General features: G+C 39.1%; 4 protein-coding genes and 1 long non-coding RNA gene across 6 annotated transcripts; 2 read left to right on the top strand and 3 right to left on the bottom strand.

Moving 5' to 3' along the window:
• Window positions 1–21,918: 21,918 nt before the first annotated feature.
• LOC111876156 (transcription factor LHW) lies at window positions 21,919–23,616 on the bottom strand. The gene is made up of 7 exons (XM_023872682.3): window positions 23,379–23,616; window positions 23,247–23,300; window positions 23,030–23,167; window positions 22,830–22,944; window positions 22,699–22,740; window positions 22,539–22,595; window positions 21,919–22,457 (listed from the first exon to the last, which is right to left on the bottom strand). Exons 1-7 carry the CDS (start codon window positions 23,555–23,557, stop codon window positions 21,945–21,947), a joined length of 1,098 nt encoding a protein of 365 aa, XP_023728450.1. The 5' UTR covers window positions 23,558–23,616; the 3' UTR covers window positions 21,919–21,944.
• Window positions 23,617–25,009: 1,393 nt separating this feature from the next.
• Window positions 25,010–26,939, bottom strand: LOC111876157 (protein RER1A). The gene is made up of 3 exons (XM_023872683.3): window positions 26,399–26,939; window positions 25,399–25,579; window positions 25,010–25,297 (listed from the first exon to the last, which is right to left on the bottom strand). The coding sequence occupies exons 1-3, from the start codon at window positions 26,776–26,778 to the stop codon at window positions 25,241–25,243; spliced, it is 618 nt and encodes a 205-aa protein (XP_023728451.1). The 5' UTR covers window positions 26,779–26,939; the 3' UTR covers window positions 25,010–25,240.
• On the top strand, window positions 25,534–26,835 carry LOC128132593 (uncharacterized). Of its 2 annotated transcripts, none has more exons than XR_008230754.1 (2): window positions 25,534–25,666; window positions 25,787–26,835. It is a non-coding gene; the product is annotated as an uncharacterized LOC128132593 (long non-coding RNA). The 2 variants fall into 2 exon arrangements; XR_008230753.1 differs by having other exon boundaries at window positions 25,555–25,677.
• Window positions 26,940–34,171: 7,232 nt separating the features above from the next.
• LOC111876155 (mannose-P-dolichol utilization defect 1 protein homolog 2) lies at window positions 34,172–36,730 on the top strand. Its single transcript, XM_023872681.3, has 8 exons — window positions 34,172–34,481; window positions 34,828–34,981; window positions 35,381–35,453; window positions 35,629–35,695; window positions 35,762–35,821; window positions 36,156–36,216; window positions 36,319–36,360; window positions 36,449–36,730. Exons 1-8 carry the CDS (start codon window positions 34,326–34,328, stop codon window positions 36,556–36,558), a joined length of 723 nt encoding a protein of 240 aa, XP_023728449.1. The 5' UTR covers window positions 34,172–34,325; the 3' UTR covers window positions 36,559–36,730.
• Window positions 36,721–38,602, bottom strand: LOC111876154 (F-box protein SKIP2). The gene has a single exon (XM_023872680.3). The coding sequence runs from the start codon at window positions 38,446–38,448 to the stop codon at window positions 36,829–36,831; it is 1,620 nt and encodes a 539-aa protein (XP_023728448.1). The 5' UTR covers window positions 38,449–38,602; the 3' UTR covers window positions 36,721–36,828.
• Window positions 38,603–72,089: the final 33,487 nt, after the last annotated feature.

Consider the following 72,089-nt stretch of genomic DNA (forward strand, 5'->3'; position numbering starts at 1 on the left):
ACTTTTACCGACTCCCTACCCCACACTTATTTCATACAATGCCCTCATTGTATGCTAAAACAAATTAAGAGCATAAAAAGGGAGAAAAAGGAACAGACTCCCCTGGGTAGTTGTGGCGAGATCGAATGAGGCTGCTACAAGTTGCTTCAAATATTACTGAAAGACTGAAAACTGGAACTGCTGCTTCTGAATTCGTCGTAAAATAAAATCGAGACTGCCGACTCCAAAAAATGTGGTGCAAAAGATTGCAAACAAATGCAATGTGCAGTAACCATGACATGGGAAAGTGTCGACCACGTCATGTCGTCAAGAATAACATTTCTTCTCTCGTGATGAAAAATCCCCCACAATATAGGAAAGTGTCAACCATGTCATGGCAGCCGGGATGATACGTCTTCCTCGCGTCAAAATAAAACTCTATGGTGTGGGAACTGCTCATCCACATCATAAGAGTCAAAACATCGTAAAAATGTCAATCTTCAAAACGATCGCTCATGAAATAAATATGCACCCCACACTTATGACAAATTGTGGGTCTTGACTATATTCTTCAACTCTCGCACGGCTCTCTCTAGCAACAGTCGGACCTAGCTACTGAACTTACTGCCAGCTTTCTAAGGGCGAAAATTCTGCAGAAATCTGAACAACCAAAGAGCATCAACATGGAAAACAAAAGTAAAACAAACTAAATTAAAGTTTAATTACACACCAAATAAAAATACTAAACTAAACTAAAAATAACACAAAAACATAAAAAAAAAAAAAGGATAACTAAATCACTCATCATCTCCATCATCATGTTGTTGCGTACCAGAGGTACCGGCCCCATCATATCGTGAATGGAATGGTGGTAGGTAAGGAACCGAGTACTGAAACCCCTGGTGGGCAAAGAATGCATTCAACGCATCCCCATACCACCATTGTTGCCTATCCACATGTGCAACATACTCACTAAGACGGTTAATACCCTGAGCAAAGTAGCACATATCAATCTTCGGCTCAGGTCCCTGCTGTGCTCCCCGAGGAACAGGTCTATGCTGCTGGACCCGTCTCGGTTGTGGCTCGGCGACACCCTCCTCATCCGCCACATCATCAGCTCGTACCCTCAAGACACCATCTCCACCCCGCTCTAATACACGCATCGACTCTAACAGCTGAAGACTCATCGGCCTCATGTCGTGAAACACCATCGATCTCGTGATCTCACGCGTCAACAACTGATATGATCGAGCTAACCGAGTGATAAAATGTCCTCCGCAAATCATACTATCCCCCCGAAGTCCCCTGGTCCTCCATCCCAAATATGCAGCTAAAGCAACTGGAAGGTTCAGGTGCCTCCCTGGAGTAACAAGTGCCCATAGGAAATACAAGTCTGTCGAAGGCACTCTCTCACTATTCTTGTGATACGTGAGAGACATAGAAATCAACCGGTGCAGCATTCGGTATGTAGTAGACCGAATCATCCCCCCTCGTGCGTTAGATGGTGTGTAAACTCCTCCCGTAATCTCGGCCCAAAAAGTGTTCTCGTTATAGTCTTCTGGCCGGTCCGTGAGACAATCAGCAAGGAATGCCGGGAAGTGGACACTCCTCGTCTCATCGGCTGTGTAAATACCCACTCGAGTCGCAAGCTCTATCACGCTGCATTCCCGACTCACTCCCCCCCAACCTGAAGGCAAAAGTTGTCCTGTCATCGAGTGCCTTCCTGGGATCATAGGAAACTATAGCGTAGAACTCCAGCAAAAATTCCCGATAAACAGGTTCCTGGATCCTGAACAAACGTGCCCATCCTTGACACACGAACAAATCCACACCACTTGCGTCCGAGTGTGTGTATTGCAAAAATTCCTGGATCAATGCAGCAAGTCCAGTCCTGGTAGCCAATTCCCAATCGAATGAGGGTGCAATATCAATCTCCTTGGTGAGAAGCAAGCTCAAGTTGGTGACATAACGTGCCCGGGTTGCATCGTTCAGTGTTTGCGGAAATTGTAAAAAACGATGATCGGTCACATCCTCGGGTGGGTTGTGTAGCACATGGTTCCTGGTACGTAAATCTTATTTGAGTATTCTCTTTTTTGTAGCCTTGGACTCGGCGAGTCATAGGTCCGACTCGCCGAGTAGATACGGGACCCGGGACACGTTTAAGTTGGCGACTCGGCGAGTCCATATCCTGGACTCAGCGAGTCACCGCTGTTGGATGAAACCCTAAGTTTCAGGGGTTTGCACCCTATTTAAACGTCATATCCGCCCTAGGCCAGCCTCCATTCACCCTCAGAGATCCCAACCCTCGTTCTAAGCTTGTTCATTGAGAGTTTGAAGAAATTGTTGTGTGTTCTTGAAGGTTTTGAAGCAAAAGGGGAGTAGATGAAGAGGAAGGGAAGGAATCCAAGCATCTTTGTGCTCTCTCAGCAGTTCCTTTGAGGTATAACCCGTTTTCCCCCTGTTTCTATGCTTATTACTTCATTTAAGTCATTCTTGAGCCAATCCCCAAGCTTGTATGTGCAAAATAAGTCGTAATAAGTTGATTGACCTTTAGATCTAGGCAAGATTGAGCTCCAGGAGCTCAGATCTGTTACCTTTATGGACCCATGTTGCTTTTTCACCCTAGATCTACCCTTTTGAGGCATTTTGTGCCCTAAATCCCTCATTGGTGAGTATCTACACGTAAAGTTGGAAACTTTACGTGTCATTCATGCTCTAGGAACCCAGATCTGTAAATGGCATAGACTGGAATCGAGCAAAATCGCATATATAGTGAATGCATGGCAACGACTCGGCGAGTCATTCATCAGACTCGGCGAGTCTGCTCGCGAGTCTCCGAGTTGTCCCCTTTTCGTTGTGTCGAGTGGGTGTAGTGAGTCACGGGGTGTGACTCAGTGAGTTGGAAGCCAAACTCATCCATTGAGGAACTCGGCGAGTCCATGCCCTGACTCGGCGAGTTCAAGGCAATCTCCTTAGATCAAGAACAGACTCGGCGAGTTGTTCATACAACTCGGCGAGTCACAGCATAAAGTGTTCTTCGGATGAAGATGAAATCGGCGAGTTGTTCATACAACTCGGCGAGTAGGATGAAGGACTTGAACCTCAGTTAAGAAGAAGAACTCGTCGAGGCAACGCCTAACTCGACGAGTAGGGTCGGGATCCACGACAGTCGTTCGGTTAGGGACTCGGCGAGTTGGAGAGCCAACTCGGCGAGTCGGGTCAACTGAAAGTTGACTCTGACTTTGACTTATGACATGATCAGGTGTAAAATGGTCTTTTTACCCAATGGACAGTTAGCAGTGATTGATTGAGTATGTTGTGGGATTTGCAGCCGAAGGATTTCCGGAGCAGCAGTAGGCAGTCAGTTCTCTACCAGATTAGCAGCTATTTCGAGGTGAGTTTCCTTTTCAGTAGAAACGGGTCTAGGGCACCAAGGCCGACCCGTGTAGACGAGATGTTAGTACGAGAGTGTGGGCCGAGCCCGTATCTTTGGGTTTAGTCGAGTATGATATATGTGTCAATATGATAGAGTTGCTTATACTTGTTGTCTGTGTGATATTTGTATATTATGGGTTAGCGGTTGAGTGTGGGCAGGGCCCGTATCTCTCCGAGGTTGGAGTGTGGGCTAGGCTCGTATCTCCCAGATAGTAGAGTGTGGGTGAGGCCCGTATCTCCCGGCTAGCGAAGTGTGGGCAGGGCTCGTATCTTCACAAGTGTTGGCGAGGCCCGTATCTTCCCGAGTGTGGGAGAGGCCCGTAACTCCTAGCTGAATGTTGTTTGTTATATGCTTGCATGGTATGAGGTATTATGGGGGAACTCACTAAGCTTCGTGCTTACGGTTTTCAGTTTTGGTTTCAGGTACCTCCTCAGCTAGGGGAAAGGAGTCGGCGCGGTAGCAGCATGTCACACACACACTCTCTTGTTTCCGCAGTTACGAGTTTATTCTGGGATTGATACTCTGATATTTTGATTGATTGAATGTTGTGGTTTTAATTTGGTTTTCGATGAGAAGTGGTTCAACTAAACAATGGTTTGATTTTTAACGTTTTCTATGTAATGTTTTATAAACGAAATTTTTGGACGTAAAATTTTGGGTCGTTACAAGTTGGTATCAGAGCCCTGGTTTGAGGGATTCGGACACACCTTCGGGGGTGTCTGAACTCAAATCGAGGGATTAAAAGATTTTCTAAAAGAAAATGTTTTCAAAAATTGAGAAAGGAGTTTTGAGAAAGAACGAAGTGTGCGATGTGCGCGACCGGCCGAGCTCAAGTAAGTATTCCCCAAAGTACCCATACAAGTTTATGTTATGTTTATCAGGTTTTGTAGGACAACATGCTAGAATAGGACTAAGGATCTAGGAGTGATGCCTTATGTGCCTGCTTTATGTGTTCAGCTGTATGAGAATTGCATGATAGTATTGAGTAGACAGCAAGTAGGATAGCCTGATTAGGTTATGCCTGATGGTATGAGCTTAGCATTATATGCTAGTACAGTTCCTGTAAGCCGATAGAGTTTAATGAGATTGTTCCCTTAGTTCGAGTGCTGCTTGCTTTGTGCTTTGTGGGACTCTGAGTGGTGGGAGTTAGCCATTAGGTGAATACGTCACGTCACATGTGATCGGGGTTGAATAATCTTAGAGTGTTGGATTTGGCCCTATTGCGCGGCTCTCGTTTGATTCTAACCGTTGTAGGGGTGAACCTGTTACTCGAAGGATTATCCGAGCCTCACCGCATGTGATGGTGTTCAGGTAATGGTTAATTGGCACTACTAAGAGGCCTTCAACAACTGAGGACCTAGTATGGTGGAGTCTGAGATTTCCCTAGGGCAAGCCTAGGATGAGTATAGTAGTGATCAGCCATAGTGGAAGGGATCTGGTGGAGTCGAGGCAGTCCTTGAAGAAGGTACGGATAGATGTGGAAGGTAGTATGGGCCCGTACTACTAAAAGCAGAGGATCCGTACCCGAACCAAGGAAGGCCAAGATAAGACCAGGGAACTTGTAAGTAGTTGTGATCCCTCAGGAAATATCAGTATCACTAATGTGTGTTATTATGTATTGCAGAATGGTGGTATTTGGCGGTTCAGGAGAGGGGTCAGGTTCCGAGCCGGTAGATGAGGGACTACGCGAGTTCATCGCGTCAGAGATCACCAGGGGTATCCTTGAGTCGACTCCCATTATCTTCGGGTCGATCAAGGAAGGGATCATCGAGTTGATGGAGGATCGCCTCAGGGCGTTCAGAAGCGACATGGCATCTGGCCAGTCAGGATCTTGCACACTGTCCTTTAAAGACTTCAGGGGCAGTGGTGCGCCGGATTTCCACGGGGTGAAAGACCCCATTGCTGCCAGGCGATGGATTGCAGACATCGAGTCTGCACAGTTGACTAGCTTCTGCCCCGAGGGGTCGAAGGTGAGGTATGCAGCAGGGTGCTTACGAGACCGAGCCCGAGATTGGTGGGAGTCAGTGGGTGACTCGTTGGGAGCCTCAACTATCGAGACTATGACCTGGTCGGACTTTGTGACCAGGTTCAGGGCAGAGTTTACGCCGGCTGTCGATCTTCAGCAGCTGGCCAGGGAGATTTTGGACATGAGGCAGACGACGGAGACTGTGGCGGAGATCACCGCCAAGTTCCGGGAGAGGGCCTTGTTGGTGCCCCAGTATGCGGGTGACGAGGATATGAGGAGGACCCGTTATCATGATATGTTACGGGCTGCCATCCGGGAGCATGTCATCTTTTCAGCTTGCCCTACCCTGGAGTCCATGATCGCCAGGGCGAGGGAAAGGGAGATTGATTTAGAGCACATTCGGAAGAGGAAGGAAGAGGCGGGGCAGGTGGTTGGGGCTTCAGGAAAGAAGCCCAGAGGATCAGATGGGACGCCGAAAGGCCAAGGAGGACACGGCCGCTGCGGGAAATGCGGAAGGACGCATGAGGGAGCATGTAGGATGGGATCAGCAGGCTGCTACAAGTGCGGCAAGGCGGGGCACTTTAGCAGGGATTGTACTACTCCAGTTTCGGCTATTCAGACGTCTGAGTTGCTGTGTTTCCACTGCAACCAAAGGGGCCACAAGAAGGCCAATTGCCCCCAGTTGACAGTTTCAGCGCCGGTGAAGGCGCCAGCTCCAGCGACCCTGCGGATCACGGATGGCCGGCAGGGCAAGGCAGAGGCTCCGATGGTGAGGAGCCGAGCATTCCAGTTGACTACCGAGGAGGCACGCGCCGCACCCGATGTGGTGACGGGTATGATTCTTTCCCTCTATTTTTTATTTTATGATGTTATGATATTGATATGTGCTCGGTATATATATATATATATATATATATATATATATATATATATATATATATATATATATATATATATATATATATGTTTTAGGATCGTTCCATGTGAACGGTATCCCAGTTTAGGTGTTATTCGACTCGGGTGCATCCCGATCATTTGTGTCCCTTGCGCTTAGCAAGAAGTTTCATGAGTCTTCGGGCATGTTGGATTGCCCATTGGAGGTAAAGATTGCTGATGATCGATCGGTGCGAGCATCGATGGTGTTTCAGGGTTGCGTATTGCGTCTGTTTGAGGAGCGTTTCTTAGTAGACCTGGTTCCTATTCCGCTGCGTGGGAACAAGGTGATTATAGGCATGGATTGGTTGAGCCCTAATGGGGTGGTGATAGATTGCGCGCAACAGCTAGTGCGGGTCAGGACCCCAGGCGGGGGAGAGTTAGTGATTCATGGCGAGAGGCCGCAGTATGGACCCGCAATATGTTCAGCAGCGAGGGCGAGGCGCTACCTTCAGCAGGGATGCACAGGATATGTCGCGTATGTGATGGATACCCGGGAGGCGGGTAAGGCGACAGTGAGCGAGGTTCTGGTGGTGTGAGATTTCGCAGATGTTTTCCCAGAGGAGCTTCCTGGGATACCTCCGGAGCGGCAAGTGGAGTTCAGGATTGACCTCGTTCCTGGTGCTGCTCCGATAGCCAAGGCACCGTATCGGTTGGCTCCTCCCGAGATGCAGGAGTTGTCTATGCAGCTGCAGGAGCTGCTAGACAAGAGATTTATTCGTCCGAGTAGTTCACCCTGGGGAGCCCCGATCCTATTTGTGAAGAAGAAGGATGGGTCGCACCGGATGTGCATAGATTATCGGGAGCTGAATAAGGTAACGGTGAAGAACCGTTACCCACTCCCGAGGATTGATGATCTCTTTGACCAGCTTCAGGGAGCGTCTTGGTTTTCCAAGATCGATTTGTGTTCGAGATACCATCAGATGAGGGTCAGGGAGGAGGATACGCAGAAGACCGCGTTTCGGATGCGCTATGGCCATTATGAGTTCGTGGTGATGCCGTTTGGGCTCACCAATGCTCCTGCCGCGTTCATGGACCTCATGAACCGCGTATGCAGACCGATGTTGGATCGGTCTGTGATAGTCTTTATCGATGACATCTTGGTTTATTCCAAGACTCAGGAGGAGCATGAGGAACATCTGAGGGAGGTGTTGGAGACCCTGAGGAGGGAGAGTTTGTATGCCAAGTTCTCCAAGTGTGAGTTCTGGTTGCGCGAGGTGCAATTTCTTGGACACCTCGTCAACCAGAACGGGATTCTGGTCGATCCGGCCAAGGTCGAGGCCGTGATGAGATGGGAGGTTCCAAAGTCTCCATCTGAGATTCGGAGTTTCCTGGGATTAGCAGGCTACTATCGGAGATTTATTCAGGATTTCTCCAAGATAGTCGTACCCCTGACGCGGCTGACGAAGAAAGCCGTGGTCTTTCGGTGGGGACCCGAGCAGCAGGCTGCATTTGATACACTGAGATAGAGATTGTGCGAGGCGCCGATCTTAGCCCTGCCAGAGGGCGTAGAGGATTTTGTGGCTTATTGTGACGCGTCCATTTCAGGGTTGGGCGCGGTATTGATGCAGAGGGGGCATGTCATCGCCTACGCCTCGAGGCAGCTTAAGCCTCACGAGGCGAACTACCCGATGCATGATTTGGAGTTGGGGGGTGGTTTTTGCCCTCAAGATTTGGCGACATTACCTCTACGGGGTTCGATGTACCATTTACACGGACCACAAAAGTTTGAGGTACCTCATGGATCATCCGAATCTGAACATGAGGCAGCGTCGGTGGTTGGACGTGGTGAAGGATTATGATTGCGAGATCCTCTACCACCCGGGGAAGGCCAATGTAGTGGTCGATGCGCTTAGCCGCAAGGCAGCGCCGATCAGGGACTTTTGCATGAGGATGACTGTGGTGACTCCCTTGTTGGAGCGAATTCGGGAGGCTCAACAGGAAGCTATCAAGGAGGAGCATCGGAAGAGAGAGCATGTGGTGGGTCAGGTTTCCTCCTTTGATTATGATAGCCGAGGACTATTGACACTACACCGTAGGGTGTGGGTGCCGTATCACGGAGGCGTGCGCCAGATTTTGATGGAGGAGGTGCACAAGTCCCGATTCTCTATTCATCCCGGGGCGATGAAGATGTATAGGGATCTTCGTCTAGATTATTGGTAGCCCTGCATGAAACGGGATGTGGCATGGTACGTTGAGCGGTGCTTGACCTGCCGGAAAGTCAAGGCCGAACATCAGAGACCGCATGGCAAGATGCAGTCATTGGATATTCCACTGTGGAAATGGGAAGATATCACAATGGATTTTATCACGAAGCTTCCCAGGACCGCGCGTGGAGTGGATTCGATTTGGGTCATCGTGGATCGATTGACCAAGAGTGCTCACTTTATCCCGATTCAGGAGAGCATATCGGCCGAGAAGTTAGCCGACAACTATATCAGGGAGATCGTGGCGCGGCACGGGGTGCCAGTATCGGTTATCTCGGACAGGGATGTGCGTTTTACTTCCAAATTTTGGAAGAGATTTCATGACGAGTTGGGCACTCGTTTGCATTTTAGCACCGCCTTTCACCCACAGACGGATGGTCAGAGCGAGCGGACCATCCAGACCTTGGAGGATATGTTGCGGGCGTGCGTGTTGGACTTCGGTGGTAGCTGGGATACCTATCTTCCCTTGGCCGAGTTCTCCTACAACAACAGCTACCACGCAAGTATCGACCGCCCTCTATTCGAGATGTTGTATGGACGGAGGTGCAGGACCCCGATATGTTGGGGTGAAGTTGGCCAGAGAGTCATGGGGAGCACCGAAGTGGTGCTCAAGACAACCGAGAGGATCCAACAGGTTCGGAGCAGGCTTCAGACTGCTCAGAGTCGGTAGAAGAGTTACGCTGACAAGCGTCGATCCGACTTGGAGTTCCAAGTCGGGGATATGGTTCTCCTGAAGGTGTCGCCTTGGAAAGGCGTCATTCGATTCAGGAAGCGGGGCAAGTTGGGCCTAAGATTCATCGGACCGTTCAGGGTTGTAGCCCGGGTGGGCAAGGTGGCGTATAGGCTGGATCTGCCAGCCGAGCTCAGCCAGATCCACAACACTTTCCATGTTTCTCAGCTGCGGAAGTGCCTAGTGGACGATTCAGCGGTGGTGCCGCTAGAGGATATACAGGTTGATGACAGCCTGAATTACATTGAGCGCCCAGTCGCAATCCTCGACAGGAAGTCGAAGGATTTGAGGAACAAGAAGGTGGAGCTAGTGAAGGTGCAATGGCAGCACCGCAAGGGTTTGGAATGGACTTGGGAGCCGGTGGATGAGATGATGGAGCATTACCCCGAGCTGTTTTAGGATCGAGCAGCAGACTTCGAGGACGAAGTCTAAAATAAGTGGGGGAGATTTGTAGCACCTGGTTCCTGGTACGTAAATCTTATTTGAGTATTCTCTTTTTTGTAGCCTTGGACTCGGCGAGTCATAGGTCCGACTCGCCGAGTAGATACGGGACCCGGGACACGTTTAAGTTGGCGACTCGGCGAGTCACCGCTGTTGGATGAAACCCTAAGTTTCAGGGGTTTGCACCCTATTTAAACGTCATATCCGCCCCAGGCCAGCCCCCATTCACCCTCAGAGCTCCAAACCCTCGTTCTAAGCTTGTTCATTGAGAGTTTGAAGAAATTGTTGTGTGTTCTTGAAGGTTTTGAAGAAAAAGGGGAGTAGATGAAGAGGAAGGGAAGGAATCCAAGCATCTTTGTGCTCTCTCAGCAGTTCCTTTGAGGTATAACCCGTTTTCCCCCTGTTTCTATGCTTATTACTTCATTTAAGTCATTCTTGAGCCAATCCCCAAGCTTGTATGTGCAAAATAAGTCGTAATAAGTTGATTGGCCTTTAGATCTAGGCAAGATTGAGCTCCAGGAGCTCAGATCTGTTACCTTTATGGACCCATGTTGCTTTTTCACCCTAGATCTACCCTTTTGAGGCATTTTGAGCCCTAAATCCCTCATTGGTGAGTATCTACACGTAAAGTTGGAAACTTTACGTGTCATTCATGCTCTAGGAACCCAGATCTGTAAATGGCATAGACTGGAATCGAGCAAAATCGCATATATAGTGAATGCATGGCAACGACTCGGCAAGTCATTCATCAGACTCGGCGAGTCTGCTCGCGAGTCTCCGAGTTGTCCCCTTTTCGTTGTGTCGAGTGGGTGTAGTGAGTCACGGGGTGTGACTCAGTGAGTTGGAAGCCAAACTCATCCATTGAGGAACTCGGCGAGTCCATGCCCTGACTCGGCGAGTTCAAGGCAATCTCCTTAGATCAAGAACAGACTCGGCGAGTTGTTCATACAACTCGGCGAGTCACAGCATAAAGTGTTCTTCGGATGAAGATGAACTCGGCGAGTTGTTCATACAACTCGGCGAGTAGGATGAAGGACTTGAACCTCAGTTAAGAAGAAGAACTCGTCGAGGCAACGCCTAACTCGACGAGTAGGGTCGGGATCCAGGACAGTCGTTCGGTTAGGGACTTGGCGAGTTGGAGAGCCAACTCGGCGAGTCGGGTCAACTGAAAGTTGACTCTGACTTTGACTTATGACATGATCAGGGGTAAAATGGTCATTTTACCCAATGGACAGTTAGCAGTGATTGATTGAGTATGTTGTGGGATTTGCAGCCGGAGGATTTCCGGAGCAACAGTAGGCAGTCAGTTCTCTACCAGATTAGCAGCTATTTCGAGGTGAGTTTCCTTTTCAGTAGAAACGGGTCTAGGGCACCAAGGCCGACCCGTGTAAACGAGATGTTAGTACGAGAGTGTGGGCCGAGCCCGTATCTTTGGGTTTAGTCGAGTATGATATATGTGTCAATATGATAGAGTTGCTTATACTTGTTGTCTGTGTGATATTTGTATATTATGGGTTAGCGGTTGAGTGTGGGCAGGGCCCGTATCTCTCCGAGGTTGGAGTGTGGGCTAGGCCCGTATCTCCCAGATAGTAGAGTGTGGGCGAGGCCCGTATCTCCCGGCTAGCGAAGTGTGGGCAGGGCTCGTATCTTCACAAGTGTGGGCGAGGCCCGTATCTTCCCGAGTGTGGGAGAGACCCGTAACTCCTAGCTGAACGTTGTTTGTTATATGCTTGCATGGTATGAGGTATTATGGGGGAACTCACTAAGCTTCGTGCTTACGGTTTTCAGTTTTGGTTTCAGGTACCTCCTCAGCTAGGGGAAAGGAGTCGGCGCGGTAGCAGCATGTCACACACACACTCTCTTGTTTCCGCAGTTACGAGTTTATTCTGGGATTGATACTCTGATATTTTGATTGATTGAATGTTGTGGTTTTAATTTGGTTTTCGATGAGAAGTGGTTCAACTAAACAATGTTTTAATTGTTAACGTTTTCTATGTAATGTTTTATAAACGAAATTTTTGGACGTAAAATTTTGGGTCGTTACAAGTTGGTATCAGAGCCCTGGTTTGAGGGATTCGGACACACCTTCGGGGGTGTCTGAACTCAAATCAAGGGATTAAAAGATTTTCTAAAAGAAAATGTTTTCAAAAATTGAGAAAGGAGTTTTGAGAAAGAACGAAGTGTGCGATGTGCGCGACCGGCCGAGCTCAAGTAAGTATTCCCCAAAGTACCCATACAAGTTTATGTTATGTTTATCAGCTTTTGTAGGACAGCATGCTAGAATAGGACTAAGGATCTAGGAGTGATGCCTTATGTGCCTGCTTTATGTGTTCAGCTGTATGAGAATTGCATGCTAGTATTAAGTAGACAGCAAGTAGGATATCCTGATTAGGTTATGAAGATGAACTCAGCGAGTTGTTCATACAACTCGGCGAGTAGGATGAAGGACTTGAACCTCAGTTAAGAAGAAGAACTCGTCGAGGCAACGCCTAACTCGACGAGTAGGGTCGGGATCCAGGACAGTCGTTCGGTTAGGGACTCGGCTAGTTGGAGAGCCAACTCGGCGAGTCGGGTCAATTGAAAGTTAACTCTGACTTTGACTTATGACATGATCAGGGGTAAAATGGTCATTTTACCCAATGGACAGTTAGCAGTGATTGACTGAGTATGTTGTGGGATTTGCAGCCGGAGGATTTCCGGAGTAGCAGTAGGCAGTCAGTTCTCTACCAGATTAGCAGCTATTTCGAGGTGAGTTTCCTTTTCAGTAGAAACGGGTCTAAGGCACCAAGGCCGACCCGTGTAGACGAGATGTTAGTACGAGAGTGTGGGCCGAGCCCGTATCTCTAGGTTTAGTCGAGTATGATATATGTGTCAATATGATAGAGTTGCTTATACTTGTTAACTGTGTGATACTTGTATATTATGGGTTAGCGGTTGAGTGTGGGCAGGGCCCGTATCTCTCTGAGGTTGGAGTGTGGGCTAGGCCCGTATCTCCCAGATAGTAGAGTGTGGGCGAGGCCCGTATCTCCCGGCTAGCGAAGTGTGGGCAGGGCCCGTATCTTCACAAGTGTGGACGAGGCCTGTATCTCCCGGCTAGCGAAGTGTGGGTAGGGCCCGTATCTTCCCGAGTGTGGGCGAGGCTCGTAACTCCTAGCTGAACGTTGTTTGTTATATGCTTGCATGGTATGAGGTATTATGGGGGAACTCACTAAGCTTCGTGCTTACGGTTTTCAGTTTTGGTTTCACGTACCTCCTCAGCTAGGGGAAAGGAGTCGGCGCGGTAGCAGCATGTCACACACACACTCTCTTGTTTCCACAGTTACGAGTTTATTCTGGGATTGATACTCTGATATTTTGATTGATTGAATGTTGTGGTTTTAATTTGGTTTTCGATGAGAAGTGGTTCAACTAAACAATGTTTTAATTGTTAACATTTTCTATGTAATGCTTTATAAACGGAATTTTTGGACGTGAAATTTTGGGTCGTTACAGGTTGGTCCTTTGTGTCCTTAGGGCCATAATCTGCACATATTAACACAAACACAAAACCAAACACAATTTCACAGCATTAATAATTTTTAACCTAAAATAATGGTCCTTGGGTATTATATGTACGCTGGGCGTACATCCAGCGTACGCTGGGCGTACGTCCAGGCTCACGAAACTGTATCCTGCTTGTTTTGCTTGTGCCCAAATCAATTTTTTTTAAATTAAGCAATTCTACAAGCAATTAAACAAGCAATTAACCCAGCAGGGGCAAACAAAGGGGCATATCGAGCATAAAGATTGCGTGGTCCTCCACAGTAGAAAAATGGGACCTCCAAAAAAAATATGAATCATTCCCATGTAAATTCCTTGTCTATTCCAAGTTACCAAATCCTTAATAGAGAAACTGTATAGAACAGTTAAAAATCGAAGTCAAAAAGGGGTACGCTTGGCGTTCGTCCCCGAGTTTAAATCGATGGTGTGGGACGGGATTGAGACCAAATTAGGTCCTAGGGTTCAGTTAATTTATAGAAATCGGTCTATTTAAGTGGTAATCGGAACATAACTTGGCGAAATCGGCCCTAATTCAAGAACCCCATAAACCCTAGATTTCTAACAAAGGTATTTTGCAACTTATTCCATCGATTGAAACACAAATGCATAACATTGAGTAACCGAAAAACTTACTTGTGTGTCGAATTTGACAAGAAAAGAAGTAAAATCGAGATTGTTGGAGAGAGTTCGTCCGTCACAGTGTGTGCGAAGAAAGGAGTTGTGAAAAGAATAACAAAGCAGTCAAAGGGTCAAGAGATATACCTGGTCGTCGTCTTACGCTGGGCGTAACGCAATGTTACGCTGGGCGTAACCCCAACTACGTGAAAAATCCATCCGCGATCCGGGGCTTATTACGCATGGCGTAAGTAAACTTACGCGGGGCGTAAGTTTAAATGAAAATTCCCCCTTTTTTCTTTAAATTAACTTCCTTTTCTTTTAATTATTTAATTAAAGGACTTAAAACTTCATTATTATTTTTTTCTTTTTTATTTCTTCAGCAAATGACGACTTCACAATGAGTGATAATAAAAAAAAAATTGAGACGTCACAATCACTTATCTTTGTCAAGATCAAACGACAATGGTTGATTAAAAACCTTTGCATGCAAGAATTGGTTTGAGAAAATACCCACTTTCGGGACCCGTTAGAATATTTCATTTGTTTTCCTTGCACCTTTAACTAAAAGCGGAACAAGAAAGTGACCTAAGTAGTCAAGAACAGCAAGAGCTCGGTCTTCCACTTAACCACCACAATATGCCTTGCTATACTACGCCTCATGGATTGAGTTGGACAAATCAACAAAGTAGTAGGCTAAGCAGGTCAAGAATTCCCTAATCACTTTCATTCTCGAAACCCATGCAAAAAGTAAAGTCAAGCAATGTGTAAAATCCCAAATTCCTGCAAATAAAAACAAGAACCTTCCCGACAAGTGAAATGATATCATTGAAAATCAAACTAAAAATAAAAACTACTAAAAACAAATAACGAATAATCAAATAAACTAAATTAATTGAAAACCATTCCCCGGCAACGGCACCAAAAACTTGATGTGCACAAAAGTACCCACTAATTTTAATATTTATAACCTAACAAACTTAGACTATCTATGCACTTATAGGCAGTGTACCTAGTCAGATTACAGTATAGCTTAGGTAAGTCGGGTGTCGATCACAGGGAACGGTGGATTAATTTAATATATTTGATTATAGGTTACAGGTCACACGAAAATAATAAAGAAAATGGTTTAATAAATCTCAAACTAACAAATAACAACTCTCGATAAACTAACAGGAAAGCAAATCTCTTCAGGTACTTTGGTTTAGATAAATTACACCTTAAAAACATAGACAATTGCATACACAAATTCATTTATTCATGTTCACCAATTCCTAAAATGATTAGATTCGCGTTCACTATAACTAATCCTTTAGCAAACAAGTCAATTTAAACAGTGATCAGTTGATTAAACTAACATGCTTCCTGGTGTTCAGTTCGTATCAAGCAAGACTTGTAAATATAGTTAATCAAATTAATCATTCAATTAACCTCTTGTTAATGGTCATCAAACAAGGCTCACACATTAACTTATTTATTCTCAATTTAATCCTAGTTTCACATTCGTTATTCCTAGACTTATAATCTCGATGGTCGTCAAATCATAAGAGACAAGCAATCAAGCAGATGTTCATCCTACTTAATTTACTTAACAATTAACAGCAAATAATTATCGTTAATACGTAAGGATCTTGTAACAAGCTTGGGAAGATAAATTAAACATAAACAAACAAATTCAATATAGCAATTGGTCTAATAATCTAAGCTTCATTCAATCATAAATACAAAGTAAAAGGTTTTTACACCCAAATCAGAAAATAAATACAGAAAAGTACCACAATGGAATGCTAAACATGGTCACGTTAACAAACCATATGACTACCGACATGTATCCGCTCTCCAACCCTTCCGATCTCCGCTCCCGTTAGCTTAACGGCCTTCCGTTCGCCTTCTAGACCCTCAAAACGGCTTAACAGAAGTTTAATATCAACTAAATTAAGTTGGTAGTCGAATTCCCCCTCCTGGTTAGCTGAAACTCGACTTTTATAACCTTTGTAGCCGACTTACGTACGCTGGGCGTAAGTCGGATTACGCTGGGCGTACTAAGGATTACTACGCGATTGAACTTATCCGAGGCCAGCCATTACGCGGGGCATACCCTTAAGTTACGCGGGGCGTAAGTCAATTTGGTCGTTACGCGGGGCGTAATTGCTATGGACGGGGGGCGTAATCGGTCTAGTCCAACATTTTTAATTTCTTTTAGCCTTTAAGCCCGGTTTCCGCTTCAGTCTTTTCTTTTGTGCTTTATCGACAACGAATAGCTGCAAAACATAATTCAAAGCATTATGCGTACTTTTTAGTTCTAAGAGAGATTAAATAAGGCCAAAATATTGAGATAAAATGCATAAAAATATATATAAAAATACACATATCAGACGCCTACTCACTGAAATAACTAGACAAACAATAGCACTTGCAACTCTGCACATTGATAACAAGTCAGCCTTAGACCTCATGAAAAACCCGGTCTTCCACGGGAGAAGCAAGCACATTGACACAAAATTCCAATTCATTAGAGAATGTGTGGAAAATGGTGAAGTAAAGGTGACTCATGTCTGCAGCAAGGAGCAAAGGGCAGATATTCTTACAAAAGTGATGGGAAAATTAAAGCATAAAGAGATGAGGGAGCTGATTGGAGTCAAGTAGGTGACCAATTTTGGATTAGGGGGGAAATTGTTGACTTAATCCAGAAATTTTATGTATGTTTTTATTTATTTTGTTGAAAGTTGTGGTCAAAAGTAGGTTTGAATAAGTATACAGCCCGTTGGCTTTAGTATCGAGTCTAGAGGGTAGTGTGAGTTAGTTTCCTTATTTTTCTGCAGTTGATTAGTTTAAAAAGGTGAAAGTGTACGATTGGTAGACTGTGTCTTCTTTTGTTTACTGTGAAAGTGAATAATACAGTACAACTTTTGCCCATTTTGTCCCTGTATTTGCTTTATCTCATAAAAGTCTTCATACCTTTTAAGTCTTACCCTATTACCAACAGACCAAAGGTGCTGTCGCCGCTGTCAAAAATCAAGGAAGTTGCGGTGAGTTATTTTATAGAATTATATAGTATTTTTAATTACGTACGTTTTTTTTATTGTGTTGCTAATGAATAGATTATAAATTATGGCTGCATGCATGCATGCATGTCTCTTGAATTGAAGGGGCCGATTATGCATTCTCAGCTATCGCAGTAGTGGAAGGGATAAATCAGATAGTGACAGGTGATCTGATCACACTATCAGAACAACAAATCATTGATTGTGATACTGGTAAATCTAACCTTGGATGCAATGGTGGTTTTTATACTAATGCCTTTACCTACATCATAAAAAATGGCGGTATAGACACTGAAGAAGACTATCCCTACACGGACGAGCAGTATAGAGAATGCAAGGTCCGTATCATATTTCCTTCTACTGCTGATCGATTAATGATTAGTTAGTTCCAGTTCTATCTTGACTATTATATTCTGTTTACCAATTAATTGTGTAGAAAAACACAAAAGTTATTTCCATTGATAGTTATGCAGATGTTTAATGAACAACGAGACAGAATTACAGAAGGCTGTTGCAAACCAGCCTATAGTTGTTGCTCTTAAACTCAAAATGGATGATTTCCAGCTTTACACTGCGGTAAGTAATCCCAGTTACCTGTCATAATTTTTGAATTTAGTGAAACCAGTTCCAAAATATATCATAATCTTATTTTATTATGGCCCTACTCATTACAAGTTCTTCCCAATGATTCATGGTTAATCTTTCGGAGTGTGTCTCCATGGAATTTTGTTGGTTTAGGGCTTGAGGCACAAGAGTTGTCATTTTGTGGGCTGGGTGGTGGAAAATAATAGTATCATATTAAATTATTTAAGATTAGTTTTTTTTTTGGAAGGGAAATAAAGATTAGGCACCCTTGTTTTGTCTCGTGTATGGATAGGAGTTGTAAGACTCTATAACTCTGTTCCTATATATAATGATGAGATATTTAGAGAAGTGGAAAGAAAAAAAAGTTTATGGTTATATACTTGATTGAAGTTTTGTTTTTGGAGTAAGTCGTTTCTATTTTCATTAAATTTGTCAGGGTGTCTATAATGGTGAATGTGGATCCGAACTGAACTTAAGTTTAGTTTTAGTTGGGTACGGGACCCAAACAGAAGATGTTTAATAAAGTGATTTATTTTATTTTTTGATGAGGTTATTCAACCGCTTTAAAAAATATAGCATTATAAAATAGTGTTGTTTTTTGAGGCGGTTCTTAAACCGCCTTAGAAAATGTCCAAAACCGCCTCATAAAAATAGCTTCATAAATGATACTTATTTTTTGATGCTATCCAGAACCGCCTTATAAATTACACTTATTTTTTGATGCTTTCCAGTACCGCCTTATAGAATATAGCTTCATAAAATAGAGTTATTGAGTTATTTTTTGATGCTGTTATTAAACAGCCTTAGAAACACAATTATTTTTTGATGCTATTATTAAACAACCTTAGAAAATAGAGTTATTTTTTGATGCTGTTATTGAACAGCCTTAAAAAATAAACGGTCTTTTAAAATACAATACGAATTGCAACATAAAATATCATAAACTGCTTGATTTACAATACAGAAACAAAACAACAAAAAATCATAATAGATGTAAAGGCACAAACCATACAAGAGATTCAAATTATCTTAATAAAAAATCACATTCTTTTCTAACCTTTTCATCCTTGTATCTATTTACAAATTGATATAATAACTTCAGGTATGTAAGTTGTTTAGGAAATTAACTACAGAAGCATATTCAAGTTTTTTTTTTGATATAGACGTGTTCAGTTTCGTTATCACCATCTTCATATGGCTCCTCTTCGGTATCTTGCAGACTTTTGGAGATGATGCCTACCTTTGACTCTGTTACCTCACTTGGGTAGGAATTCAGAAGCTAATTAAATTACAAAGTAATTTTATCAAAAGGCATACAATCCATTTAATTAAAAGGTAAATTACATAGGTTAGAAATATTATCAATATAAAGGAAAAAACTTACCTTGATTCAATTTTTGTAGATAAAAGACATGAGATTGTTTCTTTTTTTAGGTTTTTTCTACCTTTATATCTTCCCCTGCATAGATATGTGCTCTCCTTTGAACGTCACAAGCTTCTTTGCCCAGCCCCTTCTTTCTTCCACATTAAGAAATCAGAGTATCAGACATATAGATTAAGTAATTTTATGAATCAAAATTATAAATCAGAAACATACATGTTAGTCTTGACGCTGGGTTGATCGCGATGGACAAAGATGATTATAGTGGAGGTCGACTCCTCAAAGATTATTCAGATTTATCACGTTGCTAACCTAAAGTCGTGAATCAGCAACGATAGGAGTGGGGTCGACTGAAATCAGAGACGATGGAGGCTGTGGCAGCCCGAATCGACGATGATGCAGACACGGGTGAGAGGACCCAAGGATGTTGGTGAGAGCGGCAATAGTCGATGATATTAGGGTTTGTGTGGCCAAATGAAATTAGATTAAGTAAATATAAAGGGGAAGAGAAAGGCATCGCGCGGTGAATGAAATTTTGGAAGGAGCTTCAGCCCGGGAACAAAAATAAAGAGGGAACTCAATCCAAAACCGCATCAAAAAATACATTTGCTATTACTATAGTTTTGGAAAACGGCATCAAAAAATACATTTATTAGTGCGATTTTTGAAAGTAGCATCAAAAAATGCATTTATTAGTGCTTTTTAAGAAAACAGCATCAAAAAAATACATTTATTATTAGTGCGGTTTTAGAAAACAGCATCAAAAATATATTTATTAGTGCGATTTTGAAAAATAGCATCAAAAAATGCATTTATTAGTGCTTTTAAAGAAAATAGCATCAAAAAATGCATTTCTTAGTGTGGTTCCTTGATTTATTAATGCTAAAGTGTTTTAATGGTGCGGTCATAGGCTAAAACCGCACAAAAAAAAAACCTTATCGCACTAAAAAATACGTTTTGTACTAGTTGCATGGGGTTCAACTTGGGGAGATGAAGGCTACATAAGATTGAAACGCAATGTAAATGAGATAACCGGTAAATGTGGAATAGCCGAACTGGCATCTTACCCGATCAAAACCAGTCATAACCCATCAAACCCCACAGATAAAATATTGTTTCGCCTATTAGATACGTGGAGTCCTTGATTTTTTTTTTTTTAATTTTCTTTTTTGTTTGATATTTTCTGGTGCCAAAGATCTATTTGAGAATGCGATGAGACTCCAACGTGTACATCAAACTCCATCTAATTGATGTTACACTAATTTTTAAGTTCAAAAAAGTAACATGTCTATTTTTTTTTATCTTGTGCAACAGGGGAAGAGAAAAAAGAAAACGGCAATTGATCATGTGATTTGTGTTATTATGCTTGGAAACCTATTTCTATTTGATTACCATCTGATTTATATATCAGATGTTGATTTGTGCAAACCACATTCATACTTAGTCATATAAAACATAATTTGTTGTGTATGGCTAAAAAATGTTGTGTACGGATCATTACCTAGCAATGTAATTTTATGTTTTTACTAATATATATAATACATGTAACATATATATTTATAACTTTTTTTTATCACGGTAGTAGCGAACCAACATCTTTTGACCAATATTAGGCAATTTATAATCTGGAATAGTTGTTGTCATTTCATAATCTTTTCATAATAGTAACCAACTAATATTTGTATTTATTATACTAATATATATAGGCAATAGTGATGTGCCACTATGATCAGTATTGTAAAGAGAATCCAGATCTTGGATTATAGGCTATTGCCCTATCATATCTTACATAAAAACGGTTCCTATGGTCAATCTAGTTAGCGTATTTGGTCAAATCTCTAAAAATTTGATAGATATCATTGGTTTGGAGAACTTAGGCTATTGGGTGTGGGTGCCGTCCAAGACCGCACTTTGTGCCACATAGGACGGGAACACCTCCCCTAGACCGCGGTCTGGTGCGGTCTTGGCCGCAGTGCGGTCCTCCAAAGCCGTGCATTTTGATTGGTTGAGGAAAGATCGAGCCGTTGAGCATTTTCTTTTTCTTTTTTTTTTTGTTTTTTTTTTCTTTCCTATATATAAATATCAACTTAAAATCTTTTCACAACACAATCTCCTCTAATTTTTAAAAAAAAAAAAAAAATTAAAAATCACTACTCTCTCAAAAATATTATCTTCTTCATGTTTTTTTTTTAGTAACGCAATGTACTGTTTTTTTTTTTTTTTTTAATTTTCAAATAATGAAAAATTATGTTTTTTTTATTAAAATAGAAGTTATATTAAATTAAAATAGTTAAAAAAAAGATTTATTAAATTAAAATACTTAAAAAAACAAAAAAATAAAAAAAAATGAAAAGTGTGGCAAGAAACCACATTTGAGTGATAAAAAATGACATGACGCTTATATAGCGGGGAAGAAAGTGCAGTTTCGGTGACACTACTCCCTCCGGCCTTCCATAATGGTGTCCTGGTCAAGCCAAAAAGACAAATTTATCTTTTTTCTTTTATCCATTCAAAATTTTTAATAATATGAAATTTACAAAGGACCCCACCCTAACCATCCTCTTCATCACCGGCTATATTTCATCCCACACCGCCTCATCTCCTGCCACCAACAATCCGGTCAACCTCCACTGGCCATTGCCAACTAGTCATCTCTCTCTCTCTCTCTCTCTCTCTCTCTCTCTCTCTCTCTCTCTCTCTCTCTCTCTCTCTCTCTCTCTCTCTCTCTCTCTCTCTCTCTCTCTCTCTCTCTCTCTCATTTATATCTCTAAAAAATTTGTTGATTTCATATGGGATTAACGGTGCATATCTTTTTGTTATAACCCCACGCTTTTGATTATTGTGTATTCCTCCCGGGCAACCTTGTGTATTTTCCCTCCAAATGCCAACGCACAGTACACAATAACCAAAAGTGGATGTAACAATCATCTTTTATTTTGTTTCATTATTCTGAATTAACTGTTGAGATGCAGTTCCGTTACCGATGATTTTTTTTTTTTTTTTGTAAACCCCGTTTCAATTTTATTATAAAGTAATAAAGCATCTGGAAATAAAATCAATATCCAAATAATTGCAAATGTCTCCTTATTAACTTAATTGAGATTTTACTTTTACATCACATTCTTGAGCTACCTTCCTAGTCCCAAACCCTAATTCCACAACTAACCCAGCACTCGGGTGGAAGCAACCAGGTTTCCTTTCTTGAACCGGATCTTTGATCTGTGATATCTCATCACCCAAACACTGGCCCACACCATCATTCCGAATCCGGGTCGAGTCATATTGAGATCCGAATTTATACGGCAAGAGGGGTGGAATTGGCCAAAATGGTGGTCCATTCTCTTGCGTATTGTAACCCGAACCCAATGACCAAACCGGACCCTTGTGATGTTGACTTTCTCCCGCATGGATGTTGACTTTTGACCCGATTACTTGATGGGCCCCCTCGGATCCAATGGTTTTTTGCTTCAGTGGGTTGTACGTGCATTGTTGAACTTGTACATTGGAAAAAGGTCGCTGAATATGGAATAACCCTGGAATGCTACGTAGGTAACTGAATTTCCTCTGAATGGTTAATACTAAATTCAGATCTTCAAGAATCTGCATACATATGTTGTACCATATGCATCAAAACTTGTACATTCCACAACATACTTGTACTTTACCAATTAAAAATTGTACCTTATCAAAAGACCCCAGTTGAATAATACCTTCTCTGACAGATATCACTGCAATCGTCTGGTTCATTCAGAAACGATCTTAATTAATTCGTACATTATTATTATTATTATTATCATTCATTAAAAGCAGTATTTTAAAGGAAAGAGTTAAATTTGCTAACCTTAATCCCTGAATTGAAATGAAAGTCCCAAGCTTTTGGTTGCTGTTTACAAAAAAAAAAGTAACGAATTAAAGCAATCAAATAACAAGAAAGTTTCATGAAGATCAAATCAAATGAGGGTCTTTACTTACAGGATCAATAGTTGCATTCCATGAAGAAAGAAAGCTTGGATCAGTACTCTGCTCATTTGATCCATCTTTAAACACCCATCTGTGACTGTTATCTGCAGCTACTTTCCCTATCAATCTGCATGCCACTCAAAAAAAACTTTCATAAATCTTGTTCATTTCTTCAACATAAAAGTCATGTCGTTGGTGTTCTTAGTTCTTACCCTTCTCCATAATTGTAAACTTCATGGGACAGTTTGAAGAAGATATCACGTCCAAATCTACCCTTCAAGAACCCATCGTTGTTCCCAATTCGCTCACATTCATCAAGATCACAAAACCCATCTTCCCAAACAAGAATCCTATAAATACATCACCAAGAACCAAAAGTATTAGAAATCACACGTTAAAGATTGATAAAATGTAAACTTTTTTTTTTACCAGTTACGTTTGTTTCCTTTTGCTCGATCAAGAACACCTCCTTCATTGTCCCACCTGCATCCAAACAATAACATATTAAAACACCAAGAACAACAATCACATAACATTTATTGGATTGTGATTGATGATTACTTTGGAGGAGGGTAGATTCGAGGCAAGATTCGCCAGAAAACAGCATACACCCATTTGGGGGAAGTAATGTTGTCTGATGAAGAACAGGTGCATAGACCTTTTAAGGTGTGTTGTATAAGACAAGCTAACATAGGAAGTCCCTCCATTGTTATTGGTAATTGGTGCACTGAAACACACATGAAAAAATGAATTGTATGAGTGTTGTTGATGGATATAGCTAGTAGGAAACCCGAATGCTAGGTTTTGGAAAACACGTGGGTCCCGTTGTCTTAATCGGGGGAGACTATGGTCCTTATAAGTTAACGGAGTACAACTGTAGTGTGTGTTTGTTGGTGTGGTCATTGCAATTATGTTGAAAAGTTTCGGGTGAAGCATGCGGTTGATATGCCCGACCTTGTGTTCGTGTGTTTCTGGGGCTACTTGTTCATTGAGTGTGGTTTTTCGAGTATCTTTTCTTTTATATAAAATAGATAGATATTTTGTAATAATTAATACGCAATTTTAAGTGTTACATTTTCAGTCGATATGTCGATAGTAAAAATCAGTGAATGAGTTTATTTGAGGGACAAAAAGTGTAACAAATTTTTTTTTAGTGATAGAAAAGGTTTATATTTATTTTTGTTGACATATTGATAAGTTAGCGGAAAACATATTCACTAATGGTGTAGTTTACCCAAGTTGTGGGAAATTTAAGGAAGCACAAGAAAAAGAGGGCATATATCTATGGTCCTGTGTTTGACAGTTGCCCTTGAATGCCAGCTGAAATGGAGGGGTAGGGTAAGACAGTGGTCCTAACCTCTAGATACGAATCCTAGCTAATGCTTGACAACATGTCAAGATACATAATTTGAAAAGGGAAGATAAAAGTAAATATGATCATCGTTACTTTGAAAATTTTAACAAAATAATACATAAAATGATCTTGTTTTGGTTAATAAACTATGTAAATATTGTTTTATATTTGATAGAAATGAAATTTGTGCACTAGCTAGGCGCTTATGTCATTCATGCATGGACTATTTATTGTATGCGTAATGTGGATCATGCTGAGGTTGCTGGTAAGTATAATCCTTTCACAGAAAAGAAAACAGATTTTTTGAGTTGCTTATAGAAGAAAAAATGTCGTTAATTTAGAAAAAAAATAATAATAATGAAATCTTTGACAAGTAATTATTAGGGTATTTTTGGAGGATAAATGAATAGTACATTGAGTGGAAATGTGGGGAAAGAAAGGAAAGGTTTGACAAGTACAAATCAAAAGGGAGAAGGGGCACCCACCCAAGACCCATACCCATATGGGCAACAGTTGCATGGTCTCCCCACCACAACAATAATAACCCTTTGCCATTTCTAATTCTAGGGACACATACAATAGGACAATTCTGTAATACCAATCTCCAATGGCATGCCATACATTTCATAAATCATCCTCTTTGAATATAGATTCTACAATCTTTATTGGTCCCAAATACCCCCACCCCATGGGACCTAACCTAACCCACAAAGGTGCACCACTTGGTTCGAACCACTCACCCAACCAATATCGGTTCTAGTCTTAGAAGCCATCCATCTATCAACTATCAGCTCAGATGTTGCTGGAAGAATAATCCTTTTGCAAAATAGAAAAACACTTTTGTGTCGCTAATAGAAGAAATTGTTATTAATTTATAAATAAAAAAGGTGTCCAAAAAGTGATTGATCAAAATTTCAAAAAAAAGGAACTACAAATATTACATGAAAAAAAAAATGCTACAACAAAGAATACACTTTTTCTATGGCTTTCATAAATCCCTGGTTCCCTAAAAGAAGATAGATATATTTGAGGTGAACTCACCACACACCACTCACCACTCACCACAGGCTCAAGGTCGACCAGAGTCTCCATCATCAACCACAGATGCTTTCTTTCCATTGTAACGCTGCAAAAAGAAGACAATGTAAAAAGTGTAGGGTTTATAGAAGTAATGATAAAAAAGATTGGATTGTGGAAAGAAAATTAAAAGAGGGAGTTTGTAGGTACCCGTTTTCCGAAAGTGAAGGGAACGTATCTATATTTTATCATATGCATTATTTGCCTCTTCATTGTTGAAACAAAGAGTACAAGCCAATAGAACAATAGAATTGGCCAAAATACAGGCACATCAAACATACTGAAGAATGTCAGTGTAAAAGCGATACAAAATGCTTTTGTAATCGAGTACCTGCAATCAAAGAGAAGAAGATATTATCTTTCATCAACAAAAAATTTGTGATTTTCAAATTCTACTTTCCATTATCTTGCATTTAAGGTGTTATACATGTGCGGTTCTTGATTTTCATATTTTACTTTCCATTATCTTGCATTTAAGGTAATATACATGTGGAGTTCTTGATTTTCAGATTCTACTTTCCATTATCTTGCATTTCAGATTCTACTTTCCATTGAGACTCCAACATGCTAGATATGTGGATTGTGGAGCACTGGATACATAATTTCTAGTGTTTGTATAATTGGGCTCAAAGCCAAATCAGTTTTGTGTTCCTAGCAGATCAGCTAATCATCTACAGTTACATCATATATTCATATGGTAAACAATGAAGTCACAGAGATTCTTGTTTTCTCAGTTTCAAAGTCATCAGTTTGATATCAACTTTTCACTTACATAAAAGTGTAAAACTATTTACATTGATTAGTTTGCTGATTCTGACCCAAATGGCATCGTTTGATCAGGTAAGCTCCATAAATCATAAATTACAGTGACTTCGTATATATTATTACATTAGATCAGTTATATTTAGAACTAAATACAACTGGTATTCCCTTAATTCGAGCATACTAAGCCAATTAGGGTTTCCCAACTGTGAAATCACGAAAATATAATTGATGGCGTTTCAAGTGCAACAGACAATTCAATCCAGATTTGCCACTAAGTGTCAGCTAATATATAGCTAAATGAGGAAGAATATACAATCACAGGCGCATTGTAAAAGCCCTAAATCACACATACGATTAGGAACAGAGCAAGTGAAAACAGACGCACCAGAACTTAAATTCAGGTAGGCGGCGGACAAAGGGGCGGAATTCTTCGGATCGGCTGGTAGGTAGAGACGGACCATCAAGTTCTGGATCAACCTGAGGGGAAAGGAAAGCGAGGAAGAGCTGAAGGATGTAGATTCCGAGGCCGTAAGTTATGATGTAAAAACCTTGAACGAAGTAAACACGAAGGGCGTAGATGAACAAGACGACGGCAAAACCGATCCAACGGTGGAGGACGTGTGGAGTTGACTTGTCGAGGAGGTGTTGGTATCGGCGGGATACAGTGAAGGTCCATTCAGAGAGCGATGAGGATTTGAGATCGGTGTCTCCTCCGCCTCCGCCTCCGCCTCCACTACCACCACCAACCACCCCAGCAACATTCATTTTTCTATTGATTTCTTCTTCTTCTTCCTCTCTGTATTGAGGATCAGCGAGGAAGATGCCGAGACCAAAAAAAAGAGATCCAGATGCCGGTTCTCAGAGACTGTTAGGTACGACAAAAGTTAGTTTCAACTTTAAGTAGCTAACTTGTGTACTTTGAGTCACTTGGATAAATTTGATTTTGCGGCTGGGGACCGATTTACAAAATATTTTGAATAAATTTGATTTTAAAGCAAACCGAGATATCTCATAGCAAATTCACAACAGTCAACCGCAAGGTCTATGATATTTTACATAGGTGTTGCACGGGAGAGTTAAGGGTTGTACGATAGTATAAAAAATAAAATTTCGAAAATTTTCCACTGGTGCCGGAAAAGTTAGGGGTTACTGGTGCCACCATGGACCACCCCTAGGTCCGCCCTTGATGGGGTATGGGAATTGTTTCACATGTATATATCGTTCTCCACTAGTGAACACCACCCTCAAGCATAGTGGGTGTGTTGTGGACGGGTCATCACCACAAACATCTACGCAACCTTTGTATTTATCTCTCTTCCCTTTCTTTTTATCTCTCTCTCTCTCTCTTCTTCACTAGTAGGTCATTAGTGAACTTCACCCCACATGTATAATAGGTTGGTTGTGAAAGAAGATCATGATAATGTGGAGTTACACCCCACGCGTATGGACACCGGATAGCCTAATACAATGTATAGTATATTTTTCTCTTGCCGTTATGACTTACGGGCTGTTTGGCAGGATCTGAATTTTTAAGATCTGAATTATTAATAGATCTGAACTGCTAAGAGGGTTTGAAATTTTAAGAGCTGAATGTTTAACATGTTGTTTGATTGGAACCTCTGAATTGTTGTGCTGAATTATTAAAACGACCATTTTACCCTTTTGTTTTAATTTTTATTGAATTGAAGTGTTTGTTTAGAAAATAACCTAATAAATTTCTTCAATACGTATTAAAAAATATATAAACACCGTATAAAATCCAAATTTAGCATAAATCAAACTCAAACATAACTATTTTTAAATCCAAAAAATCATACTAAAATCCAAATAAAATCCTACAAAATTAATTTGGCCCTAATTGATTCGCAATCTGGTCACGCAAATTATCTATGTATTCATTGCCTTGTGAACCCCATTCTATATCGTCTACGTTTTGGCCATCATTTTCTCCTCCTTGTGTTTGACCATTATTCTCCTCGAATGCCATAAATAACTCATCATGAATATCGCATTTCCTTATGAAATTGTGGACTGCAAAACAAGCAATGATTATATCTCTTTGCACTAAAAAAGAAAATGAGCTATTTGCTTTAGGATTGGGAATCTCGCCTTCAAAACACCGTAAGCACGTTTAATAACATTTCTGAGTTGTGCATGTGCATGATTGAATTTGTCTTCCTTAGTTAACACACGTCGTCGTCGAAAATCGACTAACCAATACCTCGTGTTGCGGTAAGGAATCATAAATCCACGAGTGTTGGTGTATGCAGCATCGCAAAGGTAATATTTATCTATACACATGAGTGAAGGAAGTATTGTATATAGAAATTTAAAATCATATTTTAGAATAAATTTAAAAAGAATTACAAACCTGGAGGAGGAAACGGAAAGCCTGAAGTCGGGTTAAATGCAACTTCTTTCAAAACTCGTGAATCATGTGTTATACCCTCCCAACCGGCTCATACGAATGTGAATATCATATAAAAATCACAAATTCCTAAAACATTTTGAAAGCATTCACCTTTTCCTCTTCCCCTGTAGCGAGTTTGTTGATCAGCAGGCACTACTGCATGCACAAGAGTTTCATCTAACACACCTATTTCTCAAGGAAAGATTTCTTTTAGCCTACGATATCTCTCTGATGAACTCACGGTTGCATTAGAATTCGTCGGCACTATAACTTCTTTTGCAAAAATCATCATTGCATTTAGCACCTCATGAAAGCATCTATGAACTGTTTATGTGGAGTGTTGAAACCTTCGTTTGATAATTCTGAACCGTTTATTATGTGCTATAGTTGTCAAGAACATAGCCATCTTTTCTTCAACGCTTATATACCTACTACTTTGCAACCAATTGTTTCGTCTAAAATGATTGCATAAAAATACATACGCTTCACGTGAAAGACGCATCAGCTCATGACATTGTGTAGAAGTTCCATGTAACAATTCTTGTGTATGTCGATGACCGCTCATTTACGAATCATTATCAATTGCCCTTCCAATTCTATTGGATGCTAGATTCAACCAATAGCAACATAGTAAAATGAAAAATGCAATTTCTTCCTCCGAATCCATAAGCAATCTGTTATTTTGAAAATACATAACAATTATATTAACAACATATAACTTAAAAATTCATCCAAAACATCAAGTCATTCATGTCATATAAAAATCTAGTAATCCAAAGATCAAGTAATCCAAAAAACCATCTAGTTCAAACCAAACATCAAGTAATCCAAAAAAACCATCTAGTTCAAACCAAACATCTAGTTATCTAAAAAAAACATCAAAACATTCAAAACATCTACTTAGCGAAACATTCCATAATATGATCCAACAGTCTTGACCCAATTCTCACAAATAATTGGATCAATGGTTAACCACACGTGCTTCTTATCCGCACATTCACCAAAAAGAGCAACAACAGTAGTGTATCTTGGATCAAATATTCCCCATCCTAACTTCTCCAACTTTTCCATACACGCATCCAAATTTGAAGAAGTATGCTTTTCCACAAATATTTTAGCAACTGTGGCAATATCTTCCCCGATTTCAAGCAATCTTAAATTCGATGTATCTTTACCCTTATATTTACCCTTATATTTACTTTTATTTTGACTCTTTGTCGTATCTGTAGACTTTTGTTTTTTTGATTGAGCGGATAACTCGTCACTGAGACCTACAATTTCTTGTTGAGTGCAATCGATGTCATCAAAGTCATGCAAACTATAGTAGCTTGACTATTGAGTAGGACGGGGAAGGGTAGAAGTTGGTCCCCAACTATGAATGCCTGTTGGCGAAGGGTAGTGGCGCTCTTCTCAAACTTTCAACATGTTTGTTCGACTGCTTGAAAATTATTATATTAGATTATTAAAGCCTAATAATAATTTTTTATTATAAAAATACAAAATACCTTTATTTCTAGTTGCCATTCTTCTTCTGAAAGATTAAAGGTGTTGGTTACGGGATTAGAAACATTCTCGGTTTTGTTTTTTAACTTCAACCAAGCTGAAAACTTTGACTTTAAGTAATCGTAGCGATTCTTCATTTGCTTTTGGTCCACAAAAAAATTATGTTCTTTTGCTAATTTTTCTGCTATAATCCTCCAAGAGAGTGCTTTCAAACTACCCCCTTCCCGACCATTAACTATAATTTTTGCAAACATGCTTCCAGAATAGCTTTTTCAATAGCTTCTACCTTCCAACTAATCCTAGGCTTCTTTTGTGACATGTCTAGTATCATTTCAATAACAAATCAGCATATAACAATACAAATCAGCACATAATAGTACAAATCAACACATAACAATATAAATCAACACTTAACAACAAAAAATAATGCATAAACAGCAAAAATCAACATCATCTAACAACAAAAATCTACCCATAAACAGCCAAAATCAGAGCAAATGAGCACATAACAGCACAAATCAATCACAAATCAGCATCTAACAACAAAAATCTACCCATAAACAGCACATAACAACACAAATCAATCACAAATCAGCCAAAATCAACTAGAAATCAAGTCTCATATTTCAGCAATCAACATAATTTTAGAAATCAATGAAGGTATTTCCGATTATAAATTTCACATACAAAAAACGACAACAAATTTTGAAGAACAACAGGGGGGAAATGAGAAAAAAAACATTAGAAAAAAACAAACAACAAGGGCTGATGTCGATGCTGATTTGAGGCAACATCAGAAAAAAATGAGAAAAAAAAGGAGAAAAAAGAAAAACACGAACCTAATGTCGATGCTATTGCTGAAGTCGACAATGGCGAGGCTGCGACGACAAGAGATGGCAATAGGGAGGGCTGCGACGGCAGCAGGAGATGGCGATAGGGAGGAAGATCTTCGGTGCTTGGAGTGTCAACGATGGAAGCGACGTGATTGAAGAGAGGGAAGCAGCTGAACACAAAAGGATTAGGGCGGTTTTTTTTTTTTTTTTTTTTTTTTTTTTTTTTTTTTAATTTCAGATGGGCTTCCAAGTCTGAATCGGTAAGTGATAAAATTCAGTTTAAGAGCTCAAAATAAGATGTAAACAAACGGTCTGAATCTTAGCGATTCAGACTTACCCCTTATTAAGTGGTATTAAGATGCAAACAAACGGGGCCTTAGGCTATCAATTATAGTTATACTTTCGTAAGAGGGTGATTTAGCATCCTTTCCACAGATGAACACCATTTCAAAATAAATAAATAAATAAAATAAAATAAAAATTGTCTTGTGGTGTGGCTTCGGCTACGGTCCTCATGAAAACAGAAAAAAAATTCTCTCCTTTTTTGTCTTCTTTCTCATTTTTCTTTGTTTCTTTTGTTCTCTTTCTTTTTCTCTTAGTGTAAACACTGTTGGAGGAGAAAGTCGTTCCCTCTTAACCCACTGAACCCGTTGTCACATCAATTTTTGTCTCTTCTTTTTCTTCTCTTTCCTAATCCACAATACATAAAAATCATATATTTCTCAACCCACTAAATTTTATATATATATATATATATATATATATATATATATATATATATATATATATAAACAATTAAGGTACAAGTTTTAAAACACATGGTACAAGAAAAAATGAGAGAGAGAAAGTAGAGAGAGATGATGAAGTGGGTTAGTGAAACCAATTAACCAACCCGTTAAGCGGGAGTGGTACCGTCGATAATTCTATTGCTAATTAAGATTTTATCGTTGATTGTTTTGTATTTTTTTAAATTGAATTGGTTGAGTGGATTCAAAAAAATAGGGCTTTCATGTGTTGTGGGTTGGTAAAGATGAAGAAAAATAAAAGAGAAAAAATGATGTAACAGTGAGTTCAGTGGGTTGTAGGGGTGTCAATTTATGACACGCCACGACAAAAATACACGAAACGAAACGAAATCGGGACACATCGAAATTCAAATTCGTGTTCGTGTCAAGATTAAAAAACACGATGTCGTGTCGTGTCGTATTTATGTTCATAAATTGACACGATTAAGCATGTGGTTGTCGTGTTTTTCGTGTTTGTCATTTTTGTCGTATTATATATCTTTAAGTATGAATGAAATACATTAATAGTTATGTAATATTATATTTATCATGTCATGTCGTGTTGTCGTGTTTTATTTAGTTCGTTTTTATGTTAATGAAAAAAAAAACATGACATCGTGTCGTGTCGTGTTCGTGTGTCATCAAAAACCTTGTCGATGTCAGACAAAAACACGACACGACTGTCCGATTTGACAACCCTAATGGGTTGGGAGGGAATAACTCGCTCCTCCCTTAGGGCTGACAAATCGGGTCATCGTGTCGTGTTTTTCTCTGACACGACATGACACGACAATGTTTTAAGTAATGTGAACACGACACGACACGATATCGTGTTTTTTAACTAACACGAAAACGAATCGATTAAAAAACGAAATCATATATAAGACCATCTGGTATACCAAGCACGAGCAAGGTTGTGGTCTACGTGGCCACAGAAGTTCATTGTGCACACCATCCCGATCTTTCATGGTCGGCCGTAGTTGTGCTCACTCGTGGTGCAGACAACGAAAGTAAACGCCCAATAGGGAAAGAGAAGGAACAGGGCATGCGTCGAGTTCTGTGATTTAAGGGAAAGAGATGATCAAAACTTTCAGAAATTGCCAATTTCAGTCCTTAGATTTACCCATATTAACAATACTTGTCTTATTTTATTATTTTATTGTATTTTTGATTTAAAAAAATAAAAAAATAATGATGCGGAGTGGTGTGTTAGTGGTAAGTATCCCATGTTAGTGGTAGGGTAATGTGGTGCTGATGTGGCACTCACCACATATGTGGTATGTGGTGGGTATAACGGATGACCTAACACGATAAACACGACAGACAAATGCTAAATCGTGTCAATTTCGTTTCGAATTTTGAACACGAATACGAGGTCGGGTTTTTTACACTTGACATGAACACGACACGAACACAAATTCAAATTTCAGTTTCGTCCCAGTTTCATTTCGTGTCGTGTCGTGTCATTAATTGTCATCCCTACGTTTCATCAAGTTAGTAGGGATTGTGTGAACTTGTATTGTGGATGAGGCACCCGCCACACGTTAAGCTTAGTTGAAGGCCTTATGCGTTCATTTTGCAAGACATACTATGTGGTATCAATAGTATCAATCTGGATGATCGAATTTTGAAGAATTGGATTTTGGATAAGCCCTTCATGTATGAATTTTTCTATGGGAAATGGATATCTAGTGGAGCCGGATTCAAATAAGACATACATAACTGGATATTTAAGGATATTAACGTAAAAGCACTTGAGTTTGTAAATAATCGACGATTTTACTTTGACGTCAACTTTTTTGTTTTACTATTTTCATTAATTTTTCTTTATGATATACACTAATGAGGAGATGATCAAATAGAAAGTGGTTAAGGAAACGATTTTGGACTTCCACATATTTACTCATTTCATCGTTAAAAAGGTCAATTGGGTAATCGAACTGATTGTCTATTATTTCTATACAAAATCCGGAAAAAAAATCCAATATGAATGGATAATCCAATATGATCCGATTTTAAGTCCGATTATTATCACCCTAAAATCCAAAATAAAAACGATCCAAATAGATCTAAAAATTGATCCGGTTAGATTTTGATATTAAAAAAAAAAACGTTTAATTTAAGTCAAACATCTAGGCAGTCGTCAGAGATGCACATTAGTGGTCTTAGACCAATCTTGGGTCAGTCTCAAAACAGTTTGGTCTTTTGGGACTTGTCTTGAACAGTCGTGTCCTTTTTTGGTCCGGTGTTTCTTTTTCTTTTGACCGGCCATTTTTCAGTCTGGTTCGCAGTTTTTTGATACACTTTTTTTTTGTTCATTTTCGGATTTTCTTCGTTTTGGATTCAATATTTTTTGTTTCGATTTCTAAGTTTTCCGTTAACAATTATATATGATTAACATCAAATATTAATTTTTAGACTGGTATCAAGTCGATCTTTGACTGATCTTGATCGGTATCGTAATGATCCGATATTTTTTAGACTGGACTTTTTTTCAGGACGGTTCATGATGATCCCGGACCGATATTGTTTTGGTCCAGTCTTGTAGACCAGTTCTGTGGATCATTGTTTTATGGCCCAATAAATTTATGGGAAAGTCAATCGCTTAGTTAAGAGTGGCCCAAACAGATCCCTTTCAATTTCTGTTGATTGATTCAGTTTTGAAGAAACCCATCCATAAATCTTGCTATAGATTTTTGGCCGGAGTTCTTACAAAGCCGCCGGCGATTTTCCCAACAATTCAGGCAATTTCTGTATCTTTAATTACGTTGGACCATCAAAATGGTTCAAATGGAGTTCCTGGGAATGGACTTCAGCTGCGTGTTTGGATCGTTAAGCGACGGCAAGTTCCCTGAAAAGGACTGCCTGCTTCCTTTGATTTCTAAGCTCCTAGGTTACGCCATCGTCGCTGCCTCCACCACCGTTAAACTGCCTCAGGTTAACCAATTCAATTTGCGTCAACTCTATTTTTCATCACGTTGGTCTCCATGCCCCCTAGGGTTTTGCGATTCCAATTCTTCCGATTTTTGTCAATTGGTTACAAATTGATGTAAATCTCAGATTAATGTAATTCTTCCTTTGATTTTCCAATTTCGTGAACTATTGAGCTCTTGATCATTAGGTTGTAATTATCGATACAATCTTAATCAATTTCAAATACGGTAACGTGTTTTAAATCGATATATACTTAAGCTATGCCGAGTGCACTCTATATCATCTTTTGATCTCTAATGCTAGTTTGCAGAAATTAGGACTGGGATTTTGAATTATGTTTTTCTTTCAGATTATGAAGATCATGCAACATAAAAGTGTAAGAGGTCTTAGCGTTATGGCCTTTGAAATGGAAGTGGTTGGTTATACCATTGCTTTGGCATATTGTCTTCACAAAGGTCTCCCATTTTCAGCTTATGGAGAGTTAGCCTTTCTTCTGATCCAAGGTATATAGCAAGCACCATGTTAATTTCTAGATAGTAACTTCACAAGCTCACCACATAAATATGGGAGAATTGTTCAGAGAATGAGGATATGATTAGCTGGCTAATTGCTCTTCAATCTTCATTTTTGGCATGTTTTGTTGATGAACCTTTCTGATTTTATAAGAATTAACAGAAATTCTTTCCTACCCTCAAATCATTAGTCTTTGTGAATTTCCATTTTGAATAATATTCTTCAGGCTGGCTTGATCCTCCTGCAATCACACAGTATGATTATTTTTAGGAATAGGATGGTTAAATGTTGTTTATACACAAAGTACATCGTTTCATTCCAATCTGATCAGTTGGATTTGTGATATTTTGTAATGTGAATTTTTTATTTTTTTTTCATGGTCATTGCAGCTATAATCTTAGTTGCAACCATCTATTATTTCTCTCAGCCTGTCAGTAACTCAACATGGATCCGTGCACTGCTGTATCCTTCATAGATTCTGATGGTTATTTTATTTCTCTTTAAATACATGATATATATATATATATATATATATATATATATATATATATATATATATATATATATATATATATATATATATATATATATATATATATATATATATATATTCATTTCCTCAATGAGATTGCGACAGATATTGTGGGATAGCACCAACAATCTTAGCTGGGAAAATTGATCCCCTTCTTTTTGAAGCCCTATATGTAAGTTGTTTCTTTTAACTTATTTTTGGAATTTGCTAATTTATTTGATGAAACTGTTGGTTTCAGGCATGCCAGCATGCAGTCTTTTTCTTTGCCAGGGTCCCTCAAATTTGGGAAAACCTTAAAGTAAGTTATTGATTATAATTATATTATATATCTACTGTTTTGTTAGTCGAAAATTTTCTGCACATGTGTTCCCAAAGTAAAATACACTTTCTTAATTTTTTCATGTTAAATACTTAAAATTAAATGAAGTCTTCATTTTGAATACTTCAAATGACTAACTCACAGCAAGTCTCGGTCTCATTTTTTTCCACCTTTTGTCCCATTGACATCGATTCAAAATATAGTACAGTTTGTTATGTTATGTCATGGTCCAAGTCCAGTATACATCAAATCAAATACAGTAGACATGCCACATTTTATGGCTTTTGTGACTGAGTATGTTATGTTTGAGCAGAACAAAAGCACAGGGGAGCTTAGCTTCATAACTTCATTTATGAATTCTCTTGGCTCTATAGGTCAGTTCCACTTCTTTCTTATTGTCTGTCTGTCTGTCTGTCGTCCAATATAATTATATACACAAATGGTGATATGTATGTATGTGATCTCTGATTTTGCAGTAAGAGTTTTCACCAGCCTCCAAGAAGGAGCCCCAACAAGTGGTATGTATGCAAACAATTAAACATTCCCATTTTTGGCTTTGTTTAATGTTATTTTATTGAACTCTTATATCCTTTGCTTTGTTTGAAGTTGTGATGGGTTCTGTTATCGGCATATTGACAAACGGTGCAATCTTAACCCAAATCATCATGTACCAGAAGCCACAGCCACCCAAGAAAGGGAGGAAGAAAGCTGATTAGATCACAAGATCATAGACATAACACCATCTTTATATTTTCAAGTTTTACACTTGTTTGTTTCTATCTAGTATTTCCAAAAATGTTTATTATCTTTGATTGTTCTTTTTTTTTCACATCAGTGATCAGACCAGTCAACTCAAATACTTATACAAGGCTTCGATATTTATTTTCATCATCATCATCATATATAAAAAGAAAAAACAATATTTTGACATAAATATTTATACCCAACATAAAAAGCAACACAATCATTTTGACAACAACTCTTTCCTAATGACTTTGTGAAGCCGAAGCGCCATTAAAGCTTGACCACCGTCTCAAAGTGCAAGAAACTAAATTTCTCCCAGATGTAAGCCCCAGCCTTGCCTTCAATGATGTTGACCTCCTGTTACTGCTAGAACCACCATTAGCACGGCCTCCAATGTCACTAGCTGCTGGTGGTGGTTGTTGCTCCTCCACCACCACCTCAACGGTTGCATTCTGGTTTTGATTTTCAACCACCAAAGCATCCAAATTCACAGCTAATGATTCCCGACTAGCTCTCAACCAGCCTACACCATCACAGGTGACTCCCTTGCACTTCTTCACCTTCACCTTCACCAAATTAGGGCACCCAAGTGCTAAAGCTTCCATTCCATGATCAGAGACAGGGCAACTCTTGATGCATAGCTTCCTCAACGCCGTGCATTTAGCAGCGATGCAAGAAATCTCTGCATCACCTATGGTTTCACTCCCACATAACGCCAATCGCTCTAGCTTCTGGCAGTTTGAAGCCAATCTCGATATACTTACACGGGTGAGATTCACACCGATAAGAACCAGCTCTTGAAGGTTAGTGCAGTGTTTTGCTACACTGATCAAACCTTCATCGTCAATCTTGTTTGTTTTCCACCCGTCGATATGAAGCTTCCTCAGAAGCTTACACTTCTCCGCCATAGACGATAGCCCCAAATTAGTACATTCAGGTGTTTTTATGAGGTGAAGGATTTCTAGATTTTCACAATTGGAAAGGGCTGCAATACCAATATCGGTTACCTGAAGCCTCTCCAGATGCATCTCACTCAATCCCTTGATGTTATTCGTAACAAGTTTCAGAACCCCATCCCACTCTCCAGAACATCTGAAAAGTCTTAGGGTTTTAAGATTTTTAGATCCGATTATCAGCGGAGCAAAACATTGTCCGTTGTAGAGATCCTTCAAAGAAATCATCTTAAGAGACGATGACGCAGAACCAGGTCTAATCGGCTCCGTCGAGCCTCCATCGGCGATGCCGCGTAGCCGCTTCACCGATAAATCTTCCAGGGACGAGCAATTATCGACTACAGCGTTCATTCCTTTAGCTCCAAAAGTGCATGATCCAACCGACAGCTTCTTCAATTTCTTACAATTCATGGCAAAACTCTCCATGCCTGAATCCGTTAACTGTCGGCACGATCGGAGCTTGAGGCGGGTAAGGTTTTGGCAACGAAGAGAGATTAGAATGAGAGCATCATCGCCGATGCTCACCGATCTACGGTCGCATTTTAGAGAAAGCTTCGTAACGGCGTCAAACCGAGAAAAAAGCGATGGCACCGCAGATAGGAGGTCCGATTGGGCATTGAGGGAGAGTCGGTGACGGCTCTGTCCCTCGACCTCAAGCCAACGCCGGCAAACGAGCGAAGATCGTTTCCGATCGCCTGGTGCAAGGAACTGAAAAACGCAAGCCAAACAATCATCTGGAAGATTCGATATACCGTTGGCAACACAAAGACCATCGTCAATCTTTTTCCTCATTAAAGGAGAAAGAAAGACCGTCAAATCTTGTTGCGCCATTGATCCACAGCTTTGATAAATAACGTCGTTTCGACGGCAGCTGGGGACTCCGGCAGTGGATGAAGGCAACTGGCCCATCCACGGCGGAGAAATATTCTCCGGCGGCCGCAGAAAGACAAAGGAAATGACTGTTCCTTGAATCGCGTATTTATTGGATGCCAATCTTCAACGTCGGGCTTCCGGGCCTTTGGATTTCAGAATCCGAATAAAATACGGACTTTAAAACATTATAAACCAACATATGAAGCAATATTCGTGTGGGAGAAGTCTCAAGATAAACTACCATGAGGTCACATTCTATTTATTGTAACTTAATCGCGTGGCATGTAGTTGAGAAAGCAAATGGCATGATGCTTACTTTTAATAAAGCATTAAACAAACTTATTTGCATAAATATATTGTTTTTAATAATATAAACTTTAGATATGCGTTTTTGTTATTTTTTTTTTAAATACCCCCAAGATACTTAAAACTTGTAGAAACTATTCGTTTTCTTTATAATTGTCAAATATTAACAGTTCAAAATTAGTCTAAAATTAAAACCTATCATGTGAATACAATTTGAAAGACAATTCAAATGAATTCTCCTTAAATGTGTATATATTTGGTCGTTTTAACATATTCAACACTTATGAATTAGTCACTTTATAAACCTGTTTTTAAAATAATATATTAGTTAATGATTTGGTCAGCATGAGAAAAGTTTATGTGATAGATCTTGGACAGATGCTATGATGTGACGGAATATGTTGGTTATGGTGTTTGGTTGCTATTGGTTTTCGTATGAGCTAGACTATCTTGGTTCACACTCTAAAACAATGTCTAACCACATTCTATCATATAAACCGGTGTGAATGAATATAATTATGTTACATTATTTATATTATATCAAAATAATTATAAAAAAAAAAAAGTTAGCTATAAGTTTTTTTAACACTTTGCATTAAATTAATAAAATATTTTTTTATATAATATACCATTAAGGAAAATAACAAAATATAACAACATACTTTGTCCTTTTACCGGTGTGGACGATATGCAGTTCAAAACATAAAACATAAGATCAAAAGAATACACATCCGCCACCACACATGTCCAATTGTCCATAATACTTTCTTTGAGTTCATGAGGATCTAAAGTGGTGAAAGGATACCGGAGTCACAAAAGAAGTTGTAGGGTGGGCCAAAAGGTAGTCAATTTTTGTTTATTATATTCTACTTTTTTTTTTTTTTTTTTTTTTTTTTTTTTTTTTTTTTTAAATTCTTTGGTAATCATATTCTTTTAAGTTTTATGATTCTAATCAATAGCATATTGTACACACAAAGTTATTTACATCGATTGAAAAAGAAATCAATCTAAAATTTCATTGACAAGAGGAAGAAAGCGAGATTGTCTATTTTTGGAGACAATACAAGAAAAGACCGTACAAGATGATATTGGTTGTATTTGTCATGATGCAAATGTAGACCCGCTTCAAATATATAATGATAGAATCTTGATTTTGGGGAGGAAGAAGAGGAATGAAAGTTAGAGATATAATCGGGACATCATTAAGTGATTGAAATCCGATTTACTGGAACGTGATTTGATATTGAAGAAGACGAGGGCAATTGTAGAAAAATGCCTATTTGAAATCTACTCATAGCAAAGGCTTGTCAAAAGGCATTTGTAAACCCTCCCCTCTCTTATTTAAGTGCTAAGATTATTTATCAATAAAGTTAAAAAAAAAAAAACGCTTACAGATATCTGAACATATTAAAATGTTGTCCATATTAAGCTCATTAAGTTAAAAAAAAAACACTTAAGTTTTTCATTTACTTCCATATGTCAACCAAATAAACATTAAGAAAGAGAAAAAATATTGAGCATAATGAGGGCAAATATGACGATTATTAGAAGTCGGGAGGTGGAGGGCGGCGACTGCAGGTTGTGGTCGCCAGCAAAGTTTTAACCTATCGCTTTGATACCATGTGACAAAATGTAGATCCTAAGATCACCTATCCAAAAGAGTCATTATGGAGAGAGAGAGAGAGAGAGAGAGAGAGAGATAGAGAGAGAGAGAGAGAGAGAGAGACTACAACATAAGGATGAGCAATGGGCCAGACCCGGACCGGACCGGACCGATCCGAAGACCGAAAACTTGAAGACCCAAAATCGTGAATTACCTTATCCGAAAACCGGACCGTTTTTGGGTGTATCGGATCTAGGTTCGGTCCGATCCTATTCCGGTTACTAAACTGTTTTTCAGGTTTTGGACTAAATTAGACTTTGGCAGTGTTGTTTATGGTTTCGGTTTGGTCCTGTTCGGACACCAAATTAGGGTTCGCATATTTGTTGTTTACGGTTTCGCATTTCGTTTGTGATGTTACTCTCTAGTCTTGAGCATACTATTTCAAATTATAATCTTACTAGGTAACATCCATCATTCGTAATTTTGTATATTTGTTGTATGCACAATTATACTAAAAAATACATAAAATCATATTCGTTGCATCATATCAATCTGACTTTTTTTATAAATAGAGGTCTTGTAAAATTATATTACTCAATGTACCATAATGAAATAAATTTTATGTTGTATTCTTCAAAACAAATACAATATATTTTGGTGAAAAAAATAAAATATTATTATAATCAATTACTTATATATATTTTTATTATATATTTCACTTACTTCATATTCACCTGAAAAAGTCTTATTTGGTTTCATAATCATTAGAGGACAATAACACACAATATCTTAGATTCTTAAAATTCATTTATTTCTATTTGGAAATGTCATAAATATATGATTAGATTAGTAATAAATATTTGTTGGTGATATCTATAAAATAAATTAAGGTGAAAATGTTTTCCGTTCCGGTCTAGGTTAAAACTCGTATTCCTGGTACGGTCTGATCAAAACCCGAAACCTGATTAGTGGAAAAAAAACAAAGCCTGAAAACCGGCCCATTAAAATGAATATGCGGTCAGGTCTGTGTCCGATACCGTTTTTTTTTTTTCATATTCGGTCCGGTCCAACACGTCGTATGATCATCCTTACTCCAACATATATAAACATTTATTGGATTGTGTCACGTCACTAACACGCCTCCTAAGAGTCGGATGCTCAATGAGGATAAACCGCTAAATAGATATATGTTGAGCCAAGGGGGTGTGAGACAACGACTCTGATACCATGTTATATTATAGAATGCTTTATATTGCTTCACCATAATAAAGATTTAACCTCGTATAAATAAAATACAAAATAAGCTTTTGCCCTAACCTAAATCCTAATGGATCTTAACCTAACCCTAATGAGTAACATCAATAATAGTGTCATGGTTGTTTTTAGAGCTAAATTATTATTTACACCAGCATAGTATGGTAGTTTATTTTCTCTGTGTTTTGTCTTTGGGAAAGGAAATACATCACGCTATCATGTTCGCTTTGCTTTTAAGATAAAAGACAATGGCACATGCTCGTTATGCTTGCTTTTTATTGCATCTTATGCGTGATTTAATCCACACGCGCGCGCATATATATATATATATATATATATATATATATATATATATATATATATATATATATATATATATATATATATATATATATATATATATATATATATATATATATATATATATATATATATATATATATATATATATATATATAGGGAAAAGTGAATATACCCTTAAGGGTATATTAGTTTAGGTACCCAAACTCACCATAATACGTTGTTTTGTATCATATAATACATTCTAATTGTCCAATATTCTTATAGTTTAACTTCTAACTTGATTTACTTCCAAGATTTTTGTAAATTAAACATTTATCTTTCTCTTACATACTTTTCATTTTCATCTACAATATATAGCCTAATAGGTGTTCGGCAAAAAGATGTGATTTAAGAGAAAAATAATACGGAAATTTCGAATATCTTGAAAATAATCAATTTAGGGTTGAAGTTTAAGAACATTATAATGAATATATGATACAAAACGACTTATTATGGTGTGTTCGGGTACCTAAGCTTATATACCCTTAAGGGTATATTCACTTTTCCCATATATATATATATATATATATATATATATATATATATATATATATATATATATATATATATATATATATATATATATATATATATATATAGGCTCAACTTCCTTTGAGACCATTCTAATTTTGTGAGACCGTGAGACCAAATCTAAAAATAATTTTAAAATGCAAAATAAATGGAAAAATCCAAAAATTCTTTTTTTAAATATTATTTTCGGAAGTCGAATTAACTAAAAAAAAAATAAAAAAAATCCCGTTATTTTTTTGAAAAATACGTGAAATATTCTAAATAGAATATTACACTGATATATTCTAAAAAATAATTTTAAAATGCAAAATAAATGGAAAAATCTAAAAATTCTTTTTTTAAATATTATTTTCAGAACTTGAATTAACTAAAAAAAATAAAAAAAAATTCTATTTTTTTTTTAAAAATACGTGAAATATTCTAAATAGAATATTACATTGTACATATTCTAAAAATAATTTTAAAATGCAAAATAAATGGAAAAATCAAAAAATTCTTTTTTTAAATATTATTTTCGGAACTTGAATTAACTAAAAAAAATAAAAAATTAAAAAAATTAAAAAAAAATGTGTCTCACGGTCTCACAAAATTAAGCCGTCTCACATCAACCTAACCATATATATATATATATATATATATATATATATATATATATATATATATATATATATATATATATATATATATATTACAGTTTCACCTAAGCTTAGGTACTAAACTTCTAAATTATACAATTTTATTCTAGTAAATATAATCGGTTTGGTTTTCACTTGGTAAATATACAATTCCCCATTGCATTTTATTTCCACTATTATCGTTTAATTTTCCTTGTTTTCTTTTCTTCATTATCGTTTATTACTTTACGTCAGTGAACATTATTATTTTCCACCATCACGAATGTCAAAGATAATTAACATTTTTGCTTCCCTATCAAAATTATTGCTTCAATATTGAATCTGCAACGTCAAGTGTTAATCATGAATCCCCTAATTGCAATCTTTAGCTAACAAAAACGACGTAATTTCATAAGGTTTAGTATCTAACCTTAGGTAGGTTTGTAATTTATATTCATTTTTCCATATATATATATATATATATATATATATATATATATATATATATATATATATATATATATATATATATATATATATATATATATATATATATATATATATATATATATATATATAGGAACTCAAAAAATGGTGGGAACCGCAACAATTTTTGACCTTAAGATTGAAAAAATAAATGGCTAGGGTTTAATTTTATTTATCGTCAAAATCTCGCAAGATTGATATGGTATTTTCGTAATTAATTGCGAGATTTTGATAATTTTCAAGGAAGGTGCCTGTTTGGAGGGTATAAGTATGGGTGAGCATTTGGACATGTGGACCGGACCGGACCGGACCTGGACACGTTTTTTTTGGATCCCCAGGCTGGTTCTCGATTCTACGATTTGCTCAAAACCAGTCTGGTTTTTTTACCGGTTCCGGGTAAAAACCGGTCCAAACAGGTTTTTTTTTAAAAAAAAAAATTTTCTAATTTTTTTTTAATTAAAGTTTAGATTTCGCAAAAAAAAAAGGTGTGGACGATTTGACAAAAAAAATCCTCGGTTCCTATTCTCATATACGATCGAGTCGATGATTCCTTTCTCCCTACTCCTTACGTCGACGATTTCTTCTTCCCTACTCCTTACGTCCACTTCTCAGTTCCCTCTCTCAACTCAACCAAAATTGATCATCCTCCAATCTTGTAACACCGTAAATTTTAAACATATTTTTCATTTTAGAATCACATAATTCTCATAACACATTTAAAAAAAATCTCATTTATTTAATTTACAACGCAACTCCATAATTGTTTAATTAATAATCCAGGATCCTCAAAACATAACTCTTTCTCTGGTGTGTACAATCAAGCCGGCGCCTTCTCGCGATCCTGAGAAAATCTGAAGCACATATCACATAACACGATAAGCACGAAGCTTAGTGAGTTCCCCAAAATGTCACATACACAAATAATAAGCCTCTCATGGTTATAACTCGACATGGACCTTCAGGTCTCATGTGTCTCGGTGTGGACCCTCCGGTCGTGTGTCTCAGTGAGGACCCTCCGGTCTCACAACTCGGTTTGAACCCTCCGGTCCTATCTTTGTAAAACACAAAATATAACATATATATCACACAGAAAAAATGCATAATATGATGTAACTCGAATAAGCACTAAAGACTTTTTGGTCACTCATAGATACCACTCATGGTAAGTATAGTGAGAAGACTCACATCGGATGATGAGCAGCCCCTATAAACGTTGCTGTTGCGCAATTACCACTATATCTGAGCCAAATCCACAATTAACCCAATTAGGAACTAAGTCCAAACTCTCACTCATTAGGTCTAAAGGTAGATCGCTAACCAGCCCATCCATAACCAAAAACCTATTGGGCCCACCAAGGCCCAATAACAAATGGGCTCTCCCGAGGCCCAACTCAAGGGCCCAAGGCACACACACACACACACACATATATATATATATATATATATATATATATATATATATATATTCCTTTGGTACAAAACTCTAGTGCAACAAACCCAAACTCCAGGCCCAACACTCAATGCCCAAAATGAGACTTAGCCCAAAAGTCCACAGTGAGGTTACGCGGGGAGTACCTCCTTTGGTACACTTAGCGTACCCACGAATCCAAATTGGCCATCGGGGACACTTGGTCAGTATGCGGGGCGTACTAGAATTACGCTCAACGTACTTCCTAGATTCATTCTTTCTACTCATTTGTTTTTAATCAGTTAAGACCTTGGCTCATATCATAGATTTGGACTCCCTAATATCCCTTACTCCATAAAGTCAGTGACTTTAAGCCTTTGCATGGTCGATAAGGTCACAAACATACAAAACTCCCACTTTCTTAGCTCAAAATGCTCATATCTCATGCATGGCTTGATTCCAATGTCCAAGTCCTGATTTTTATGACACAACACCACTAAATACACTCAAAGGGGGGGGGGGGGGGGGGTTGATCATAGTCTCTAGAGCTCAATAACTCATGAAGTATCCAATTTTTGGGACAAAAACCCTAAAATACTCTACTATGATGCACAAATCAAAAGAGTGAGAAAGCTTGAAACTTTATACCTCTATATGAAGCTCCTAACATAGATATGCTCAGATCCACTAGCATGCTGTTCTATCATAGCTCAAAAACAAATATCATGTATGGTATTTTGGGGTTACTTACTGGCTCCGGCTGATCGTACCTCCGCGTCCTCCTTTACTCATTTTGAAAACCATTTTAAATTCTCATTTGAAAACTCTCCTTGATTTGAGACTGGATTCACACGAATGTTCCTCCAATTCACTCAAACCTGGCTCTGATACCAACTTGTAACGCTCTAAAATTTCAAACAATTTAAACTTTTCAAAAACAACCCCGTTTCATTAAGTTATTACTAAAAAGTTTTCAATACAATTATTATCAGAGTCTTCCCAGAACCACATCATAAAACATAATCATGAGGAGCGGTACGATCACGCCTTTGCCTTGCCACAGTCTCCTGAAGAACCTGGAAAACCTTAAACCACAACTGTAAGCCCGAAAGCTTAGTGAGATACCCCCAAAATACCAACCACGTATACCATACACGCACAACATGCCATATCATAACAGAACACAGAACAGCCATGCACTTCGGGTCTACTGTGTGACTAGTCCGCCGCACCGGCCTTCAGTCCACCTGGTCCACCCTCCGAGTCTAACCATATACATCGAGTCTACAGTGTGATTGGTCCGCCTGCACCAGGCCTTCAATCCACCTCGTCCACTCTCTGAGTCTACAGTATGACTGGTTCGCCCGCACTGGGCCTTCAGTCGGCCTGGTCCACTCTCCGAGCCTCGGCACGTCTGGTCTGCCGTCTTGGGGCCTACAGCCTATTCGGATCGCTCGCTGGGCCTTCGGGATAACCGGTCCACCCTGGGTATGTTGGCCTACAGCACAAAGCAAGACCCTCCTCAATCCAACCCCAGTCCAACAACCATGTGCACATAAACATTCAATCATATAACAATTCACATCCAATCAAACCGATCTAGCAGATCACATAGCATAACATCATCCTAACCAGGATACCAACCTAACCGGTCACTAGCATAAACCATCCTAACTACCAGGATGCAACATAATAAAGCAAATAACATAACAACGATACCCGGATCACAATCCGATAAAGGGTCGACCTTAGTGTCGTAGACCCTGTCGATATAGTGAGGATAACTCACCTCGCAACTGCCGACTGAAAAATAAGACCAAGATGCATCGACTACTGACACGACCTCCACCACTAGCCGACACTAACACTGAACTCAAAACAAAAGACAACAATTACCAAAATGCCCCTGGAAGTCAACTGGTCAACCCTTGGTCAAAATCAATCTCTTGACTGGCTCTACTCGCCGAGTTAACCCGATGACTCGCCGAGTCCCCATGCTCAGAACTTCCCCAATCCACGACTCAACTCGCCGAGTCACCCCGAGACTCGCCGAGTCCCATAACTCTGAGTCCCCTCGCACTCAACTCACCGAGTCCTCCCTTGACTCACCGATTCACGACTTAACCAGAAGAAGGTTAGGACCTTACGACTAGACTCGCCGAGTCTAAGAACAGACTCGTCGAGTCCAAGGCTATCTTCAACCAACACGCCAAGTTGTTCTTCCAACTCACCGAGTTCTTGCCCATCTTCAAGCAACTCGCCGAGTACACCTTTGTGGCTTGCCGAGTACCTCTAGATCTTAATCCATACAGAAGCTTTCCAGGCCATGCAAATGATCCAAACCACAGATCTACCCTTCTACAACCCATCCATTACGTAAAGTGGCAAACTTTACGTGAATCCAAAGAGATCTAAGCATAAGACACTCTAGGGTTAGGGTTTGGGACAAGATGGCTTCACCAATCACTCAAGAATAAGGACTTTAATGCACTCTAGACCTTCTCCATTCCAAATCTGAGGTAGCAACCTCAGATCTAACCTCCAAACTCAAAACACCACATGCTATCTTTTCCAAAAAGTCCAAAATGAAGAATAATAGCCCAAGCAACGAAATAATACCTCAAAGGAAAGCTCCAACAGAAGAGAAATCCAAACCCTTGCAAAGCCCCTCGCTTCAAGCCTCTTAGCTTTCCAAAATCTCTTCCAAAATCTCTTCTCTAAGGTTCAAAAGCTCTTAAATCACTTATAAACGCGCCTTAGGGTTTTCTGGACTTCAAGAGAGGGTAAAGAGGTTGGGGAGAGGGTATAATGTCCTTTAAATAGGGCTCATCCTCCGAAATTAGGGTTTTCTGCACTCAGCACCAACTCGCCGAGCCCAGCCGCCGACTCGTCGAGTTGGCCACTTAACACGCGACCAGAGTCGCGACCCTACTCGCCGAGTCCACCCATGGACTCGCCGAGTTTCCCTTTCACATTTACACTTTGAAACCTGAACTTGCACTCATGAACTCGGGATGTTACATACGTGCCAAAGGGTGACGTTAAAGTATTTTGGGGAACTCACTAATCTTTGTGCTTATGGTTTTCAATTTATGTTTTAGGTACTTATGGTTCCAAAGGGAAGAGCTTGGGATGATTGAAAGAGCACCCACCACTCGATTCTGCTTTCTCTGATTTACTCTGATGATTATTGATGTATTGATACAATTTGATTACCTTGGTTTTATGACAAAGATATGGTTTACTATTTTATTAATCTAAAAATGAAAAAAAATCGGGTCTTATTTTTTGGATGTTACAAGTTGGTATCAAAGCCTTGGTTTGAGGGATTTAGACATACTCTCAGGTGTGTCTGAACTCAAACTAAGGATTTGGTAAGTTTTTTCATAAAGAAATGTATTTTTTTAAGAAAAGAGTTTTCTAAGACAAGAAAGGATGTGGTGCATGCAATCGACTAAGCTTAAGTAAGTTTTCCCAAAATACCGATACATGTTATCTGATATAATTTGATATGTGAATCTGTGAATCGCATGCTAGTTAGGGCTAAGGATCTGCTCAATATATGCATGATAGAATGCTAGGAGAGATTCCTTTGTATGCTTATTGTATGAGCTTGTAGACTAGCATGCTAGTACAGATCAATCATAGATATGGTGACCTGATTAGGTGATGCGTGGTTCTGATTACTTGATGCTCGAATGTTGCTTACTTTGTGCTTTTAGGAGTTCTCACTAGCCTTAGCTAACCGTAAGCGAATATGTTAAGTTACATATTACTGAGACTAAATAATTTTAGATGGTTAGGTTTTAACTTTATTGCGCAACTCTTGTTTGAGTCCAACCATTATAATGTAAGACCTCTCATTTGAAGAATTATCTAGCTTTGGCGATATGTAATTGTATTCATGAGCTAGTTAGAAGATGTTAGCGGGAGTTCCTTCTACATGTGATGGCGGATAGTGGTGTGGAGTTTTCCCTAGGGAAACCTAGGATGAGATTTAGTGCTGGGAGCTTTATCTTGATGAGGGATAGCTGTATGGACAAGAAGTAACTTGTTAGATTCAAGGAAAACCTTAAGGAAAGTACGAGTAGACATGGAAGGTAATATGGGTCCGTACTACTAGAAGCAGACGATTCGTACTCGAGTCAAGGAGAGTTGAGATGAAACCAAGAAGCTTGTAGAGCTTGTGATTCCTCGATATATTCTGATGCTTATCCTGATGGTTTATTTGATCTATTTTCAGTATGGTGGTCACTCGAGGAGGATCTGGTAGTCGTTCTAGTGTCGGCGAGGGCTTGGGCTTAGGTTTTGGAGTCGGGCATTTGGATGATCAGACAAGGGAGTTCATTTCGTTTGAGATTACACGTTGCATTCTTGAGCAGACTCATGTGATCTTTGGCATGGTCTAGGGGGTATTATGGAGATTTTGGATAAGTGTCTGAGCTTTTTTCGCTATGAGATTATGGCCTTGGTTGGGGCACGTTCATTGACCTTCAGGGAGTTCCGGGCATGTGGAGCTCCGGACTATCACGGGGTGAAGGACCCGATAGCGAGCATGAGGTGGTTAGCGGATGTTGCTAACGCATTCCACACCAGCAGTTTCCCCGAGGGGGAAAGGGTCATACTTGCTTCCTATCTTCTGGCACGGGTTTGGTGGGAGGAGGTGGGATGCGCAGTTGGTGATCAGGTTGTTGATTTGATTACATGGGATGATTTTGTGACCAGGTTCAGGGCTGAGTTTGCACCGATGATCGAAGTGCAGTAGTTGGTGCGAGAGTTTCAAGATCTTTGCCAGACTATTGAGATGGCGGTTGAGATCGCCGTGATGTTTCAGGAGAGGGAACTTTGGTTTCGCAGTATGTGGCGGATGAGGAGATGAAGAAGGCGAGGTATCATAAGATGTTGACGAGCGATATTCGACAATTTGTGAGTCGATCTAACTACAAAACACTATATGATATTATAGTGAGGGCTAGGGAGAGGGAGATTGATATGGAGATGGAAAAGAAGAGGAAGCTAGATTATGTGTAGAGTACTCAGGGTTCGGGTAAGAGGCCCAATGTATCTGATTCCAGGACGAGATGCCAGCAGGGCCGGAGCCGCTGTGGTAAGTGCGGCAAGATGCACGAGGGAACGTGCAGGGCAGGTGGTTTGGCTTGCTTTAAGTGTGGCCGGACAAGCCATATTAGCAGGCATTTGATATGATTTTCTTTCATTACAATAAGAGGGGCCACAAGGAGGACCATTGTCCGAGTTTGGCTGCAGCAGGACCGGTGTCAGTACCCGCTCATGGGGCTCTTCGGATTATTGACAGCCGCCAGGGTCGGGCGGATGCACCTGTGTCAAGAGTAAGGATTTTTAGTTGACAACCGAGGGGGATTGTGCATCTCCCAACGTGGTGACGAGTATGTATCTTCTCCTTATCTCTTTATTTGTATTGAATTGCTTGCTTATTGATGACATATGGTCCATTAGCATGGCCCAGACTGCTCTAGCATGCCAGCCTATCCTGGCGCACTCCCGCCAGCCTTGCTTGGCGTTCTCCTGCCACCCTTGCTGGGGACTCCCTTGCCAGCCTCGCTGGGGATTCTCCTGTTGGTTTATATGACTAGTTCCAGTCCGATGTCATTGGCCGCGTACCAATAACACCAGACTAGGGGGACTTGATGAGGTATGGTCCACTAGCGTGGCCTAGACTGCTCTAGCAAGCCAGCCTGGCCTGGCGCGCTCCTGCCAGCCTTGCCTGGCGCTCCCTTGCCAACCTTGCTGGGGACTCCCTTGCCAGCCCTGCTGGGGACTCTCCTGCCAGCTCGGCCAGGCGCTCCCTCGCCTGGCACTCCCTTGCCCTCCTCTCCTGGTGCGTGCCCGCCAGCCCTGCCTGGGGTGCGCCCGCTAGCCCTGCCCAACGCCTCCAGGCGGCCTTGCCCAACTCCTTGCTAGTTGGGCCTGAACGGGGCTTGGCCCAAGGCCTGACCTAATTGTCCCGTATATAATGAATAGTACTTCCTCCATGGAGAGGGGGCTTCCCCTAGACTCTTCCCCCATGGCTCAGCCGCCACTATACTCCGGCCGGGTGGCTCATCCGCCACCCGCCGCCGCCATACACCACCACTAGCACCAAGATGGTTCTCTCTAGCTATGGAGGACCATCTCAGATCTTTTAGATGATCTAACTTGACCGTCGGAGCCCGCTCCCGGGGCACAGTCCCTGGGACGGCTCTAACGCGTCTCTCTGATGGTGACTCGCAGATCTCTGCCGCAGCAGAAGACCCGAAGAACCGTCGGAGTTCCATGCTCCTTCATTTGGCGCCATCCCGGACTCGAACGAGCAGAAATCATCTCGTTCTTTGTAACATCCCCAAAATCTCGGCCAGAAAAGACCGAATTTCATTTATGCTTTTAAATAATTTCAGAGTAAATCCTTTTGATTCGAAAGAGTTGCGGAATTTGTTCCCAAAACAAAACATGATAAAATAATATTTATCAAAGCATTTCATCAAGAGATGCATTTTCATTATATAGTCAAAACTTGGGATGTCATGTTCCGATACAGACCATAAAGCATAAACGATAACATTACAAGTCATTCAACAAATATATACATATACAGACTTGTAAACAAAACAACTTGATGATTCAACCATCTTATGCCCTCGCGCCACTACCTGTAATACAAATAAATCTGAGTGGGTCAGGCTTGGGAGCCTGGTGAGCATATAGGGTTTTCAACCCACAATAAATAAATTATATTTAATTTCACCAACCAATCACTATCCCGATTACCTATTCCCGTTATCCTCACTTTACGTCCCTAAAATAACATCTATCTCAAGGGACCTAATCTAGGATTTTCATCGGGACGGACATTACTGCTAAGGGGTTTCCTCAATAATAGATATCCTAAAGGCAACCATGAGGGGGATAGAGTACACCGGTGAACACATCGTTCACAACACCTACAGGTTATGAACCTGCTAGCGTTCCACTGGACTGTCTAGAAAGAGTCCGTGGTCGTTATCCATACTCCGCTGAATAACTAGATCAACAACAACAACATCGAGGCCTCTCATCTGTTTATTACACACCAACTATCTACCCATGTTCTACCCAACATATTAGTAGATAAAATATATACTTTCATACATAGTTTGAAACCTGTATATCATTTTCATTCAATATATATTCCACATAACAGATGAGGCATACCCACGTAACACGTATTTCATAGAAAGCAATTCAGATCTATGAGATGGAAGAGGGTGAACATACATTCACACACATAACAACAAATTCTACTCATAACACGTATTTCGTATAAAATACTCCATAATCATGCGTTAGAAGAAAGTAACTACACACTCACACATATAAACAACAATATACTTAATACACTCGAACCATACTTGTATTATTATCGTGTTTATGAAAGGTAGTATACACTCACTTGATCAGAAGACGATCGGACAACACTACGACTTGCAGAAGTAGAAATCCTCAGCAGATCGGGAAGATCTTCACAAAAATCAAACTTCTCGCGGGCAGAGCTTCGGCTCGGGAACCGCACTTCTCGGGATCTTCGGGATCCCGGGACTTGCCTCGGGGCTCGAGAATGATACCGGGGCTTTGGGGTATTTCTGGCACGCAAAACGATGCAAAACGGGAGAGAAGAGAGAAAATTAGCAAAAGAGCCGGTTGCCCTCGCATCCTATTTATAGGAGGCTGGAGCCTCGGAGTACGCGGGGCGTACGCGTACGAATTCGTCACTGCTTACGTATTCGAAGTCCTCGAGTGCGAGTGTCGACATCCTCGGAGTACGCGGGGCGTACTTCGGATCGGAGTGCTGACTCCCCTTCGGATAATGCCGGAATTTCCAATTAAAAATAAATACAAATTAATTAATAAACTTCGGAAATTCATATCTTCTTCATACGAACTCTGTTTTCGACGTTCTTTATATCCACGCGAAGGTGAGACTACGCTCTAAAACTTTCGTTTAGACTCCGTCGGCTAATTTCGACTTTATTTTTTTTATTTATTTTTAATAGGCCGCGACAGAAAAACTTCGTTATAAATTCATAACTTCTTCGTTTGACGTCCGTTCTCGCCTAACTTTTTATCGCTTTGATACCAACAATGAGACCTTCGATCCTCGTTTAGAATTCTTCGGCTAAAAACCGCTCGATCTCAAATCGAGTATTTCAGGCTGCATACCGCTAAGTCGAAACTTCGATAAATCATAACTTCCTCATACGAAGTCAGATTTGGGCGTTCTATATATATTCGGAAACCTCGTTTCAACTACTACAACATTATCCAAAGATATTAAGTTTCTTTTACACTTAAATTTTGACGCTTATTTTTATTCTTAATTAATCAAACCACATAATTAAGCAATTAAGCACAAAACACATAATACTCAAATAATACACTCTTATTATTTCAAAACGGGTTACAAAGGTTAACCTAGACTATTACATTGCTAAAAATGGCAAGCCCGGAAACACAGGCGTTACAGTTCTCTCCACCTTAGAATGATTCCGTCCCCGGAATCACACATCAACAAACAAATGCGGATAGCGACCCATCATGTCACTCTTCGTCTCCCAGGTGAGATTCGGCCCATTCGTGTGTTTCCATCGGACAAGCACTAACCCAACCATCTTGCGTCGCAATTTCTTAGTCTTTCGGTCAACAATTGCCTCTGGTTCCTCAATCAACCTTTTGTTCTCATCAATTCTCAATTCAGAAATTGGAATTATGTCGGGAACTTCTCCCGTGAACTTCCTCAAATAACACACATGAAAAGTGTTATGAATTCCATTCAGTTCTTCTGGTAGTTCGAGCTTGTAAGCTTGGTTCCCAATCCTCTGAAGAACTTTAAACGGTCTAATAAACCTTGGACTCAACTTTCCTCTTTTACCAAATCTTATAAGTCCCTTCCACGGCGAGACTTTAAGCAAAACCGAATCTCCAATTTCAAAAGTCATCGGTCTTCGCTTCTTGTCAGCATAGCTCTTTTGACGATCCTGAGCTGCTAACATTCTTTCCCTAATTATTTTCAACTTTTCAGCAGTTTGATGAACCAACTCCAGTCCCATAAACTGCTTTTCCCCAGCCTCAAGCCAACAAGACGGCGTACGACACTTCTGCCCGTACAAAGCTTGATAAGGTGCCATCTTAATGCTCGAGTGGAAACTATTATTGTAGGAAAATTCTACCAAAGGTAAATGTTCATCCCAATTACCTAGGAATTCCAAGGTACATGCTCTCAGCATATCTTCAAGTGTTTGTATCGTTCTTTCGCTCTGACCATCAGTATGCGGATGGTAAGCTGTACTTAAACACAACTTAGTACCCAATTCCTCTTGTAGACTTTTCCAAAACCGCGAGGTGAAACGGCTATCACAATCCGATACAATCGTTAACGGAACACCGTGAAGCCTCACAATTTCCTTCACGTAAGAATTCACAAGCTTCTCCATAGACCATTTCTCCTTGGCCGCTATGAAATGTGCACTCTTAGTGAATCGATCAATGACCACCCAAATCATGTCGTGACCATTCTTTGTTCTGGGCAGTTTAGTGACAAAATCCATAGCAATGTCTTCCCACTTACCCATTGGCACAGGCAAAGGTTCTAAACTCCCATACGGTTTCTGATGTTGTGTCTTTACTCTCACGCAAGTCACACACTCAGCCACATACTTTGCAACATCAAGCTTCATCGTCGGCCACCAGTAGTAGGGTTTCAGGTCCCTATACATTTTAGTGCTACCCGGATGAATCGAGTACATGGTTTTGTGAGCTTCTTCCATCAGAAGACCTCTAATTCCTCCGGACTTAGATACCCAAATCCGATCTTGGAACACCTTCAGTCTGTGACTGTTTACACCGAACACCAACGTTTTGCCCAAACGTTCCTCCTTTCGGTCATTCTTTTCAGAAGCTTCCTCTTGAGCTTTCTTTATACTTTCCACAATAGTCGAGACAACTTCAATTCTCAACGCTCTTGGGCTTTTCCTTTCAAGATTGACTTTCTGTTGTGAATTGTTATCGAGAACTAAGATGCGAAACAATAGATTTGAATGATGAATGATAAAGAATACCAGAAGTAAATATTAATCAGATCTCGTTTTATTAAGACTGATTACAGAATAAGCTGAAGAGAGTTTTTGTGTTTCGATCTCGATTACTCTACTTCAAGCCTAAGTCCCTATTTATAGGAAACTTACAAAAAGTATACTAAGTCTAATACACTGAAACTTCGCATGCTTTACTTCGCATATAAAATTGACTTAGTAAAATACATACAAAATGCGAATCATTACAAGACACTATTCGACTTTTACAACTTAACACCTACAATCTCCCTCTTTGTAAACAGTCGATACAATTCAACTTAAAAGCTTTTGAATTGCAGAGTGAATTGTTCTTCGCACTTCTCCATACCAGGAGATCACCTTCTTTAAGTCCTTCTTGTCACCTTCTTTGTTTTTCTTGCAATTGTTCATACGTACAATGAAGTGCGTATACTGCGAAGAATTGTATCTTTCGATCTCTGAAGCTTTAAACAAGAACTTCTTCGGTTTGCCCTAAGTGTCTCTTCCCGAAAACACCATGCCGAATGGTTTAAGGCAAATCTCTCCTACAACATACTTTGATAATGCTGATTGTGTCAAAGTATCTTCCCAAGGAACCTTCACTTCTCTTCCAAGTACATTCGCCAACTCTTCATCAGTCAGTGCTAGACAATCGAAGTAGTTGTCGATATAAGTCTTCACATGTGCGAACCCAACTTTGAAAACATCAGTCTCTGAGCCTTTGAGTTTATTTTCTTCCATGTGCTTCAAAATCAGAGCTACTTGAATAAGATCATTGCAGTTCATCAGTGGGAAGTCAGCAATAGTGAAGTCATATTGTTTGTTGTCTGCCCTGATGACAAAATATCGAAAGTTCTGAAGCATGTCTTCAAACAGAACATCTTTCTTTATCGTGAGCACTTTCTTGATCTTCATCAGGGACCAGGCTTCGTCAGGATTCTTCGCAAGAACAGCATGAAATCTGATTTTCATGTGAGTGTAGTCATCCGGATTATTGAATTTCTCACAGATCTTGTACTGTGCTGTGATGAACAGCATTTTGTTGATAGGGAAGTCCAGCTGACAGTGATCTGAGTTCGCAATGTCGTAACTTTGTTTCGGCTTCTTCTCAAACTCGTACATCTCCCTTCCTACTACTTTAGACTCTATCGTTTCGTAAGAGTAAAGCTTCGCAGGATCGCCTTTGTTCATTGAGGGAGGATCACTTGCACGTTGTCGCATTATGCTCTGAACCTGTCTCATCCTTTCCAGTTCAGCTTCAGCATCAGCTTTTATCTCCTCTTTCGATTTTTCATAAAGGATGCCCTTTCCCTTCCCTGATACATCCTTCTGAGGTTGAGAACTCAAACCTCCTTCGTTTCCTCCAATAACAATTCCCTTAGAAATTGTTTTTGTAGTTATTGTTGTTGAAGAAATCGGTTTGGTAGGGATTGGAAGAGTTGCAACTAGTTGAGTCGAGATGACTTTTCCAACTGTTTTGGCATCGGCTTCTTTACTTCGACTCTTCTCTCCCCCTTGCGCCCCTGTGAAAACAGGTGGAGCACCCTTCGGAAGTAAAGAACTGAAGTTCGATATCGGAGCTAGAGCCTTCTGAATGGCTTGTTCTAAAGTGTTAATCTTTAGAGACAAGAATTCTGGAGTAAGGATTTACGAAGTGGAAGACTGCGAAACTGCTGATTTGAGCTCCGTGACCAATTTGATCAGGAGATCAAACTTCTCCATTGTAGCAGCCTTTTAATCATCAGCAACAGGAATGTTGTTGAGTTTGTGTAGTTGAGACGAGATTTCCACAACCTGCTTGTGAAGATCTTCCTGTCTTGTATTTACTGCTTTCAGATCCTTCGCAAGGTCAGACTTCAACTCCTGAATTTTGAATTTGACGTCTTCACGAACTTTCTTTACATCTTGAATAAAAAGAAGATGTCTTTCTTTTGTAGCAGCTTTAAGATCTTTAACCGCAGTCATGAAATTATTCCCTTGTGCTTGCAGTCTGAGTTCGTTATTTTTGTCTGACTGATCGACTTTCTCCATAATTTGTTTCTCAGCCCCTTTTATCATCACGTCCACCTCCATGGCTGAGATTGAAGACATTCTCCCAGAATCGGCTTGGGATTGAATGATAGCCTTCAATTTTTGATTGAGAATCTTGAATTGCTTTCCTGGCATCAACATGTGATCAGGAATATCTTCTTCATCGGAATCAAACGAAATATCATCAAGAACTCCTACAAAAGCACCTCCTTCAATTTCTGGATCTGACATTTGTTGCGAAGGTGGAGGATTTTCAGGTGATTGGGATGGGAAAAGGGTGGTGAATGGGTTCTGAAGAGCATGGTCGAATATGGACGATGTGGTGGTTATTGGAAGTGTGGATGCAACACTCGGGATAGGTGCCCCCGTATCAGATACGTTGGCAACCGTATCCGAAATAGGTACCTCCTCAGTAACTAACTTGGTAAGAACTATTTCGAGTGGTTGGGTTTGAGAAATAATTGGTGAAATTTGTGAAGGTTGAGAGATGGGTAAAGAAACAATTACCATTGTGGTGACAGGTGGAGTTTCAGGGACAATCTCTTCATCTGATGATTCATTGCGAATCACCATCTTCCGCCTCTTTCCCAGTGTTCGTTGCATATTCTTTGCAACGTCTTCCGCCCTTTGTCTTTTCTTCCCAGGAGAAACCGGTGCAGGAATGCTGCGAATAGTAACTCCCTTACTACTCACCTCCGCCTTGCGAATCTGTTTTAACACTCCAGACTTGGAGGGTAAAACATCTTTCTTCACCTCTTCTTCTTGAACGATTGGAGAAGATGAACCCTTCGCAGGTTTCTTACTCCCTTTCTTTTTCTTTGATGGAGAAGCAACTTCAGGTAAGACACCCGACTGATCAGCTGTCTATGTTTCGCAAATACCTCACCAACACTTTGTGAGTGAGAGACACTTTGCGAAGCATCGCATCCGGAATTCGAGCTACCCTGGTGAATATGGCTTCATCATCTTCTACCACTTTTGGAAATTGGTAAAGTGAAAACTCAGCCACTTCGACATCTGCAACGACAGGAATTGCTTCTTTTTCGTAGACTTTCTCCAGGATCAGACTCCAGTACCTGGCACAGGATATCCCCTTCTCCGAATTCGTGTTTTCAAGACTTTTTACGAATTCCTTCCACAGATGAGTCGCGTAGTCGACATTGATGTCATAGTAGATACCCATTACCATGGCATACACTTCGACTCTTCCTCTGTCTAGGCCAACAGATCTTCCTGTAAGACACCTGAGGAAAATTCCAAATAGAAAATTCCAAATACAGGGCAATCCCGACTTCCGGAAATCACTTATCTTCTCCAACTCCGGCTGATGACCCATCTCGTTAAACATGTGGATAATCTGGGAGTTGACCGGTTTAACAAAAGGTGGGTTGTTGGGAACCTCCAAGAACTCCACGAACAAGTTCTTGGATAGTTTTACCCTCTTGTTGTTGACTAGGTTGAAGGTAATCACATTCGCCGTGTGATTGTAGGAAGCCGTGGATGCAGCACGGGATAACCAGATCATCGGAACTGGGAAGGATCGGAACATGGCCGTTGACAACGGTGATCGTTTCAAAGCCACAATGAGCATCTTCAATTCTTCTGGATAAGCGGATACATTGGGATCAACCTGATAGTTTGTGCTTTGAATCTTCATGAGGGATTGAGAAAGGACCTCATCAGTGTTTGAGTTTGTGACTGCCATTGTAGGGTTTGAAAGAAATTTGAAGTATTGGATCAAGATGAAAGCTTTGAAGGTTTGAGAGAATTCTTGTTTGCGTAACCGTACACAGTGTTCTTCATGCCCCTTTTATAGGTTACTCAAACTTTGATTTGAAATTAAAGCGGGATGCATTTAATGTTATCCGATGTGGCACCTTGAATCTCGGATCATCACTGTAAAAAAATACTATGCTGCAAAAAGTAACTGTCACATCTCCTCGAAAACTGGAAAGAATACCAACCATTTTTAGTAAACAGCCTGTCAAGTAACCATTATAGAATGCGAACTGATAAAACCCTTCGCATGGAAGCAATACTCTTTCACTTTTGGGATATAAAGCGAAGTCATATGCCAGACTTGCGAAATCATCAGTCTGAGTTGGTTTTACTCAGAACCTCAAGGATTTCGTGTGTGCATTGTGCCAATGAAATAAGATAAGAATCAAGAAATTTTTGGAATGTAGTGATGTCAAAAAGTTAATTTGACATGAATGCAGTAAAACCCCAGGCAAAGGTTGCTTCGTTAATTATCAAGAGAGATAATCAACAACCTGTGTTGTTTCCCGTGGATTACAATCGAATACTTGTAAAGAAGTTTCGAAGGGTTTCTTTTAAAAGTCATTTTGGGTTGGTTTGAAATTTCATTACATATCAGCCTTAACATAAGGTGAGAAATTGTAAATGAAATTACTTGTTTGACCAGTGTAGTCAGTGACAAGTTGGCTTGTGAAATTATTTATCATGACAAGAATTTGCGAATGAAACTTACACTGAAATCATATTCAAGAGAAAATTTGTTTTGGATCTTGTTGGGTAACAAATATTCTTGGTTGTAAATATTTGATCAAGACCACGCATGCGAATTGAATATGATTTGAAGTTTCGAAATTTTTGATACTGAAACAAAGGTTTCGTAAAAATCTTGAACAAAGTTCCCCGTCAATTCCTTAAAGGTGTATGATTTTTGGGTTTCACTTTCATCACGGACTCATGATGTTAGATCTTAAACACAGAGTTGTGATTTGTCTAGGTTTTGATTGGTTGTACCAAAGACCTCAAGGACAAATCTTTTCAAAAAAAAAAATTTGGATTTTAAGAACATTTTGGTTTAAAAAGATTGTTTAAGAATTGAATTGTACCTCTGTTATTATGTGGACAAAACAGAAAACTCTTAACTCATTTTGAGAAGAGTAAGGTAGCTCTTGTTGATTTATGTGAATACAAGCCTTGTTGGATAGAAATGTTCATGAGATAATTTCATCAAGGCTTTCATTTGTCACACATAGAATCATTCGAGGCTTGAGGTCTACATACAGCAGCATGCTTCTAGGGACATCCTAACTAGTTTGTAAAAAAAAAATTGAATACCTTTCCATAGAAACATAAATGTATGACGTCTTCGCATTGTATCCCTGTATCAAATTCTCAACACACAGTTTAAAGAACAAAAAAAAGATTTTTGTGATTTTGAAATTTTTCAAAAAAAAAACGAAAGAACAAAACAAACAAACTCTTTTTGTATTTTTGATTTTTCAAATTTAAAGAAAAAAATCTTTTTGTATTTTTAATTTTTCAAATTTAAAGAACAAAAAAATAAAATCTTTTTGGGTTTTTAAATTTAAAAAAAAACTTTTTGGATTTTCGATTTTTCATAACTAAAACAGTAAGCGTAAACCTTACCATAGTAATTTGGAACCAGATGCGAAAAACTGTGGTTGCGAAGCCATGCGAAGCGTTCTGAATGAACAGTAACCTCTGAATGATTTCGACTCTTAGCTGCTGAACAAAGCTTTTACTCTTGTGTTGACAAAATTGAATTCGCATTAATCATCCCCAAACCTGCTAAAATTCGAACAAAGGATTTTTCATCAAGAGGTTTTGTAAAAATATCAGCAAGTTGTTCAGTTGTTTTGACAAAATGAATTTCAATATTCCCATCTTCCACATGATCTTTAATAAAATGATATCGAAGAGCAATGTGTTTTGTCTTTGAATGTTGTACTGGATTGTGACAAATGCGAATTGCACTTTGCGAATCACAATACAAAGGAATCTTTTTCATGTTTATTGCATAATCACGAAGTTGACTCTGAATCCAGATAATTTGCGAAGTACAAGCAGCTGCAGATATGTATTCTGCCTCAGCGGTTGATATAGCCACACAAGTCTGTTTCTTTGATTGCCAGCTTACTAACTTTCCGTCCAAAAGTTGACATCCACCAGTTGTACTTTTTTTGTCCAAAGTACATCCTCCTAGATCTGAGTCTGAAAAAGCTTGAATGAAGAATCCTGTTTTCGCAGGATACCAAAGTCCTAAAGAAACAGGTCCCTTGAGATATCGAAAAATATTTTTCACTGCAGTCAAATGAGGCTCTCTTGGATTAGCTTGAAATCTAGCACAACAACAAACCAAAAACATAATATCAGGTCTACTTGCAGTTAAGTACAATAAAGACCCTATCATGCTACGATACATTGTTAGATCAACAGCAGGAGCATCTAACGAAGGAGTTAGTCTTGTTCCTACTGCCATAGGTACTCTGAGCTTTGTGCTATTGAGCATTCCAAACTTTTCAAGCAAGTTCTTCGTATATTTTTCTTGATTGATTAAGATACCTTCTCCGTTCTGCCTTATATTTAGACCAAGAAAATTATTAATTTTTCCCATCATGCTCATTTCAAACTGACTTTTCATTAAAATTTCAAATTCAATTGACAATGCTGGATCAGTTGAACCAAATATAATATCATCAACATAAATTTGAACAAGCATTAGATGACACCCAACTTTCTTGCGAAATAATGTGGGGTCAACTGATCCTTGTTTAAATTTAGATTGTTTCAAGAAATTTGTAAGTGTTGCGTACCAGGCCCTTGGTGCTTGTTTTAACCCATATACAGCTTTGTCAAGGACATACACATGATCAGGATACTTACTGTTTACAAACCCTGGTGGTTGTTCAACATACACTGTTTCTTCGAGTTTTCCATTTAAGAATGCACATTTAACATCCATTTGATAAACATCAAAGTCTTTGTGAGCTGCATAGGCTAAAAATATGCGAACTGCTTCAAGTCTTGCAACAGGTGCAAATGTTTCTTCATAGTCAATGCCTTCTTGTTGCGAATAACCTTTTACCACTAGTCTTGCTTTATTTCGAATAATATTGCCATCTTTGTCGGTTTTGTTTTTAAAAATCCATTTTAAACCAATAATTGAAACATCAGATGGTTTAGAAACTAATCTCCAAACCTTGTTTCGTTCAAATTCTGCCAATTCAGATTGCATAGCAACAACCCAATCTGAGTGTTCCATAGCATTCTTGACAGTTTTTGGCTCTATTTTCGAAATAAAAACATTAAACATGCAAAGTTCTTGGTTTGCATTCAGTACCTCATTTTTCGCACGAACTTGAGCTCTAGTCAACACACCTTCTTGTAGATTTCCAATTACCTGTTCTTTTGGATGATTTCGTGTCCGTTTCTCGAGTGGTGGAAAATTTGGATCAAATTCTAATGGTGCATCTTCAAACATTTCTTCATTTTCAGAGCCTGTAACAGAAAAATTATCATTAACTTCATGAAATTCGTCATTATTATCAAGATTAATTGTCTCTGTTTTAGCATGCTCCCCCTCAACATGATCTATATCTTGATATTCTTGTCGATTTTGTAAATGCTCCCCCTCAACTTGATGTTCTTGTTGATTTTGCGAAGGCTCCCCCTCAACTTGATGTTCTAGTTGATTTTGCGAAGGCTCCCCCTCAACTGGATGTTCTTGTTCCTTGTGAATATCTGATGTGCTTTCACAAGTTATCGTTGATTCATCAACATGTTTTGAAGATTCAGATGTTTGTTTATCAGGAGCATTACTTTCTCCATCAATGGCCCTGTCAGGAATTCCAAAAATCAAGTCATAATCAAGATCATTGATTTCAGAATTATCAATTGGATTATGTGAATCTACAAGTATTGGTTTATTCTCAAATTTACTATCAATCTGTTTAAGATATTAATCATCAAATGTTAAATTGAACGTTTCTTCAATTTTTCTTGTTTGTTTGTTTAGCACTCTGTATGCAACCGAATTCTGTGAATATCCTAAAAAGATGCCTTCATCAGCTTTAGCTTGAAACTTTGACAAATTATCTTTTAGATTCATGATAAAGCACCTGCAACCAAAAACATGAAAGAATTTTACATTAGGTTTCCGATTATTGATTATGTCATATGGAGTAACATTAAATCTTCGATAAATGAATGATCGATTTTGAGTAAAACATGCTGTTGACACAGCTTCTGCCCAAAGATATTGAGGTAGATTCGCATATGTCAACATTGTTCTGGAAGCTTCGCATAGAGATCGATTTCTTCTTTCAACTACACCATTTTGTTGTGGTGTATATGGTGATGAGAAATTATACGAAATGCCTTTGCTTATGAGAAAACTGTCAAGAGTTTGATTTTTAAACTCAGAACCATTATCACTTTTAATTTTTCGCACATTCTTCTTCAGACTAACTTCAATCTTTTTGATAAAATCAATCATTGTCTGAGCAACTTCATATTTCAACCTGATAAAAAACACCCACGTGAATCTAGAGAAATCATCTACAACAACTAAAATATACCGCTTTTTGTTTATTGTTGCAACAGTTGATGGTCCACATAGATCAATGTGAAGAAGTTCCAATGGTTCTACTATTTTTGAATCTATCACAATCGGATGACCCTTTCGATGTTGTTTTCCTTGTTCGCAAGCTGCATACAAAGAATCATTATCAAATTTCAGTACTGGTAATCCTCGAACTAAATCTTCAGTTACTAGTTTATTTATATTTCGAAAGTTCAAGTGTGACAATCTTCTATGCCAAAGCCAACTGAGATCATTTGATGCTTTAGATAGTAAACACACAGCTGGTTTTCCTACAATCGGTTTGATGTCCAGTGTAAACATGTCACCATATCTTTTGGATTTGAGGAGTATTTCATTCGTCTTGACATTTGAAATGATACTACCTTCTTCATTGAATATAACTTGATTTCCAGTACCCACAACAAGTTGTGATACACTTATCAAATTATGTTGAAGTCCTTCAACATATGCCACTCTGTTAACTGTGAAGTTTCCATTTGTAACTTTCCCATATCCTTTCACTTGACACTTGTGATTATTTCCAAATTTGACAACTCCAACATTTTCCAAGCTTCTGTAATCTCGCAAATTTTCTTTCCTTCCAGTCATGTGACGAGAGCAATCACTATCAATGTATCATTTCATGTCATATTTCTCGTCACATATCACCTGCATTTATTGAAAAAATTTATGAACCCAAGACTTTTTGGGTCCATCATTAGTAGAATGAAACAAATTTTTGGAATTTAAGAACCATGTTTTCACTTTGTTTGTAACTGAATCAATTATATCAACATCATCAGTTCTAGATTTTGAAATATAATCATTCAATAATTTTGGATTTCCATTAATTGTAATCTTATCCTTCACAGCATTCGCATTTTTGATAACTGGTTTCCATTTTTGAACTGGAACTTGCGAATTATTAGATGATGTACTCTCAGTTGAAGAATTATTTGTGTACTTATCAAATGCACTTTTGATTTGTTCTTCTGAAAATTTTCCATTTTGATATTTCTTTCCTTTCCCTTCAAACCAATTATTGAACGTTCTAACATCAGATTTTCCTTTTGAATATGAAACTTTGGTTGTTTTTGATGCTGAAGGATTTGGAAAATTTGGTTGTTTTGGTGAAAATTTCTTTTTGACTTGAGTTGAGTTCTTCAAACTTGAGGAATTATTCGTGAATTTGTCAACATTTTGAAACTTTTGATTATTTGCAAAATTTTGCGAATTCTCAAATTTTCGATTGTTGTCATATTTGCGAACATATGGAACCTTGTCAGCAGAGTTGATTTGTTTATGAATACTTGATGATGTTTTTGAAATTTGCTCATTTTCATCTTTTGATTTTTCATTAGAAACAACTTGCCAGAATATTGTTTTTCTTGCTTTTCTTTTTGAAACATTATTTTCTGTTGAAAAATTTCCAACCATCAATTTGAATTCTTGAGAATTTAGTTTCACTTCAACCTTTGATTTTTCATCTTTTTCAAAAACTTTGTTTGATTTTTCACCTTTAACCACCCATTTTTGTGTTGATTTTTGTTTTTGAAACACATAAGGATTTTTGGTTAAATTGTTTTCTTCTGTGCTTTGATTTGCGAAAAAACCTTCAGTTGTGGACTTTTGATTATCTTTTTCAATCATTTTATTAAAATCAGGATGAACTTTCTCAGCATTTCCAGTAGTAACAAAAATTTGATTTGGGAAAATTTTGTTATCAGTACATACAAAATTTGGATATACCACAGTGTTGGTTTCCAAATAATGTGCGCCTTTATCATTTAAAATTTTATCAAATTCTTTTGTATCTTCAAACACTTGATCAACTACAATCCTTTGAGGTGTTTCAGTTGAAACTTTCTTTTCTTCTTTATTTACATCTGTGTCATCAGATTTCCAGCTTTCAACTTCCACATTATCAAACATACAATGTTGCGAAGTTGAAGGTTTATCAATTTCATCCTCTACTATTGAATCAACTATTATTTCTTTACCTTTGATCTTAGATGTGATATTAATGATTGCCAATTGAGAACAGTCAACCTCTTCTTCCTCTTCTATCTCACTGATTTCACTCACATTATCAGAATTTTCATCAATATCAGCATAATTCAATTGTGAAGCAAGAGTTGAATTTTCAGATTTCTTTATTATTTTCACTTGTTCACTCTTTGTTAAACTTTCATTTACAATGTTAACCAATTCATCAACATTCAGAAATTCATCAATTTTGACAATACCATAAGCATATCTATCATCAGGTATTTTGTCAAATTGAGCAATTGTGCTTTCGCAATCATAAGAAACAACATCAACTTTTTCACGTTCATACTCAAGAAAAGGTAAAAGTTTTCTATGTTGTTCTTTGCTAATATCAGAAGAGTGATGTAAAGCTGTTAATTTTGTATACAAACGTTTAGCAGAATTACAGTATATGTTTGTCTGTGCTAGTAATACCCTAACATCGTTAGTAAGATTATTCCTATCACAGTCTATATTTTTGACTTGTAATTCCAATTTTTCAACTCTGCTCTTCTTTATTTCTAACTCTCTTCGTGTCTCACTAAGTTGCACATTCAATTTCTTAGCTTCATTACTAGCAGACACACTAACAGAATCAAAATAAGCCACAGTATCATCAAATGAAACAATTTCAGCGTCATAAGCAGATAAAGGAATATTAAAAGATTCGAGAATTGTACGTACCTTGGTTGTCATGGGTGATTTGTCAGTGGATTTTGACACAAAACATCTCCCTGAAATGTTCTCTTCGCATTCCTCAAAACTTGCGAACATTGCTCCATGTGTGGGATGCCTCATTTCTTCATCATCAGATCCTGAAGACCAAATCTGATAAGTTCCACTCTCTTCTTCAGTAGTTTCTTCCTTCGCAACCAATGACAGTCCTTTTGTCTTTGCACGTAACTCTTCAATCTTCTCAGAATAGTATGCCTCATCTTTGACTTTTTCTTTCTTCTCTTCTCTCTTTCGCAACATGCAGTCAGCTGCAAAGTGGTTCGCACCATTGCAATAATGACAATATATTCCTGAATCACCTTTCAACTTTTTCTCTTCATTTGCATTTTTCGGTTTTTCCTCAATTTTCTCCAACTTTTTCTTCTCATCCCCTCCAGTCCTTATGATAACATTCTTCGCATCATTCATCTTTCCTTTTGGATTAAAAGGCTTTTTGAAAAACTTTTTAACTCTGTTGTTGGAATAGAATGCTACAGCTTCATCATCGGAATTCATCAAAAATCCTTCATCATCTGATCCATCTTTTTCATCATTTTCAGATACCTTTGAAACTAGAGCCAAAGGACCACCAATAACGAGTTTTGATTCTTCATACATTTCTGAGACCTCAGATTCATGTGTTTTCATTTGATTGTAGAGATCATTCAATTTGGTTGAATCAAAACTTTGTTGATTCTTAATCATCATGCTCACACTTCGCCACTCCTTGCGAAGTCCCATAATGAAAGTTAAATTGAATTCCATGATAGATCTAGTGATACCATACCTATTGCAGCGAAACATTAGCTCATTCAGACGATCATAGTAACTTTCGAGAGTTTCTGCATCCTTTTGTCTGAATTCCTTCAGTTCAATCAGACATTGTTTCACAGAATTGATCTTCTTCTTTTCGCTACCTTGATACTTCTCTTTTAGAGTATTCCAGATGTCTTTTGCTGTTTTACAACTACGAATGTAATTGTAAACCACAGGAGGAAGAGCACCTCTTAGTTCCCTCATGCACCTCTTTTCATTATCCTTCAGTCGTTTTTGTTGATTTTCAACATCAGGAGATCCAGTGGATGGACCAATTTGTTGAACATTTGCAGGAGCTTGAACTGTTCCATCGATACAATTCCAAAGTTCTTCATCAATTCCATTTAAGTAATCTTCCATTCTATCAGCCCACTGATCATAGTATTCTGGAATCAACATCGGAATTTTGGTTGAAGAACCAAGAAAATGAGAGAAAGAAGTCATTGTGTTCATGTTGAAGTTCGCCATTGATGAACAAGGAAAATTTCAGAAAACTTGAGAACTTGATGAATTTCAGAAATCGATCAAACGAATTGATCAAAAATCGCTAATCGAATACTTGACTTAACAATTCAAATGCAGAATCAATTCAAATCTGAAGATCAAAAGTGATTTTCAAAACCAAAATTGCGCGGAAAATTTTGAGTAAATTTTGTAACTCAAAAAGCAAATGATTCTTATACGAAAATCAGATCTAAGCAGTTTGAATCCTGCTCTGATACCAATTGTTGTGAATTGTTATCGAGAATTAAGATGCGAAACAATACACAAGAAGTAAATATTAATCAGATCTCGTTTTATTAAGACTGATTACAGAATAAACTGAAGAGAGTTTTTGTGTTTCGATCTCGATTACTCTACTTCAAGCCTAAGTCCCTATTTATAGGAAACTTACAAAAAGTATACTAAGTCTAATACACTGAAACTTCACATGCTTTACTTCGCATATAAAATTGACTTAGTAAAATACATACAAAATGCGAATCATTACAAGACACTATTCGACTTTTACAACTTAACACCTACACTTTCCGACTGAGAGCATCAGCAACAACATTAGCTTTACCAGGGTGGTAAAGTATCTCACAGTCGTAGTCTTTAAGTAATTCCAGCCAGCGTCGTTGCCTTATATTCAATTCCTTCTGATTAAAGAGATATTGGAGACTCTTATGATCAGTGAAAAGTTTGTACTTCGTGCCATAGAGGTAATGCCTCCATATTTTCAGAGCGAAAACTACCGCTGCCAACTCCAAATCATGAGTCGGGTAATTCTTTTCATGCTCTTTCAGCTGTCGAGACGCATATGCTATCACCTTTTCTCTTTGGGTCAAAACACAACCCAATCCAACCCCAGACGAATCGCTATAAACGGCGAAGTCTTCAACTCCATCGGGTAGAGAAAGTATCGGTGCCTCGCATAGCTTCTTCTTTAGCTTCTCGAATGCTTCTTTATGCTTATCACTCCAAGCATAAGTAGCTCCTTTGTGGGTCAAAGCCGTCAACGGAGTAGCAATCGAAGAAAAGCCTTGGATAAACCTTCGGTAATATCCAGCTAATCCTAAAAAGCTTCGAATCTCCGTGGGACTTTTCGGTTGCTCCCACTTTGTCACAGCTTCAATCTTTGCTGGATCAACCATTATCCCTTCTTGGTTGACCACGTGACCCAAGAATTGGACTTCACGAATCCAAAAATCACATTTGGAGAACTTAGCATACAACTTCTCCCTCTTCAAGACTTCTAACACTTCTCGCAAGTGTCTGCCATGCTCCTCTTGGCTTTTCGAGTAAATCAGAATGTCGTCTATGAACACTATCACGGATTTATCAAGGAAAGGATTACAAACCCTATTCATTAAATCCATGAATGCTGCCGGAGCATTGGTTAGTCCAAACGACATAACCAAGAACTCGTAGTGTCCATATCTAGTTCTGAATGCAGTCTTCTCTATATCATGTTCTCTTACTTTCAGCTGATGATATCCTGACCTTAGATCGATCTTCGAGAAATAGCTCGAACCTTGCAATTGATCAAACAGGTCATCAATCCTTGGCAACGGATATCTATTCTTTATTGTTTCCTTGTTCAGCTCTCTATAATCAATGCACATTCTCATACTTCCATCCTTCTTCTTTACAAATAACACTGGAGCTCCCCAGGGTGATGAACTAGGTCTAATGAAACCTTTGTCCAATAACTCCTGAAGTTGCATCATTAGCTCTTTCATCTCCGTCGGTGCTAATCGATAAGGTGCTTTCGCAATTGGCGTTGTTCCTGGAAACAAGTCAATACGGAATTCCACTTGTCGATCAGGCGGTAATCCAGGAAGATCTTCGGGAAATACTTCCGGATAATCACACACAACTGGAATATTCTACATCACCTTCTTTTCCTTCTTAGCATCAATCACGAATGCTAGATATGATGTACACCCCTTGGTCAAACATTTTCTGGCTTTCATCAATGAAATGATTCCAGAATTCACTTTGCGTTTGTCCCCATACACCATAAACGAATCTTTCCCAGGCGGGTTTACTTTGACTATTTTCTTCTTGCATAAAATTTCGGCGTCGTTGGCGCTAAGCCAATGCATTCCCAAAACGATGTCGAAACCGTTTAGTTCTATAGGCAATAATTCCTCGTGGAACTTATTCCCATTCAGATCAATTAAGATGTTTCTCATACGATGGCTAATAGGTACAAACTTGCCACTAGCAACTTCGACTAATAAGGCATCATCTAGTCTAACAACAGGCAAAGCTAGCTTTCTACCAAATTCATGCGATATAAAGGAGTAGTTGGCTCCATAATCAAACAAAATTTGGGCAGGCAATTCATTAACGAGAAAGGCACCTGAAGCGTCATCAGCTTCATCTTTAGCAGCTTCCGGTGTCATCTGGAATGCTCTCGCCTTTGGCTTTGGTGGAATGTTGGGTCTAGCTGCCTCCTTCTTCTCCGGGCAGTCCCTCGACATGTGTCCCTCCTCACCACAACCATAGCAAACTTTCTTAGTGAGGGTACATTCATTGGTATAGTGCCCTGGCTTTCCACACTTGTAGCATGTGTTCGCCACCTCACATCTTCCATGATGCTTCTTCTTACATTTGTCGCACCATTTTGCTTCGCCTCCACTTCCCCTCGAACTAGACTTCGAGAACTTGTTTTTCTTTTTGGACCCTGAAGTTCCATCGAACTTCCTCTTTTCACCAACATCTGTCCTTTATAGACCCTTTTCCTTCTGCTGGGCCTCCACATTCTTAGCTGCACGAACATCCGTTTTTGGAGTAGTTGCCATCTTGACTGTTGGACCAAAGTCGGCAGGTAGTCCATTAGCAAACCTCTCTATCTTGGAGAGTTTCGTTGGCACTAGGTACGGAAACAACTTCATTTTCTCAGTAAATGCAGTAGCATAGTTGTCTATGCTCATCTTCCCCTTCTTCAAGTTTTGGAACTCATTGTTCAGATCAATCAGATCTATTTCTGAACAATACTGCACCCTTAGTTGTTCCAAGAACTCCTCCCATGACATTTTCAGGGCTTCTCCTCGTGGCATAGTATCTGCCAACAACTTCAACCAACTCAAGACTCCAGTCTTCAGTTGTCTAACCGCAAAGACGGTCTTCTGTTTGTTGCTACAGTCGCAACTTTCAAATACCATCTCCATTTCGGAGATCCAATCCATTATCTCAACAGGCCTTGGGCTTCCAGAAAGACTTGGTGGCTTGGCGCCCAAGAAGTTCTTGTACATTCGCCCATCCTTGTTGTTTCTCCTTTCCGGATCGTTCCTTCGTTCTCCTTGAGTCTCAACTTGACTCATAATGCGACTATTGTTCCCTTCCTCCGATTGCTCGGGAATCAATTCGGGTTCCTCAATAGGTATGATAGGTTCATTCCTATTATTATGCAACATTTGTCGCATCTCCTCCCTTTGTTCGGCTAGCATAGCCCGAATCATGGCTTGCACCGCAACCATTGTTATTGGTTCAGGTGCTGCTGCTACAACGGGTATTTGCTCAATCACTGGCGGTTGATTCCTGTTTTCATCCGCGTTTCCAACGCCACTCCTTGTTCTCACCATTTTTGATCTACATACCGAATAAGGTGAAATTTAGATCTTCATTCACGATAGATATTCAAATCATCCTTATTACTCCGAAACGTTTACATGCTAGTTCTAATACCGTAGACATACGCTTAGAATCCTACACACATAAGGTTTCCAGATCTGGTCGGCAACAGACCGTAGATCCGAAAAATTAATATCATATATGGCAACATATAACATTTAGCACATAAAAACATTTTAGGCAACTTTCCTAAAATAAACTAGTGCTCGTGTCTAAAATCCAACAGACACACATCTCAAAATTCCACTTAGCATTCTAAGTTTAAGTCTAGAAATCCTACAAATTCTTAGTTCGCTTAAACTAATGCTCTGATACCAACTGTGACATCCCCAAAATCTCGGCCAGAAAAGACCGAATTTCATTTATGCTTTTAAATAATTTCAGAGTAAATCCTTTTGATTTGAAAGAGTTGCGGAATTTGTTCCCAAACAAAACATGATAAAATAATATTTATCAAAGCATTTCATCAAGAGATGCATTTTCATTATATAGTCAAAACTCGGGATGTCATGTTCCGATACAGACCATAAAGCATAAACGATAACATTACAAGTCATTCAACAAATATATACATATACAGACTTGTAAGCAAAACAACTTGATGATTCAACCATCTTATGCCCTCGTGCCACTACCTGTAATACAAATAAAATTGAGTGGGTCAGGCTTGGGAGCCTGGTGAGCATATAGGGTTTTCAACCCACAATAAATAAATTATATTTAATTTCACCAACCCATCACTATCCCGATTACCCATTCCCGTTATCCTCACTTTACGTCCCTAAAATAACATCTATCTCAAGGGACCTAATCTAGGATTTTCATCGGGACGGACATTACTGCTAAGGGGTTTCCTCAACAATAGATATCCTAAAGGCAACCATGAGGGGGATAGAGTACACCGGTGAACACATCGTTCACAACACCTACAGGTTATGAACCTGCTAGCGTTCCACTGGAC

Source organism: Lactuca sativa, chromosome 1 (genome assembly GCF_002870075.4).
Source record: "Lactuca sativa cultivar Salinas chromosome 1, Lsat_Salinas_v11, whole genome shotgun sequence".
In the NCBI taxonomy this organism is placed as follows: Eukaryota; Viridiplantae; Streptophyta; class Magnoliopsida; order Asterales; family Asteraceae; genus Lactuca; species Lactuca sativa.

What these genes read in the sequence shown, in the direction of transcription:
- LOC111876156 (XM_023872682.3), bottom strand. Translation starts at nt 23,557, where the DNA reads ATGTGTGTTTCAGTGCACCAATTACCAATAACAATGGAGGGACTTCCT. An exon ending in ATTTCAATTCAGGGATTAAG is followed by an intron (nt 22,596 to 22,698) that starts GTTAGCAAATTT and finishes TGAATGAACCAG; the next exon opens with ACGATTGCAGTGATATCTGT. An exon ending in AACTGGGGTCTTTTGATAAG is followed by an intron (nt 22,458 to 22,538) that starts GTACAATTTTTA and finishes ATATGTATGCAG; the next exon opens with ATTCTTGAAGATCTGAATTT.
- LOC111876157 (XM_023872683.3), bottom strand. Translation starts at nt 26,778, where the DNA reads ATGAATGTTGCTGGGGTGGTTGGTGGTGGTAGTGGAGGCGGAGGCGGA. An exon ending in CTACCTGAATTTAAGTTCTG is followed by an intron (nt 25,580 to 26,398) that starts GTGCGTCTGTTT and finishes CTTTGATTGCAG; the next exon opens with GTACTCGATTACAAAAGCAT. An exon ending in CCTTCACTTTCGGAAAACGG is followed by an intron (nt 25,298 to 25,398) that starts GTACCTACAAAC and finishes TTCTTTTTGCAG; the next exon opens with CGTTACAATGGAAAGAAAGC.
- LOC111876155 (XM_023872681.3), top strand. Translation starts at nt 34,326, where the DNA reads ATGGTTCAAATGGAGTTCCTGGGAATGGACTTCAGCTGCGTGTTTGGA. An exon ending in TTCTTTTTGAAGCCCTATAT is followed by an intron (nt 35,696 to 35,761) that starts GTAAGTTGTTTC and finishes TGTTGGTTTCAG; the next exon opens with GCATGCCAGCATGCAGTCTT. An exon ending in AGAAGGAGCCCCAACAAGTG is followed by an intron (nt 36,361 to 36,448) that starts GTATGTATGCAA and finishes CTTTGTTTGAAG; the next exon opens with TTGTGATGGGTTCTGTTATC.
- LOC111876154 (XM_023872680.3), bottom strand. Translation starts at nt 38,448, where the DNA reads ATGGGCCAGTTGCCTTCATCCACTGCCGGAGTCCCCAGCTGCCGTCGA.